The sequence below is a fragment of the Sinohyriopsis cumingii genome, chromosome 9 (genome assembly GCF_028554795.1).
Source record: "Sinohyriopsis cumingii isolate HCF-2022 chromosome 9, ASM2855479v2, whole genome shotgun sequence".
In the NCBI taxonomy this organism is placed as follows: domain Eukaryota; kingdom Metazoa; phylum Mollusca; class Bivalvia; order Unionida; family Unionidae; genus Sinohyriopsis; species Sinohyriopsis cumingii.
In genome coordinates, this window is record NC_142969.1 from 30,117,103 (window position 1) to 30,189,191 (window position 72,089).

At 35.3% G+C, this 72,089-nt stretch overlaps 2 protein-coding genes and 1 long non-coding RNA gene across 3 annotated transcripts in view; all 3 read right to left on the minus strand.

Annotated features, from left to right (window-relative positions):
* Window positions 1-15,024: 15,024 nt before the first annotated feature.
* On the minus strand, window positions 15,025-47,071 carry LOC149791481 (MAM and LDL-receptor class A domain-containing protein 1-like). Its single transcript, XM_089970023.1, has 11 exons — window positions 46,897-47,071; window positions 40,169-40,246; window positions 38,293-38,652; window positions 37,643-37,750; window positions 36,106-36,441; window positions 31,702-31,767; window positions 30,331-30,663; window positions 29,718-29,861; window positions 28,054-28,122; window positions 24,488-24,572; window positions 15,025-19,539 (listed from the first exon to the last, which is right to left on the minus strand). Exons 1-11 carry the CDS (start codon window positions 46,967-46,969, stop codon window positions 19,032-19,034), a joined length of 2,160 nt encoding a protein of 719 aa, XP_089826149.1. The 5' UTR covers window positions 46,970-47,071; the 3' UTR covers window positions 15,025-19,031.
* Window positions 47,072-52,205: 5,134 nt separating this feature from the next.
* On the minus strand, window positions 52,206-54,921 carry LOC149791482 (uncharacterized). The gene is made up of 3 exons (XR_016423362.1): window positions 54,449-54,921; window positions 53,522-53,600; window positions 52,206-52,951 (listed from the first exon to the last, which is right to left on the minus strand). It is a non-coding gene; the product is annotated as an uncharacterized LOC149791482 (long non-coding RNA).
* Window positions 54,922-61,532: 6,611 nt separating this feature from the next.
* LOC149791483 (uncharacterized) overlaps window positions 61,533-72,089 on the minus strand; it is a 15,465-nt gene continuing 4,908 nt past the window's right edge. The window contains exons 2-6 of the mRNA XM_089970024.1: window positions 70,763-70,846; window positions 69,737-70,096; window positions 68,877-68,945; window positions 65,189-65,273; window positions 61,533-64,645 (exon numbers count right to left, since the gene is read on the minus strand). Of these exons, the coding sequence (XP_089826150.1) occupies window positions 63,967-64,645; window positions 65,189-65,273; window positions 68,877-68,945; window positions 69,737-70,096; window positions 70,763-70,846 (1,277 nt within the window). The 3' untranslated portion in view covers window positions 61,533-63,966. The remainder of the gene's footprint in view (window positions 64,646-65,188; window positions 65,274-68,876; window positions 68,946-69,736; window positions 70,097-70,762; window positions 70,847-72,089) is intronic.

The following is a 72,089-nucleotide window of genomic DNA, read 5'->3' on the forward strand; positions in this document are numbered from 1 at the left end:
ACATAATGGTCACAAAACCATCGATCTACTTTCTCATCGTTTCTAGAAGAATGACGATCAAAATAAGTCACTAAATGTTCTAAAGAATATCCAAGACTGCGTTGATGCAGAAAATACACACAATAATGTCCACACACCAATGAATCTGTGCCTTGTAATTTCACATTATTGAATCGTGTTGTCTGACATTTCTTCTCATAAAGTCAGTGATATCGTCTTCCAAAGGGGGCAATCCATACGAATCAAAATACTCCACACATCCTTCTTGAGGAAAGTAGACAGCTTCCCAGTGGGTTCCTGTGAGATGGCTGACGTCCGTGTTGATCACATAAGCTTGATGGTCTTGAGGTTTGCGTTGAGGCAGTTCATCTTTAGCGCACACGACAGGATTCCAAGAAGCAGTGTACGAACTGTGGCTCAGAATGTAATAAAGTGTCTACGTATCCATGTTTGTGTTGTTTTTCTTTTTCTTTTTTTTTCTTCACAGGTGATAATAAGTGATCAATTCAATTCGGACTTACTCTTTGAATTTGTCTGACAAGTAACCGTTTCTTCGCCTCGTCTCCCAACTCTGAGCTAAGAGAGCTTCGATATGATAGATCTCTTGAGTCGTTAATGAAGGACAAGAATGTTCACGCAAGTCTTTATACCACTAGTGCAACACGACTTCGTCCGAGATGAGACTCCAAGCTTCGTCCAGATACTCCTCCAATTTTTCTTCTTGACTCAACATCAGGCATTTATCGTGTTTGACTGGGATGATCGTTTTGACATCCATACCAATCGTTCTTGATCAAGTCCTTAATTTATTCTGACAGGTATGTAGCAAAACAGGAGACTATATGTTATTCTTGTTCTGGCAATCTCAACATTATCACGATGTCCTTTTCGTCTTTGTCTTGGGGTTCTCCTTCCACGGTCTCCTCACATTCCATGTCCAAAGATTCTCCACTATGTAAAGAGGGATAACAGTCTTCCATGGCTACTAGTAGTCTAGAATGGCTTCTCTCAAATTGTTGATTTCTAGGGTATTATCGAATTCTGCATACAGGAGGACGTTCACCGTCTGGGGAAGAGCTTCTGCTAACTGAAGTTCCACACGCAGTTGACCAGATTGTATAGGGTGGAATTGTCCCTCGTCATTGCCTTGGTCTGGAGTGAAATCAAAAGCCCACAAAGTGTAACCTCCTGTATAATCATCGTACGAAATGCCGTGACTGGTGTTAGTTGCTAACTGTTCCGTGGCTTCGTACAGGGACAAGTACTATTTCAAGTAATTCTTCTGGGTAAAGTTAGGTTTGAAAGGTCGGGTACACAAGGCCTTGCCATCGCGACTGACTTCGATTTTGGACACTCTGTAGAGACAAGTTTCTTGCATAACATGTTTTGGGTAACCAAGATGTTCTAGGGACAGTGTGAAATGTTCTTACAGGCTCTACATGGGGTAATGTCACACAAGTGTCCTCCCGAAATAGTCTTTCGGCAATGTCCATGACAGTTCTGTCCTGAAGGGAATGATTGTCCTCGGTGACGGGTTCTTCTGGCACTGTCACTAACACAGGTTGAAAAGTGATTTTTTTCCTAGAACGTTGAAATGGAGAATCACAAATCTTTAGCATAATGGGCCACTTCTTCAAAGCCCGAATTTCTCCAGTCACGTACATCTGTCCAGTGCGAGTGTAAGTCACAAGCTACACACACATTGTCATACACCTCTTCGGTACCCAAAAGTTGACGAATCTTTTTTTTCCCGTAAAGGTCGAGAAGTATTTTGATGAAAACGCAAAGCTTTGAGCAAAATGAACTTCTCGTGGACATTTAAAGGAACCACTTTCATGTTTTATTGAGTGTTAAGTACTGTTCGTAAAGAGTCCACAAGGAATCGGGTGGTAAACGAAATCCCAGAAAGCATGTCATCTAGACACACACTACACGTCTACCAAAATTCAACGGACACAGTTCTCGTAACAAGTGTTGGTAATCTTCCACTGTTTGAATAGAGTCATTGATTTCCTTCCATGCAATCTGTTGAATCACTTCTGATAAAAGTCGTGGTATGGTAGTCCATTTTATACCTCTTTTTGTCGGAGGCAATAAGTATATTTTCTGCACAGAGATGATCGTACTTCAGTAGCTAATCTAGATGGTTCGGTCACTAACTGAACCATTACACTTCGTTCAGAACCTTCCTCTTGAACTAGGTTTATGTTGTGTAAAATAGTTTGGTAATCCGATAACTCTTCTTCTGGAATTGGTTGCAGTATACCTACCTTATAGTAAAAAGAAAACCAATACTTCTCGCCCACGTCCAGTTTAACAATGTCTAATGACTTGAATAGTTTCAATCGAATCAGTCCTATTATAGCATTCAGGTACCAGCGGTTTAAACACCGGTGACGTAACGGATGCAATTGTACTTCACGTTTCACTTGTATTTTGACCAGTTCACGGTAAATGCGTTCTCTCAACTCCACAGGCAATCCCCAAATGTTTTCTTGTAAAGTATCCATGATCATGTCAGTCGGTATGAATGTATTTACAATCTTCTCCTAGAGCGAAAATAATGAACTTAGTGAGTAATTTCTGACCATTGCCATTCAGGGTAACGGTCCAGAATGTCGATAAAATCTTCAGATGTAAACGGTCTAAAGCGGAGTAATAGGACGAACGCACACTTGATCCAGGAAAATCTGATCCGTTAATTTACTTTTTTTCACTTTTCTCTTGTGAATTTCTCGACACAAAAGTTATACAGTCACCCATTGAGATTTTGGTCTGGCTAGTCCCTGCCAAACTTCATTGTAGATCTTCCACTATGACAACCAGTAAAGAGTCCACGATCACGAGTGGCATCGCTTTCGAATCCGTCAGGTTTGACACGCACAGCATCACATTCCAGGGGCCCCGAGTGGCCGAGTGGTCTACAAAGCTATCCGTTACGGATCACTGCCATCTCACCTCTGTCTGCTTGGGTTCGAGTCTCGAATTCAGCCAATGTGGGTATGTGAGAAAGCTTGCCAGTAGCTTCTCGTGGGTCGGTGGTTCTTTCCGGGGTTTTCCCGGGTTCTTCCTCCACCATTAATACTGGCCGCCATCTATAGCCTATCGTGTGCTGAAAATGGCGTTAAACCCTACAACAACAACAACAACAACAACAACATCACATTCCATGATAAGTGTAGTAGTGAGAACAAAGTTCCCATGATGCTTTACTGCATCACTGAGGTCACAACGGACAGCATCGCTCACATCGCAAGGATCAGCATCGCACTCAACTTCAGAGGCCCCAAACTTGAATTGTGCCTGTCTGAACTTGTTTTGTGTTTCTCTGAAAGTATTCATCTTATTCGCTTGGTCTGGGTAGTCACAATGAACTATTGATCTTGCACATTGTCCCTTTTTATATGCTGCCCAATATCGATGTGACCGTAGGGCAAAGTGAAGTGATTGGGAAGTCGCACTCGCTTCTGGTACACAATCTGATAGACTTCCTCCAAGGGTCGATTGACGATTTGGGGAGTGAGCAAACGTAGAATCTTGTTCGGTTGATAGGTGGTCACCTTAAAGTTTTCATCCTCTCCAGACTGCAAGGCTTCTTTCAATACGCCAAAGTTGACCACTCGACTGGTGCGATAATTGAGAGTCAGTGTGCACTTCTCCTTGTTTGTCCCGGTATTCGTAGCCGTAATTTTTAGGACCGCCACTAGCAAGACATAGAATCTTGTTGTCGGTGTGCTCGTCTGTCCAGGTTCCTAAACGGTCTCCTTCGGTGTCAAGGTGTTGCTGACCCGGGCGGTCGATGTAGATGCAACTGTCCGTGTCAAAGTACAGGACGCGATCCCCTAACAGTTCTAAAGTTTCGTACAATTTTAAGCGAGCATGAACTGTCACGTAAGCGGCAATGATGACATTTGCAAATTCACGGCTTGTACAAAGTCCAGATCTTCTTCGTAATTGACTAAGATCAAATCCTCACGAACGACGTCCACGTGTTTCTTGTATTTGGTTTTGTCGTAAATCATCTGGAAGTAACAGGAAGGTTCTGTCAAATACTCCGTCTTGGGTAAACACGGTCGTTCTACCATATTGCTCACAAGCAATTTAACATCACTTTGGCAAACGATCGCCTGCCTTCGTTTTTCTCGATGTGGTCTAAAGGGATGCCTTCCTGATTCCAGTATTTCTCTTTGAATGGTTTTTAGTCTTCGGAAGTGTGACACCAGAAAGGATAGCCACTGGCTTCTTGTTTCAGTTTCAAAAAGGCATCCACGTAGTCTGCGAAAATGCCTTTCTGAATTTGGTCACCCTTATGGTATTGTTGTGTCTTGGGAAAGTGGTAAATTTCGTACACTTTTAACAGTTGGTATCTCATGTCCAGAGCTTTAAACAATTTCACGCTGACCCACGTTCCCGTCAAGGCGCGTTCTTCCTGGGTGTGCTGACATGTCTGATCTTGGTTGCACGTTTCGGCACAAGTACGGCACAAAGGAAACATCAGTTTGCCTTGGCAATGATGAGTTAACACGGGATGGTACAAGTCCGTAGGAGGCAAAACTTTGCACTTGATCAAGCCTTCGTATTGTCGAATGTGGTCCAAATCGATGTGTTTCGTCAGCAATTGCGGGTGCCCTGCAGGAAAAAGACAAGATTTGCACACAAAAGGATCAGCGAACACACATCAAAGTATTTGATTTCTTCTCCTTTCTCTTCGTCGGCTTGGTACAGGACACAGGTGGCATTTGTCCGTCCTTCGTACAAACTGTCCCTCGGGTTCTGGGTGTTCATCAACTTGTAACTTTCCAAGATGTGTTTAAACTCGGGATCGGATTTCAAACGGTGATCGTACTCGTGTTCTTACATTTCCACCACTTGGTATCCTTGCTGTTCTGACTTCAAGCGTCGCTGACAAGTGTCCTAGTACAAGTCTTCCATGATTCGTTGTAAAAACTGATTTGATTTTTAGTGTCACGTTCAGGGTAACGGACGGGACACCCGTGAGAAAAGCAACCGTTAAACTCGTACACAGTGTTGGGGTTTTCTAAGTCCCAGCCATTTACTGAATACGTTCCGATGGTCTTTTCGCCCCCTCCTTGGCGGGCATGCTGAATCCATTTGTCTTCCTTGTCGCACAAGTAATGTAACCAGCGTAGGGCTTTGACCGAATATTGACGTTTGACAAAGTTGGTCGTTTGAGGACTGATGACAGCCAGGGTGTTTACAGGCATGAATCGTTGTCGGTACACTAATGAACACACTTTGTCAATGGTGCAGGCTTCTTTCAAAGGATCGACTCCTCTGTGTTCCATGAACAGTTCTCGACATTTTCCACAGCAAAGTCGTAAAATATCCACGTCGGAACGACAATACTTTAACATTTCTTCCTGAAAGTCGAAAGGGTCCGAAGCGTGAGCCTGGTACCAAGCGTAGAAAGCTTCTCGTTGCTCGGTACGCATGTTGTCGGCATCGTAGTCCTTAGCCTCAGGGAAATGGGGTAGAACGGCATGTTGATTGGCTTCCATATTGAAAAAGTGTGGAAAGTAACCTTTGGCCATTTCTGTCATTCCAAACGTTTTAAGCATTCGACTCAAAGGCATGGCCAAGTAGCTCATCGAATCTTTAAACTGTACTTGTCCCACTTGCATGGAAATGATTTTGGCTCCGTTCAAAGTGACTGTAGGACGTGCGGTGCCTTGTTACGTATAGTATCTGAGAAGAAACTGTACATCGTATCCCGAGAAATTGTGGGCCATCACCGAGGCATGGCGATGACAATCTCCGTAACGTTCGATATCCTCTTGGCTCCACGTCTCGTCGATGGGGTCTAAGATTCATCGGGCGAATTCAGCTAGCGTGTTCGGTCCTCGAAATATTTTTTCGCGTCCTCCAGGAATCTTACAGCAGTGAGGGCAATGATAAAAGATAGGTTCTTTGATGCACTTTTCGCACGCTCGATGTGCCACACAGAAATTTCGAATGTGAACGCCAGTCTCTTGCATGCATTCAAAATCGAAAAAGATGAAATTCTCTTTCTTCTTGTGGTCATCTTCGTCGTCTTGTTGGGGTTGGTATTTTTTAATGTAGCACTGATGTTCCAAGTCCACGATTTGGTGACAAATGTGATATTTTTTCTTTCCTGAACATACGTGTGCCTTGGTATTATTGGTACGTATGCCTTGTGGGGCACAATCTCAGCAGTTGACAAGCACTTTTCTGCTGTGAACCTTGTGTGTTCAAATGTTGTTGGTAACAGGCAGGGATGACAAAAGTGCGCAGACAAGCAGGGCAATGCACTCGTTCTTGTCCCTTTTCCAGACAGGGCTGAGAGGAAAAACATCCTGAGCATTTCGATCCACAATGCTTGTGTTGCTCTCGATTGTTATAGCCATAGTCACATTTCTCACAGTAAAAACTGTATCACAGGAGTGCGGTGATGCTGGTTATCGTATCAAAATGTTGATCGTGATGATAGACGTGAATTTATTTTCCATCCTTAAATCTTGGCCACGGAAAAACAGAGGCCCACGCACTTCTTGAGGGTATACTTTCAAGGTGTAGCGTGGTGCTAGGACATCTTGCAATTCTTGTATTTCAGGAATGCCACAGGGTGTGTCTTTGGAAAGGCCGGCTTGTTGTAACAGGAGTTCTGCTTCATTTCGTTGTTTGGCTCGGTCCGATTTTTGAATAGTTTTCCAGGCTCTTTTCCATTCTGCCGTGTCGTTCTTGTCGGCATAGGTTCGTCCCACCATGATAGCCCTGGCTAAACACATCTGGTCTTGAGGGTTGCTAATTTGGAAGAGGCTACTCTCGATGCTGCGAAGGTCGTCCACCAATAACACTTATCTGCGTTGTCCGGTCCCTTGAGGAGGCGAGACGTGGGTCATAAGCAGTGTCGCTTTTCCATCGGTGATGTGAAACTGGTCATTGGATTGTTGCACGTGTTGAATCTTGTCCATGACTTTAAAAGGTGTCTGTTCTGCTGGTCTGCTAAACTCGATCAAAACAGGGGATTTCAAGCTGTCGTGATGTATGGAAAGTCTCAAGCGATCGTCTTCTTTGGCTTGACATTGTCGCTTTAGTGTGGTTAACAAAGAATCCCACATTCGGTGACGAACTCTTCTGCTTTCTTCATCGGTACTTCGCCCTGTAAGTGCAAGCTGTAATTCTAAATTTTCTAGAGGAGCGCTTTTCCGTCTCTCGAATGTGATAGAACTTTTCAGGGTTTACTGGTGAACTTTGGATAGGTGCAGACTCTCTGGGTCTGGGTCACTCATGTCATCTTCAAAATCACTGGCATGAATTTGTGCCAAGACTTCAGCTATTCAGCTATTGTACGAGGCGATACATCACATTTCTGCCTCTTACTATCTTCTCCTTTCTTTACGAATGGATGCGATCGTTTCATCTTGACTGCAAAACGTCAAATGACTACTTGTTAAACACCATGGGTCACTTTATATCCATGAAAGACCAGCGTATATAAAGGGTGTGTGTCTTGCCCTTCCACTATCCATTTCACTCTCAAACCGAGCAGAACGAAGGAAGAGCCTACACAGATCGAACATCTGATCAGAGCTTTGCGAGGTGCATTAGAAAAGTTTCTTCAGACCAGCCGACATACTACTCACCCACCTTTCGAGATAAAAGTCAAGATACTTGCTATATCTGTAAGGAGAAAGTACATTAGTCTTCAGAGTGTCCCGACCGTCAAAAAAGCAAAACAGGGGCTACAAGAGACAAAAGAAGAAACAAAATAAGCAAGAAGAAAAGAGGAGTTATTGCCAGGAAGAAGAAAATGTACCTCCGCCAAGAAACAACCCAGACACGTGCAGGAAGAGAAACAGGAGAAGAAAAGAAGACATAGAGCAAGTGAGGAAAAAACTGTGCCAGTGAAGAAATTTAAAAAATAGAGACACTGAAAACAGACACAGAAGAAACTTATGTACTTTTTAAAGTGTTATGTTGTGATGTGAATTGGATTCTAAAGAATTGGATCAGAATAGACCAGGCATAAAACGTAAGTATCTCTTGGGTTTGATTTTAGATTAAGAACCTATACTCACGCACTCGTACATTCATACATACAATAGGGTAAAAAGGGTTTTTGTGTTTTAATTGATCTTGGCAATTGAAATACTATCTCTTTTCGAGAGAAGTGGGTGGCCCTGAAAAGGGCCGTTGGGTATTTGTTGGTTTAAATCAACTTTAACTGCCTTAAGCCTTTGCCACGACCAAGGCCTACTACTGGTTTGCTTCCTGTCGATGATGTTTGGGTAGAAACCACTAAAGGTGGTACGACAGGCGTATGCACAGGATTGGGTTGTTTAGCTCGGTCAGGTCTTATTCTCTTTGGTCATAAAAAAGAAGCCTGATACATTTGTTTCAGATTTCTTAACTCTGCTAAAATGTCTAAAAGTACCGTGACTGTTTGACTTTCACACCTTTGTTTCTTTGCTGATGCTTCTTGCTGTCGTTTTCTTCTTATTTCTTTTTTTTTGAAGTTATTGAAGAAGAAAGCTTGTTCTGCTTCCTTTTGCTTCTGCATAAATTTCTCCAATTCTTCTTTCTCTCTCTGTTTGAAATGATCAGTGAGTGCTAAAGAAGGAGAAGGTACTGGCAAAGGTACTGGTACCGGAACAAATTCTTGCGAGGCAAGAAAATCCACAAAATCCCAATTAACATTAGCCCCTTCTGGAAGTAGGCCGGTGTACACTTGGGTATCACTGCTATTTCATCGCTTCTCGTCTCCACGACCGGTGCACCCCCATTCATTGTCTTTTGAGTTTCCTTCATGAACGAAAACGGTGTCGCATGGACTAACTGCACACAAACGCTAGCGCCAATGTATATGGGATGCGACGGCACAGACTGCTCTCTTAGGATTGGACGTGTGGTGACTGAATTTTGTAACGCGTGTTTGGATTCGTCAACCAACTCAATCCGTTTCGATCCTCCCTTTCCTTATAAATAACCGCAGTTCACTGCATTCCTTCACCTGTTCTCGTCACCAACATGTGGACCGACGTAGAATCCTCTATTCTCGTATCGTCAATGATGTTCCGTACGTACTTACCCATGTATGTCAGATCATCGTGGATCATTGTCAGGAGGACGGATACAAGCGTTTGGAAAAGAAGAATGTATGTGGAGAGACAAGGCTGTTTGAAGAGGGTTATGACCTATGGACCAGAAGTCAGACAAAGTTTGAGGAAACGAAAAAGACCAATGCTATGTCCTCTATGTTACTGAAAGGATGTTAACATAAATCCAAAGGCCCTTTTCAGGGCCTCTTATTGGTCTCGAAAATAAATTACTTTCTTGCCTAACCCTACAAAAATATGTTTTAATGTTGTATGAGTTTTTGTCTCTTGTCTGTGTTCTCTCTGTACACTCCACTCTTTGCTCAGTCCTGTGACGTCACCTTCCCCTAGTTGATACAGTGTTACCAATCTCACCTACCGTGACGTCAGACGCTATCTTTTCCTTGTCGCCATACATACTCAATAGTCCCATGTTCCATTTCCCTTGTCGCTATACAGGCCCAGGGTGTACTTCAAAGTCTTGTCGCTATACAGGCCCAAGAGGTCTTGTAATGCTAATTCCCATTGTCGTTATAAATCTTGTCGATATCCAGGCCCACGGGGTTCTGTAATGTTAATTTCCATTGTCGCCTTATGGCCCCACCATACTACTGATGTTATATGCTGCGTATTATAGTCCCTACTTTAAACGTTCTTTGATCAGGGTGACATTGTGTTACGTTGGTCTTTAAAATTTTTTTAACTATCATCTTTGATATTTTACTTTGTAAGAGGCATCTGCATACAACAAAGTCTTCAAAGCAACTTATTTCAAATGGCCATCATAAACTGCATATGAATTTTATTAAAATCGTCACATAATCATCAAAAGATATGTGCAAGGTGAGTATATATATATATATATATATATATATATATATATATATATATATATATATATATATATATATATATATATATATACTTAGTATATGTAGTATGACGCAGTATTTATATATCGGTGTATGCGCGTATGCCGTGCATGTTTGCAACACTAATACACTCGTTAAAACCTATGAAAATGTTAATTTGCTAGCATTTCTATCATCCCTGGTGTTTTAAAATCTACTTGGATGGACCAAGAATGGTTATGGCATGAGCAATTACATCGGTGTTAAAGATTTCTTAAAAATCATGCATAGCATTAAGTGAAGATTTTACATCCAACAAATGGTCACTAAATAATTCGTCATCATATTATGGGAGCTCAAACCTGTAAACTAAAATTTTATGGCAGCAAATAAATCAAAATGAATGAAAGAAATGAACAGATAAATATAAAATGTCTTTAATCGCACACATGCAAAATTTCCATTGCCTTCCCCACCCCACCCCTCTAGCCAAATGGGTCCAAACAAGTAAAACTCATGATATACACAGCAATGTTAAAACAGAGTTTCCTTTTACTATGCGTGGGTAGTATTCGCATACTACAGACAGGCAGACAGACTGAGGGACAAATAATCAGAGAGAATGGCTGTTTTTGTTGATATATATATCGGTTTCAGAGATAATATATTGGTTGATTGTATTTATCAGGGTGCGTAGTAACGCAATTACAAACGTTATGAATGATTGCAAACAGATATCGACCGTGATCATTTTTGTACAATCAGCGCAACCCCATTAAGATATTTATAAGTAGGTTATGTGTCATTCCCTTTGGAAAAGGTTTCCTTCAAATGTTAACAAACGCATTATTTTCCTGATATAGTATCCTATCTCTAAACTTCCGTGTTTGAAACTGCTATATGCACAGATCTCTGAACAGGAAAATCCAAATGGGTCGATATGAAATTCAATATATCCGCCGTGTATGTTTTGAACTTGAAATATTACAGAATACAATGTATATAAATATACAACAGGGTCCGATTGAAATCATGAGCAATACCAATCCGTGTTAGATAAGACTTTGGACGAAGTTGCCCTATACAAGTTAACATCAGAAAAAAGTATATACAAATAAACAAAGCTAGAGAAAACAATGGAAACAAAAGTTTTGTTTATAAATAGCAAGTACTGAAATAACATATTAAGTCAAAAGCCAACCTAGCTATTTATAAACCTACTTATGCAATATTTGTTTTTCTCAGCAACATATTCGGTCTTCTAGTAAGCGTCCATTACTCTAATTTGAATTTGATATTTCAAGTTAATACGTATTAATACATACATAATATTAAAAAAATACTTAGAAATAGAAGCATTTGCTTTTGTTACATGGTAACACCCACAACACTATGAAAATAAATGAAAATATTTTCGGGCGGATTATAATCTTTATCCCAAATTGTGTTCCCAGAAAAATGCAGATATCGTTCTTCTAAGTTAAGTACCTAGAGGATATATTTTCCTACATTAATACCAGATATATGTACTCGTGTGGTACAGAAAACGTGTTATTTTAACGCGTGAACAGGTTGGTAGCATGTGATATAATATCTCCTTTTCATATACCAAGCTTGATTTCCGAATAGAAGCTTAGATATTAAACTCTCTCTTCATCACATCACAACACCTCCACCATATTTTCGTAAATTCACCTAAGGTTCCTAACCTGATTATACAAATATCAACACAAGAGAGAGGTATGATTAAGTTGACCTAATCCGTCCAGGTAAATTACAGTTTGGTCATTTCGTAAAATATTGTACCCGTTCTGAAAATAAAGAATGATTCTGCGATGTAACATTGCACGTTTATAGTTGCTACCAAGGAAGTAATGATATAAACTTCCGAAAAAGTTAATTTATATGTCTGAAATATAACATAGTTTCTGTTTAGTTTGTTCTACCTAACACAGTGCTTGTTTGTTTTGTTGTTTTGATGGGGGGTAGACGTGCTTTTTTACATTGTTTCTTTTTTATATCTTTTTTCTTTTGTTTTGTTTTTATTTGGGGACGGGGGTGGTCGAGTGTCGGGTGGGAAAATGAAAATATAGCTATGAAAACAATATGAAAATTATTTCGCCCAATATTTTCTGTATTTTATCCTTATGTCTTATATCAAGTTACCCGCCTACACCTTGCTGACCTAACATGCACCGCTCCCGTGGCCCAAACGGTTACAGCGCCCGCCTCGGATGCGGTAGGTCGCGGATTCAAACCCCGCCCGAATCATACCAAAGACTCATAATAATGGTACGTATACTAGCAGCTGTCTCGCTTGATGTTCAGCATTAAAAGGTTAGTGCTAGGGCTTGTCGGCATGATGTAAGGATAATGTGACTGGGTGGAACATGATGCTACATGTCTGCGGCATGATGCCCTTGTGCTAGACATCACTATAAACTGCAACACTGCCCTCATCGTAGCGATATGGCTGAAAAAGGTTTAAAGCTACGTTAAAAATCCAAATCACATACCCACCCACCCACACACCCACCCACACACCCACACCCACCCACACAATAACACACTTATACGCATGCATTAACATTTGACAAGACGGATTATAATACGTTTATTTTCCCCGTATATTAACAGTTATTATATGGATGTAGGAGAATCAATATAAAATTTAAAGGTTACAGTGTTGTATGTGACATAAAGACATAAATACATTTTCTACTAGTTGTATGACTATATTAGTTTTTAATACATTTAGATGCATACAGTTTATGCAGTCACTGTGTGTATCTTTATGGCATGCATTTATGCAACGTAATTCTCCGATAGGCCGCTATAGATTTCAAGTTTGTTAACTGTTTAATAATAATAATAATAATAATAATAATAATAATAATAATAATTGTATTATTATTATTATTATTATTATTATTATTATTATTATTAGCATTAGTATTATTATTATTAATTTGCAAATATATATGTAGTATTATGGTCCATTCATCCAATATAAAACATGATTTCCATTTGATCAAGCTCCAGACTTTGTATCAAGAAGAAGACCTCATAGCAAGGGATATATATATATATATATATATATATATATATATATATATATATATATATATATATATATATATATATATAATGATCAGTGATATAGAGGATCTCAAATGGGTAACGATTTAATATTGTATTTATGAAACGATTTGAATAACGTCCTGCTTTTGCGGGCCTTGGCGAGAAAAAGCTGGACATCATTCAACGAGTTTCGTAAATTTAATATTAAGTCATTACCCATTTGTGATTATTTTTATCGCATAATGCATATTTTTATTTCAGTGAAAATTATTTAGATAGAAAGAAGAACAAAAAATTTCGTTCATACTGACAGACGGTACACTTTTCATTTGTTGTGCATGAATTATAGTCCCAAACAAAGTTGAACTAGTAAAAGTAGATTGTAAATTTTTATAAGCTATAAATCAAAGAAAAAGCTTCCATCCGAATAAACAGTACATTTTATAACGACAAAATCATTTTTCAAAACAGAATGATTAATGCTATGTGATGCCACATTGATGCGGTAAACAATAGGCCTAGAGTACATGTTTAGCTTAAAATGTCACTTGCAGAACTAAACGTTACATTGTTGCGATTTGTATGTGAATTAGAATTACTGGATGCAGAAATTCCCACATTTACTGCAATGCATTTGTGACCGGATATTTACAGTATTTGATTGGAATAATAGATTGTACAAAAGAGGTAAACAAATTTATTTTTGAGTCGCATTTGCATCCCATATATATACTGCGTAAAGATGCTGAGGCTGGATAAAGTTCTGTCAGTTAGGAGACCCATATATGTCCAAATTCTTCTGTGAACAGATGTGAGTTTATTTATTTATGTAAGTTAACCACGCTCGTATATATGTTGGATTCTATATCTATGTTACAGATATATTGCTCCCTCTCCCCACCACACCATTAAATAAGCAATACCCTCAGTTTACATATTATTGCTGTCCTTGTATTGTATTTACGGGATGTTTCTCATTATGATATTGTTATACATGACATAACAAACTCCTGTGCGTTTAACATATCCATATTCAGACAGCGGAGATAATTTTTCCTCAATTTCCTTTCGCGAGTTGCGTTCAAAAATGGCCGCCAAAAAAAGTTCATTCAAAACCAAACATTCAAGAAGGCGGGGTTAAAAACGTTTTCCCACGATCCCAGCCAATCAGTAAAGAGAATACTGAACAATAATTTCATGGCCTTATTTGGACCAATCAGAATCACATAAAGTGATATGTTAACATGTGGCAATATCAAAAATATGTAACTGCACCTACTATAGGAAAACTATATCTACGATGTGATAAATAAACAATATGACATAAAAAGATGACGTCATAGCTTACATTTTTATCCTAAATGTTTTATTATTATATGCTCATATTTTTCCTCCGTTAACTTTACATTGTCAGGATCGTTCAGTATTTTACGATATTGCACACCTTCATATTACATTCACGTGCATAAAGGAACTACTTTATATTGTAAAGAAACAATGGACGCAGACCCAGCACTTTTGATTTGCAAACAAATCATGTACACTCGCGTAATAGCGGCTTTACGTTTTGGTTGATTAAATTTTATTTTGTTAATATAATTAAGTATTAGGTAGAATAAGAAAATGAGCATATAATTAAAAGGTTATTGTATTTGTATGGGAAAATATGAGCTGGTTTTGTCGGATGGACATATTGCACTCCCAAGGCCGTGCGGTATTTACATCCCAAAAACTCGTTCATATTTTCCCATACAAATGCAGTAACCTATAATTCTTTAACGAATAATTTACATGGAAATCTGCATATGCAGTACATATATCTCTATTTATAGCTATATAAAAAATGAATAAACAGGGATAAACAGTTTTATTAATATTTGTATTATGTATAATGCACATAAATAAATATAACATTATCTTTGATAAAATGTGCATTATACATAATAAAAGTATTAATACAACTGTTTATCACTATTTATTCATAAATTATATATATATATATATATATATATATATATATATATATATATATATATATATATATATATATATATATATATATATATATATATATATATCACGAACCTTTTCAATTTCATTCTCAAGACTTTTCTTGAAGCCGGGTAATGAACTTGAGTAGGTTCGTTGTTTACATTGAACACATCCGTTTTGTTCGAAACGCTAATGTGATAAAAATGTTTGGGGTTCCTTGCCGACAGTCTAGTTATAAATGATAATTAATTGATTGAATGACTAAGTTTAACGCATATTTAAATATCATTTAAGCTTATTGTTTCTAAATTCGGAAATAGGGATGGAAATGCGGTATAAACTGACAGGGAGAGAGCGTATACTTAAGGGATTTTGTGATGTTGCTGTTTTGAAAGAAAAAAAACGAGAAAAAAAAAACATTAAAACAATTCTTAGTTTTCTTTTAGCCGTATTATATTTGTAGATAAACAATCTGCATCATGAGATAAATGATTTTCTTGTAGAGATAGTCTTGTGTTTGAAAATTCTATTTCATCTTACTTGATAAAATATAATTAAATCAGTAATTAGTTGCGTGAGTCATATAATGATCACCCTTTAATATAAATTTCTAATGAAATATCAGTTTAAAATGGCGGTAATACCATTTGATTTATTTGTTTTATTTAGTTTACTTTCATCGGTGTTTTGTATTAATATTATTTTTTATAGTAATATGAGCATACAGTTATTACTCATCACGATCTTTGAAGGACAAATGAATGGTACCGAAATGTATATACCCAGGAAGATATAATTTCAAAACACTATTTTATTTTTCAGAGAAGCACAGTGGTGTCCTGTGACAAATCAAATTCAGATTTCCAGACTTTAAATTACTGCGTGTAATTCAGATAATTAAAGAAGAAAATTCGCTTTAAAAAAATGAAAATTGATTCTTATACGCACTCATAAATCTCTTGTTACATTCGTTTACACCTCTTCAAGTGTATGTACATGTCTGTATGTTGATCTAAATGCAGCAAACTTAGCTTAGAGAGATACAGAGATATAATGGTCATTGATGTAACTAAATGGGCAATTGTTACAATGAATGGATTAATTTCCTTATAGTTATTATGGACATGTGCACGAGTAACAGGAAATTCATTATTTCAAACAAAAACCGATATTTCATTATTAACTATTCCTTAACTATTTTCTACTTAGAATCATTTTTCATTCATTATCACTAGCGAATGTGCGTATATATATATATATATATATATATATATATATATATATATATATATATATATATATATATATATATATATATATATCTGTGTGTGTGTGTGTGTGTGTGCGTAAGTGTGGTTGTGGTTTTTGAATTTTTAACGTAGCTTTAAAAACATTTTCAGTCATATCGCTAGGATGCCTACAGTGTAGCAGTTTACAGTGATATCTAGCATTTGCTCATGATGCCGCAGACATGTTAGTTATTTCTCTTGGCATGGATTGTATACAAGTAACGCAAGGCTATGATTAATCTGTAATACAAAATGTCCTAAGCATAATACGACTCTCTAGACAATTCGTTTAAATTGGTATTCTCATGACACTGTATATTTCTGAATTTAAAAGTTACAAATTTTGGCAATTTTTAACATACGAGATTTTCGGCACCACATTTTCTTTACCATTACTCTCCAACCAAAACATATTAACATTTAATATATAATTACACCCAAAACGTCAACAAGATTCATGTCTTTACACTCTACAGTCATGAAATCAATACATCAGCAACACCTACAGTCTTTTAAGCAGTTATCTTGTTATTACAACAAAACGTTAATAATTTTCATATCAATGAAAAAACATCAACAACTACAAGACTGCATACATAAATGCAGAAAAATGATGTCATGCATATTGATGATATTGAAGAAGATCGCTTATATTTGTCATCAAGACTTTGACAATATTTATGCAAATGTGACATTATGAATTGCAGCATTTTAATGGTTGCAATATTTTAATCACGTTATGATGCTAATGATATTAATGTGTCATTTTATGTTTCACCTTTAGCCATATGAAAAACTAATGAACTCATAAGAAGCAGCATGAGATTTTTGGGCATGGAATATATGACAACAATTTCTTCATAGCAAGAAAGACTATTGAGTTTAAAAATGTATTAGTCCTGCTGAATCCTCACTATGATTTTATCACTTGTCCGTCTTCCACATTCTTTTAGAATAAAAAAATGTCCTCATGTGGAGATATTCCTATCATTCATTTGGAAGTATTGTGAGATTTATAATTGTTTTAGGTCTCACCAATAATTTTGCGACTTGGCGTCTGAATAAATGTTTCATCACAATCAATCATAAATGTGGTGTGAATCCGGGCAACAACCTCTGATTATTTTTCTGGGAAGTAATATTTATGTTAATTTCAATTTATCTGCTAAGATTATAATCAAAATGAATTATAATATGGCATAATCATGTGGCGGAAGAGACCGAAATTTAACCAAACTCTAAAGCGCACAGTCTTCATCAACTTGTTTGTTTATTTCACAGATTGATTTATTCCAGAAATTGTGTTTGCGACGATTAATTTGAACATCCACTGACGGAACATGAAACATCTTTACATTCGTTTATGTTTTCCATCGCTATCCATGTCAATTTGTAAGAGAAAACGAGCAAATAGAAAATGTAAACAAAAAGACATATCGTTGTGATGACGGCACGTGCCGTATCAAAGTTCTCACTTGATATTTTCGTATTTTGACACCTCCCTAATTTTTAAGGTAGAAGGCATGAACCTAATTATCACAAGCCTTGCATTTATAAATTCACACATAAGCTAAATCTGTAATATGGTTGAGATTTACGTTGAGTTAGGCTTAGAAATGGGTTGGCTTGTTGGTGACTGCCTTTCACAGTTAGACGAGCATTGGAGATCAAATGCGTAACTTGGGCTGCAAATGAGCATCCTACTTGGCTTACGTATTTACATGTGTCTGCTACAGAGGTAAATATCTAAAAATCTAGACGGCTGAGGGGTGATGAAAAATAGGCTAATTTGTTAGTGTACTAGTGTACTTGATTTCATGCATAAGTCACATACTGATTCTTTTAGCTGCCTTGTCACATGAAAATATTCAAAATAGCTCCTTCATGTCAAAAATGAATGTACAAAAGAGTGGTAGGTGGCAGATTTGGTTCAGTATAAAAACCACTATGTGCATTACGAAGTAACCTGATTGCCTCAGTCAAAATCTCACATGTATGCTTTCTACAAAAATCATTAGTTTCTTTTTATTTGTATCTTCAGTGTAAAATTATTCTCATTTTTCTGCACTAGGTCATTGTCTGATGAATATTCACCAAACTGTCCAGTGAGACCTAACGTTCATTTCACTATCGTCATGGCTGATGCATCACGTAATTAGGTCACGGCTTCACTCTTGAAACTGGGGTCAAATGCAGATAACGTTATTTAGAGGTCGATCAGATGTTTTCGCGAATAATCCTTCCACTGGAATATTCATAAGTGCCGAATTCACACTCATAATAATTCTTGTTGTGTATAAATCTCGAATCAATACTGTTTGAACGTTATGGCAGTTGATTTCAGAAGGGCAGAATTCATGTACACCACGAAACGTTTTATCATACGGACCAGATCTGCAGGTCCTAATCAAAAATCTACTTATGGTTCAGACTCTCTGAGTTCAACTATGTTAGAGCAAATGTAGTTGGGCATTCTTTTTATCTTGGCGTATTTGTTTTTTAATTCTTTTAAATGTTACAAAGAGCAAATCAATCTAAACAACTGATTGTGTCACTGCCCTTAAGAAATAACTTTATTTCCTTTCATCGATTTACAAAGTGTGATGGTGAATGTCGTCTGCATCTTTTATCGTAGTGTGGGTTATAAAATAAGCATCCTCATCAACGATAGAACATGTATTATTATTATAAGTGTGATCAAAATCTTGATCTGAAGACTTGATAGATGTGTTGTACGTACTTTAGTCCGTAAAATTAGTGTTAGTATATATATTATCCAGAGGATTCTTACATTCCAGGTGACTGTACGTTTCATCCAATGGTTGTATGGCACTTGGGATAGTGCTAGCATAGGTATTATCTTGAAACTCATTTGTGTGGTTGTATGTGTTGTCATACACTGCTTTCCTTGGTTCATTCATAGTGTCGTACTGGTAGTTGTTTTCTGTGTTGACCTCTTTGTGATTTAGGTCATCGCTTTCTGCTGCATGCAATACGTAACTACAATTGTTGTCTGGCAGTGAACCAGCCAAAGAATAGACACTTATATCGTCTGAACCAGATATGTGTTGATTGTGGTTATGTCGCATTCGCTTCTTTTCAACTGTGGTGTACTCTGCTTGTACATTGTAATATACAGATTCGGACTTGGGGTTGCATTTTTCGTTTTTTTCTACGGAAGATGTGACCCTTTTTGTAAGTGTACTTTTCCTATGAGTCTTTGTCCTAGTGGCAGAAGCCTGTCTTCTTCTGCGGAAAAAAATTAATAAAGGTAAATCTACAGTATATAGTTTAATAAGAAGAATAATTGGACAGTTTGTGAAATCACGTAGCATGGAAATATATTATCAATATATACAATATAATTTGTGCATTCTTGTAAAATATGACTATGACTTCTTCGTCTTTGCAGTGAAGGATACTTTTGGTTTTCAAAACGACTCAAATCTTGCAATAAATCAATAAATGCCACATATTTAGCCTGACTAAACTTTTTAGTTTGTTTACGAGAGTTCATGCAGCATATATAATCAATTCGATTGTAAAATGAAGTTATGACAGATGAGTAGTGCGATCAATTATGTTCAGCCAATATGAAAATCATCGTCAACGAATGTTGATCGATTATTCGTTGTCGCTATATCAAAACATTTTCAGCTTCCCATATTGACAAAAGTTTAATCAATTCATATATTACGCAAATAACGTTGACATAAGGCAATATTCATCACATCATTTCGTAACACTTTCTAAGAATGTCCTCACATCCAGACCTTCGAGAACTATTCGGCGTTTCCCAATCACGACTAAAATTCACTGCGTTCTTGTGCGGGCAATATATTTCATGAGGAAACAACGGTGACTCAGCCAGAAACTGCAATCTGGCGACAACTGAAGCACTACGCGTGCAAGAATACTTTGAACGGCCGAAGCTTCTGAAGCTTCTGAAAAACGGAGACATCTAGCAACAAACAGAATGAACAGCTCACGTTTGATATTCTAGGATTTCCTGTAGAATCAACCAGATCTATGTGGTTTCACAAGGCCAATAATTTATTTGCGTTCATATTTATTGGAGCGGCTATATCACCCAGTGAAGCTATGATTCATTCCCTGTCCACTTATGCTTTTGTAACAGCGTCTTTTAGACCAACATGCTCCCTTTGCCCACTATTCTGCTCTGTTCATGGTAAGTGGTTCCCACAGGGTATTACCAGTTTTGGTCATCCTAACAATAGCCCTTTTGTTACAAAGGTATATGCTTCTTCATCCATGCGACTTACTGATCAACATTAATATATGCCTTTGTTGACACGTCTTGTGAATCACAAGGATCCACGTAGGCCACTATTTTTTCTTAGTTAATATTTTGGGAAGTATGAGAGGCAACTTTGCACCGTCCAGATTGTTTTTGGAAAGCTTGACATATGATTTGGTCACTGCAACTTGAATGTATATTGGGTCAGCTATGGACATAATTTTCTTTTTGTCAATACCCAAGATATCGACTATGTCGCAGGCCTCTGGTTTTAACCGTGTCATTGTTTCTGACTGGCAGCGCCCAACTGTTACGTATCATATAAATGATTCAGCAGCTTTCTCGCCTCATCGTGGTTACCATCTTGGCTGCAAGATCGTTCTCTTGATTGCCGGCCATAATATGAAAACCCTAGGCTACCCGGAGAGCTACTTTTTATACGGCATTACATATATTAATTTCGACCAACCGATCGATTGTGGATTGCTTTGGACCAGCATCAGTATCATTGGCATACTTCATTTTGGCCGCGTCCTGTTCATCTACTTAATTTTTCACCCCAGTGTGTTTATCGTCGGCGTACGCATTTGCGACTGCGACTTGGCGGACAACCTACCACTTAACAATTTTGGGCCGATTATTTCGGCCCGCTTGTTGCACACGCCGACCTGCGATCTATCAAACGAGTTGCTATGTCACAAGTATTACATTGTATTGGATATCGCCGGCATGGTCTATGGAGTCCATCGCAAACATCGGCATTGTGATGCCAGCATAGTCGTTGCTACAGCGAGCTCTATCTAGGATGGTCATGTCGAGTACGTGATCGTGGAAAGTCTTTACTAATCTCGTTATCAATGACGTAACTGCGCAGTAACCTCGTTGTTAAATGGACTCAATTTTTAATGTGGTTTTCTTGCATCCGCATTGAAATCTACCTACAGCATGGAGTAAGATACAACATAATCTCGCTGAATGTGTCCTGATCAGTTGGTTTACCAAAATATTTCGGTGAGGTCACGGGCACACACGGCCAGCACTGCAGTTCGCGTAGCACGTGGGTCCCAATGTCGAGGGTATGATCATATACGTCCTGAAAAGAGGCCATATAATATGCTCCTCCACTGTAATCTCTAATATGAACAAGATTGAGACCGAATCCCATGGTTAAGTTAGCGACAAGGGAGTGGATCACCCTCTTGAGTGCCCTGTCTAAAACCTTTTCTTTGTTCATCTTTCTTGTTGAGCACGACCCACGCGTAAGGTTGGGAGCTTTTAGTCGCCTGTATAATGCGTCGAATAAAGTATCTTCAACGCACACTGGGCGGCCAAAGCTGGAAGTCACTCTTTAAAAGCTGTCTTCTTAGTGACGCTTAAGACTGCGAGGCCACTGTCTTCAATGTTAGAGTACATGTCCAGACTCATATTTTGACAGGTCGGAAGATGTCAGTAAAGTCATTACCGTAATTCACTCGGTATGTAAGCCGCCTGTAGGCGACACCCTTACCCAGATCGATCGCGTTGGTGCGTTCATGACTAGTGTGCTCGCGCCATCAATTATAATACGTTAGCCAAAAAAGGGGCGGTCGCGGATGTTGATGCCAATGGTGAGCGCATCGCTGTGGAGACTCATCCTGGTTAATCAGCGTGAAATGCAGGATTTCGTGAGGGATCTCGCAAAGCAGATGGACAGGCACCAGTGGCTCAAAGGCCAGGAGCTCTGCCGCATTCATTTCAGTTGTACAGCTGTAGGATACATAGCCTGATCATGCATGGTTGCTGGTGCTTTAGTCCGGATAATAGACGTTAACAGCGTTGCAGTTGATACACAGCGAAATGATGGACTTGCATAATACCTATGTCCTTGTGGTAGCCCATGTCAAGGACCGCGTCGGCAGGGTCTGCCTCTTTGTGTCATCCTAAAAAGCGTCTGCAGGCTCGAGAACAGATGGAGGCTTAGGTACACCCTATGGCCTAGGACATTTTCAGATGGGTGTCATAGATCCTCAACGGTAATTTTGCTCAACACCAACCTAACCTTCTACCCAGACCTATTAAGGGGGGGGGGTCCACAACCCTTAATTTGATATCCATAAACTCCTAACCACACCTAATAGCCAAGAGCTGCAGTGATATATCTAAAAGGCTGCTGATCCATCTCCAAGCAACAGGCGATGCAGGATGGGGCCTTGCTACACTGAAAATGCTAATGCGAGCTGGGGCCAAACCACCCGTTAACATCTACTAGAATAATACATTGTGCGTGCAGTGAAACGCCCCACTTGTTTTTGTGTTTAATCTCCTCCTTTTCACATTGTTACTTATATTCAAAGAAAAGACATACTCCCTAACCTAACATCCAGGTTACATCCGAGAAAGAAAAACAGCCAAAAGCGCAGTGTAGTTTGTTTGTAGACATTTTTCTACAGACGGTATCAAAATAAGCGGTCCTCCTTTCAAAAGCCAAATTGGACCAGCTTTGAATTTGTGTGTATGGAGATAATATCTTGCAAAAATGGTCGGGTTTCGGAGGGATTTTCATTGCAATTTATATGTAATCAAAGTATTATAAGCCTACACGAAAGACAGAGTCATTATATACATTATTATTGTTATTATCATTATTATTATTTTTATTATCAAAGCGACCAAACCAAAAATAAATAATTAGTTAGTTAAAATTATAATTATGATTGTTGAACAATTTTCCTCATATAAACCAAGATAACGGTAAATTCCAACATTACTTTCAATCAAGACATCATAAGTGTCGAAGATATTTAAGAGACATTGACTCTGGGAAACTAATTATGACACAGATACAAGCGAAGATCCATGCATGTTTCTGAATATTGGAATTTGTAGACTTTTGTTTCAGTATTTACATTTAGATAATGAGGTGTGCAAAAGAACGAGATTACTTTTAAACTATTGCGTGATCACATGAAAATTGTATAAAAACTATCCTCTTTACTTCAACACTTTTTTCAACCTATTTCTATATTATACAGCATCTGAAAAATATTGATTATCTTCGTGCTTAAGTTCTGGTGAGAGTGAGTTTCTGAAACATGTTCAAAAACATACGAAAATATGTTTTCTTATGTGTAATCATGCACAAGGTAACAAGTGTTCTAATAATTTCCTTGCAAACGCTTAAATGTAACTAACACGCAGTTTTTCCGTAATATTTGCACAAATATCTTCTTTAAGAATGTGGAGCATTTCTTTCAAATACTTGGCCCTTGATTTCAGTGAGTCCCTTAACATGTCTCATTTAAATGTGTTTTTTATTAAACGGCAAGAGAACCAAATATATAAAACAAGTAAAAACTAGACTTTCTAAACAAACAAAAATGACTTTTCGCCAAATATCAGGAGCTCGTGGATTGGGATGTTTAGTGCAATCAGGCATAATCTAGCTTCAGCTAGACCTAATTTGATCTATGCTGGCGCTAAGCTCTTGAACTTAATATATAAATAAATCTAAGATTGTTATATTTGTTGTTTAGTAACTTCAAATTTATTTTAATCGGTACATTTCCGAAATTTACGTAATACTGAAGTCATTCCAATACAAATTATGATGCAGTCTCATGTGCATTTATGAAAGGTTTCTTCGAATTATTCGTGTCAGAATATTTGTATATTGCCACATCACTTCACTAATAATGCAAAAGCCTCTAATCGAAGCGTCATGATTTATTCCTTCTTTTTCGTAGTAACACAAATAATAGTAACTGCATTCGTCCATAATCTGCGAGTCACAGCAAATTTTTGGGATTGTATGGTTGGGATTGTTGTCTCATTGTTATAGCTTCTTGTAACTGAAATTCAACTGAGTCAATGCATTAACTGGAAAGTTTACAGGATATAAGTACATCTTTAATATATATTGTGTTTGTCTTATGTGGCTAATTGTACGCGGTGAAGGTATACCTGTACACATATACAGCTACCAGTGATGCTGCTCCGGAGACGACAATACACCCAATGATTATACCAGTGAGGCCACCCACTGAAACTGAAATGGAAACAACGCAAAATAAAACAAATTGCTTGTTTACGTCACAGCTCACTTTCCGAACGTATTGTTTCAGTGCATAATACTGGGAGGTGAACAAACTTTCCTCAAGCAACCCATGAAAATGTTTTCATGTTGACTTTTAATCTTGTATTATTTTATTTCTGGGGGAGGGGTAGACAATCTGGAGTAGAGGTGGGGGGAGGGAAGAGAAAATAATAATATAATTTTCTCAATTGTTGAACCTACAATACCATTGTGAATAAATTAAGGTTTTCCAGCTGACTTAGTCTATATAGTGAGACAAAAAAGACGTACTTAATGCTTCATTTTCTAAAGTATTTTACAGACAGTACAAAAGCTACATATCTTTGACCAAGTCCTTGACAAACACTGAGTAAATACTCTTTAGTATTTAATTAGTATGCAATTATCTATAAACCTATATTATATTTTGTTTTCACTTCTTTTAGGTTTGGAAGGGTCGAGGCGTTCATGCTCACGATCCGCCATCCAGTCTGGCTTATGTTGTTGACTTTTTATGCCGATCTCGTCGCAAGCCAAAGGCGCACATTTGCCATGCTCCTTTCTAGCCCGTGGCTATCTGCGATAAGAATTACTAATGTCTAAAAGAAATGCATGGACCTGTTTACACAATCGTTTTCGGAAAGTTGACCTTTGATGGTGTTTGAAATAGACATTTACAGAAAATATAATGAAAAATAATTATGCGAAGATATACCATAACACCGTTTAGCAAAGTTTAAAAGCCTTGACGCAAATTTCAATTAATGAGCATAACTTTCAGATTTAATATCGGTATTTTAGTTAGTTCAAAACCTTTGATTAAAGCATGTATTTGCTGTTATCCTTCTCTTTCAGTGGAAATTATAACTGACATTAGTCACACCTCCTATTTTTTATATGTTAACCCTATCTCTGGATACGTTTTAAAAGAATTTGATACAAAAAAGGTACTAAAGATTTTATAATCGTTTCATTTAATGTATCACTAATGATGAGAATTATATTTATTTTAAAAAAATCGTGTTTGTCTTGAAATTTATTCAGCAAACTGTTATATATAATTTTTCATTTTGCATTCATGCGACAAATTAGGAAATGAAAATCTATCTACAAATCATCGTCGATGTATATTTAGGCTTTGCCTGTTCATTGCTAATATTGAGTTCTCCTGCATGGAATATGAGCGAATGTATTCACTGGATGCAATTTTGCGTTGGGTGGAGTTTGGGAAATATTCCCTCTTTAGATTATGCCATGTCAGAGGTTGAAGTCTAAACTTAATTGGTAATTCTCAAGTACTATAGTATGAACACAGACGTGTTACATTTATTTGGACATCATGTTTTCTTAAGAGTTTAGATGAGATAGAAAATATTCAAAGGATTTATGCAACACATTTCTTCAAAATTAGGGTCTGAAAAATAAGCATTACAATCTATAATTGAGCAGTAGATTGTTTCAATTCTGGGTGGTGCTTTCCTTTGAATACCATTATATAATATATAATTATATATCATCAATTGCTGAGAAGCATTTTTACAATATAGCAATAGAAAGATGAAAAAAAAAATATTAGTTCAGCTGCACGTAAGAATTTCGTCATTTAATCATCAGTTATTACTCGTGTGTGCGTGTGTGCGTGCGTGTATGCGCGCGTGTGTTTGTGTGTGTTTTCTACACTTAGAGTCATACTTCTGTGTTCGTCTACTTTCTCTCTTTGTCTTTCTTATTGCCACGCCTTAACAGTCTTGAGTGTTTCCAAGAATTACATTCTGATTGAGAGACCCTCTTATGCCGATGATTTGTCAGAGCTACGCGCGATTGATTGAATTATACTACCTTTTGCGACATGTCATTTTGACCCCATAAACTGGGCGTCCACTCTAAATCATGTTGTTACAATTTCACTTACACGTATCGAAATATATTGATCGTTATGCGATAACAATCGTGTACATCTTATGAATTGTTTGATAGGTAACCTTTGGCAAATGTTGGAGAGGGGAGAGAGATGGGATAGGTTCCGGAAACAAAAGCTTATTACATGTACATATTTTGGGCATTATACTTTATTTTCGTTCGTTTTTGTGTCATAACTGTATACACGTAGTTGCATAGTTATTGTCAAACTGTAAGCTTTCTTTGTACTCTATGAATATACAGCCACATTTTCGTTTCTAAGTGTGTCTGATATTTCTAAAGTATTGCAAGCTTTAGTGATACATTACAGAAATAAATATCAAGTGACTAAGAATACATTGCATCTCTGCGACTTGTAACGTTTTCATGCTGACTTATTAACTATGTTCTTTAACTGTGGATACAAATAAGATTTAATTTGCAAGATCAGGATGGTCATCCAAAATTCTGCCGGAATATTTAATTAAATAGTGATTCTGCACTATTACACTTATAACGCGCAAAAAGGACATGGGCAAGTAAACGTATCTTGACGGAACTAATAGATCTATTAACGTAAGAGTGCTGTCCATAATATGTAAAGTTTCTTGAAAAGAGAGATACAGACCTAAAAATGTAAAAGACATAAACGAAATTGTATGTTTAATCAAAATATTTATATTATAAGAAACACGGAACTAAGAACACTCCGAATGTTACAGGAAAACTACTAATTTAAAGACCGCGCAAATCAGGATTCTTGTTTGAAGCAACATGCATGCTATGTCATAGAGATCCACGTGGAGAAACTAATTTAGAGCATCAAACTCTGAAGTATTAATGTAATGTACAAAATACGAATTCCCAAAGTTAAGATCTAACGCATGAAACACTTTCACGTTTAAGGACATGAAAAAATGCAAATTTTCGGAAATGAAAAAGCAAACAAAATAAACAGAAGTAGTCACAAAAACAGAAGTGTTCACAATACATATCGTTCGATGCTGTCTGAGTTTTTGTCCCTCTTATTATTTACTATAACCTATTACACATTTATTGTATTCCTCCTTAATAGTGTGCGTTCATGCCGAGATGAAGAATGGATACATAAATTAAACATGAATTATTTCCCAAACTGAAAAGTTTTATATTTCTCCGATTTGTACTCTCCGAGTAAGAAGTTTCGGAAATGGATATAAATTCTTTATTGATTTATGGGATGGGACTAATGCATGCTATGTCATAGAGTTCCACGTGGAAAAACGAATTTAGAGTATCAAACTCTGAAGTACCAATGTAACGTGCAAAATACGAATTCCCAAAATTAAGATCTAACGCATGAAACACGTTCCTGTGAGATAATATATTATGAGAACAGGAAACTTCTAGCTAGATTAACAAAACTATTCATATACACAAAAATCAGAGTTTCCATTAAATTATTTAAATTATAACTGATATTAATGCGAGACGAGATATTGTGGAATTTATAATTAATTTTTGGAATACGCTTTAAATTCATGACTGCGTCAAATAATTGACTGATACATTTTACCTTGGCTGCTACTTTCTTCTTCCTTTATCTGCAATCCACTATTTTTCCATTCATGCTCATTTGTCCGATCTTAAAAGAAATATAATATGCATAATATAGTTTATTTTGCCGATTTAGATTTCACTATTATATAAACCAAACTGTTTTTTTTTCAAGTTCATTTAAAGTTTCAAATTATTTATTGATAAATTTCCCATGTTCATTTTTCTCTTTCATTATTTCTTCCATTTCATTCCCATCTCTAATTTCCTTCCTTTTCCATCTTCAATGATCATTCAGAAGGTTTACCTTGAACATTGAGAGTATCTTTGTGGGAAAAATGAAAACAATTATGTGCAAGTTATCGGTTATTATGTCAATCTATGCAATTATATAGATAATTCAAATTCGAAGAGTTGTTTTATCAGAGGAAACATTTTCTATAATTGTTGACATATGATGTAACTCTACAATGTCTCTTATTAAAAATAAGTTACAAAAGATGTCCGAATATAAGAATATTAAAATTTAGGTCTTACGGCTTTACTCACGAGAGATTTAAAATACACGGCTGATAACATACCAACACATAACACATTGTTTTTCGATCACATAAGGGTGGGAATAATCGGTTTTGATGACGTGGTTTAAATATCTACGCTTCAGTAAATGGATGCTCTACGTTTCAGTACTCACCATTATACATTAACACTGATTAGACATGCAAGGCCTTTAGTATGCAACTGGAGAATATATGTAAGAATGGTGTATCTACACTATATTGAGCCAACAGGTAGGTGCGCCTGATGTCTACCAAGGGACCTGACGCCATCTCACTGCATGCCATCTGTCTGGAAGACGACGAGGCTGCTTCGCGCCTCTACCCTAGCAGGGAGGGCAGCATAGAGCAAGTGTCCATGCCGGATACCTTCAGGTAACCTACGTTATCGGCGGTTGTTTCTAACTCGGAATTGGTTTCATACTTCGCAAGATCCAAAGGAGAGCCAATTACCACCTCGCCTTTCTGCGAGTGACCGAAAATACATACCGGCATGTTAAATATAACCACATCCGGCTAGTTTCTGAACGAAAGGCAAGCACCGAGAATCGGATTGTGATTAAACGCCAAGAATAAGGCCCACATTTTTGTACCTTTTCACACTGATATTATTAGCTTTTCTTAACCCACATCGACGCGGTCTAAACATGGTACACAAAAGATAACTCCCTTATTTGTTTTTATTTTAGATACAAAAGTAAGAACATTTACTTATACTATAAACTTTGGAATGTAGAACAGTACTGAATTATATATATTATGAAGAGTATGTTTAGATAACTGTGAAAGAGTCTCGTGTAGAAAGGGTAAATTATAACCTCTGATACATACCTAATAAATCCAACCATTAAACTAGACTCTAATTAAATTTACGACTAAATGATAAATGCCTGTAACGCTATGCTAATGAAAAGCATGGGGAATTTACGTTTCAAGTCGAAACGAGTATTATAATCGTGAATCCCGTGTAAAATTTATATTAATTGTATATAAATTAAAAAACTTCTTAACGGTTTCTTTCGCAAAATATGCTACTGTTAACATGTGTATCTCGTGTTGTAACACTTCCTGCAAACATGGAAAGAAACACAAAATATAGTGGTATAAATAATGCTCTTTGTAGTACTAGTAGTAGTGTTAAGAGTGGGAACATCAGCAGTTGAAAATGTGGTACTGGTCGATTCTCTCGTAGGAATGGTCCTAATTGATGTATAGCTAGAATTATATTTGGTGGTGGAGGTACTGACAGGAACATGAATTGTAGTAGGCTCTGCAATAGAAAACAGTATCGCTGGTAAAAATATTTAAATGACGTTAGAACGATCTAATGTACATGAAAAATTCAGTTCCCTTACGTTTTACCTTACTTCACCCAACTGTGAATAAAAATACAAAAATGAATCACAGAAAGGTCTATATATTTGTTTTGTTATGAATAAACATTCGCAACCTGTTCTTATACAACAGATTACTTATAATAATATGCATTAATTACTTTGACCATTATGACCCGACATAGAATCACAAACATTTTACTTTTGCAGGATTGAAATTACCAAATGCAATGCTGTGTGATTCACATATTAGTTTTCAAAGACCAGAACACCAATGAGAGATTTATGTTTAATGAGGCAAACGCAAATTTTGAAGAAACTTCAATTAATGAAATATTGTGTACGTAATTTTAAAGGGAAACTGAAGTCAAGATTTTCTTTAGAAATGACGTACAATTATATTACCTTTACATGGTCCTTGCTTCATATCTATATTTCTGATGAAATACGTGTCTGAACAACCACGGGAATGGGTAACAATGATAGCTATCCTTGACTTATTCCTTAGAATGATATTGATATGTGACGTCGTCCACACTTTTATTTGTTTCTCGCGTCTGTTGTCCCAAATTTGGTTCCACTTTACTTCGTCTTCAGACTTCACTTCAATGTACGTTTTCAAGTTATTTGCTATGTAATGCAAAAGTGACAGACACTTTCTTCCTTGAAATACTTCTACTCGAGAAATCAATGTCGACTCATTTCTGAAAGTACACTCAGGGTATGCAAAGTTTAAACCTGAAAAAGTGTATCATTATAAAGAGCTTATTAGTTATTTCAGCATTTAAACATAAATACGTATCTAGTATGTGTAAAACTTCAACTGCCTGTTTACCATACGTAGACAGGATCTACGTTGTATTGCCACAATAACGATTTTGGTGCATGAACTATTAATCTTGATCATATAGACCGACGATTCCATATTAGCCATTGCATTGACTTTTATTAAAGGACAAATCCAGAGTAAAATGACAAGCAAAACGGCTTACATACTTTATGTTTAATGTCAAAACAATTGCTTCCAATGCCAGTCCCATGTCAAGCAACCAAACATTTGAAGTTAATGTTTTTTTTTCTACATATGTTAAGCGACATTATGACACATTCTTTATACAATTGAGTATATAAATATGTTATTTATGTTTACAGCACTTTTGTAGGAAGCTGGAAAAAATGCAACTCATGAATTACAAACCAAAAGGAATTAGAATTTAAAGTAAAACACACAGTCATTATCTTGAACAAGGTACGAGGCACCTGCATGACAGGTGGCACTCACATTTCGCACATTGAAGGTCTACCTAACTTGCATCCACGTTTGTGCTGTCATCAAGAAGTATATGTTTGCAGTAATAGTATAGGCGAGACAGCAGCGGTTAGTGTAGTAATCGTAATGTTAGAATTGTCATAATAAGAATATATGTTTCAATAATACTACTACCGCTATTCCTTGCTATGATTAATATCAGACACTACCATGACTTTATCAAAGCGTTTAACAACATTTGCTACAAAAACAAACATGGCCCATATGAATGCAAATAAAAGATAAGAAAACTCTCTGAAAAATCTAAAATATATCATCTCTTTTTTCACACTTTTCTTTTAATTTCTCTTTTTCCCGGCCTCAGAAAGAAATGCCAAGGAAGTATATAAATATGAAAATTAAAATGCACAGTTTACACACAAAAGAACACAACATAAACAAGTCAAGAGAGAACAAAAAGGAATGTATATATTATTCAATACATTTTAGTGATAAAATATACGTACCATTTCGGGCTATCTTCCAGTCTGAAGTTCGATCCCAGTTGCAAAACCCGTCACGAAAAGTGCAGTCTGAAGCAAAATAAATAACGCTATCAAGATGTAAATGAAGGAGCAATAAGTTTGAAAAGAGGACTAACACTGAACCATTCCAAACAAAACAAAATGTGACATTTGTTTCGATCTTTCACCTATAGAAACGGTGAAGATCTTTATATTTCATCTAATTATATTAAGGATATTAAAATAGATTTGAGATTTTGAGTTTTGACGAAATCGTTTCGCAAATGCATTCAGTTGAGCAGGAAGTGAAAGTAAAAATTCGATTGTGGCCAGTAGAATATCGCGTATTACCTAGTTTGTACATTTTCTAGCATAATCGTTTTGTACCACTCACTGGTGATGTCATGTAAACGTTTTCTACATTTGGCAAGACTCTGTATCATTCATTATGTTAGAATCATGCGAAATAATTAAACTGCGCCTATTATTACATAGTCAAAGATGCTTTGTACACATATTATAATACAAGAAAATAACTTAAGAGTGGAGAACGAAAATTAATTTATCGTGAAGTTGAATTAATGCTTGTTATTTAAGACATTGTCAAATTCACTAACAGCATCAATATCATCAGTCTTATATTCATAGTCGCCGTTATCATCTTCTTAGTCAAAGTTGTGATAATGTGTCATTATTACCAAACACTTTCGTCAGCTGCTGTTGATATCTAAACGTGATATGTCAAGAGGTTGCAAATGGCTCATAAGCAATGCTGATATTAAATTCAGAATAAAGAAGTAATGGATTAGTATGTATTGTCCTTATTACCATTCTAGAACGAAAGTGGCTACTCCTACTACTGTGGTAAGTATTCATCTCATGCTGTAAACCATGACATGGAACGTTTGCAAAAGTAAAATAAATATATAAAAAAAGAGTGGATCCTTGTTGAAAATAGTATCACTGATGTCAGCAGTGCACATGCAAACATTCATACAATCAAATTGAATAGCAACATAATTAGGATATTTACAACGTGAGTTCTCGTTTATGATTTACTCAAGGTATCACTCATTTGTATAATTGAACAATGTCATACAAAGCTAACCATACACTGTATACTGTCTTGTAACAAAGTTTAATGATTTAGTTATTTGAGACACTGAGAAACTGAACTCGCATACACACTCCTTTACATATTCACACACACACACACACACACACACACAGACACACACACATATATATATATATATATATATATATATATATATATATATAGAGAGAGAGAGAGAGAGAGAGAGAGAGAGAGAGAGAGAGAGAGAGAGAGCGAGAGAGGGAGAGAGAGAAATGTTATTGAAAGGGGAGGGAGAGAGAGAACAAAAGAGATGAGCATCTACTACATAGACAATTGCAGTTTCACGTGCAAAACATTAAACAGTTTTGATGATTACAGTTAAAGTTGATAGGGAGAACTCTGGTAATAAACGCAGAGCATGGTTTGTTATGAAATTTTGGCCAGTTGGTTATAAACCAGGACGGTATGGTTGGCAAGATCCTGATGCAAAAAGAAGTGTACAAGAGTTACAAGAATTCACATACGTTTCACTTTATCGTTTAGATTAAACAAGTGTTTCCTCATGTGAAATGTACTTGCATCATATTCAGGCTCTCAATTCAAGCAACAACAACAAAGATTTTAAAAGCATCTAGCGCAATATTTGATATTGTTTGAATCATATAAAATCCTTGATGATTCTTCAATAGCAGAGGCAATTCAAACTTGAACTTGACTTTTAAATTGACCTGAAGAAAAACACTTTACATCTAGGTTTCGGAGAGCATTTACAAGCGGCATAACATCAATGGATTAGTTACTGCTACATATTACAGAAAAGTGTTGTTCGATGAATATAACTTAAATCATCATAAATGTGATGTACGTATTTGTTGCCACAAGACAGCAAGCATTTCACAGGATAATAGAACAGAGTTGAGGCAATGTCACGTGTGTTACAGGATACGTGTCAAGATAGAATATATTACACTGTAGGTTTCTACTTTTCAGCACACCGGGTTGCATCCAAAGACGGTGTTGAAAGTTTTGTTTCAAAAACTAGATTAGGTTCCACATAACTAACACCAGATGAAAACATGACTATTAAATATTATCAGAATATTTGGAGTCAAAAGCTGAATTCGTATTATATTCTGATGGCTAAGAAAACTGCTTACAATAATGTGTCACAATGCCTAAGTAGAATAGGTACCAAGAATATACTGATCGAAATCTGTTGTAAGGTATTGATGTAAATTTAAGTAGTATTGATGACATTGAAAGCGGCAAATGCCATAGTGGATAGACCTTAAACCAAACATTCACAACGGACACAGAATCGTTATAAACAAAAATGAATAATGCCTGTCTCACGTTAGCAAGAGTAATGTATACACTTATTGTAGAAATTTAACTAATTAAACATATAGACAGCTAAAAGGAGTAATGTGTACAGTATTAATTTAATTATATTATACTAGATTTAATAAATACAAAATGGATATAGGGGATTACTCCAGTTAAAGCTGTCATCTGTAGTGTCAATTTAACCACGTATAGTGCTCATATTGGTGAACGATGATCCATAATTGATTGCATGGTTTTGTTGCGAAAGCCACTAGACGTAAACCTTAGTTTCTTGCGTATTTTGAATTCAGAAATAACACCTCATTGACAAGTTTGGGTTTGGCTATGCTTCGTCATGTTTTGGTGACTAAACGTTTTATGTCTGCATACCTATAATTTTGTTTATTTTAAACATTCGCACTTAAGCTTTACATTTTGATTCACGTTCATATTCCACTATATGCAGCAGATAACTTACTTCTCATTTATATTTTGAAAAAATAATCATTTAGTCATTAAATTAAGACAAATTACTCTACAATATTGTATCAATTATGATTAAACAAGACAATACAATGATCATTCAACATAATGGATGAAATTCGGTGTAAGTTCCAAAGACAGCTGTACTACTGAAACACCGTATAATCTAAATGGAAACAAATGAAGTTATTTTTAGGTGAAATAATATATTAAGGTGCAAAAATAAAATCAAACAAATATTTGTAATACGAGGATATAATTTTAAACTATAAACTGGATGAATTGCAGTCCTAACTAACTCAGGACCATGTTCGTTTCTCATGTATTTCGATCAATCATGCAACAGAGATCAATCTCATGATAGTCTTATAATATACTCGGATTGCATTATTATCATAGTATATGTTTTCAAACATATATTCATTAACCTGATGATCAAAAGCAATACACCTTTCAAGGCCTCGAAGTCGCAGCTTTGATATGTAATGTATTGTAATTATTCTAAGCACGTTTTAGGTGAAATGTTATTTCCACTAACCTTACACTGTCCATTATCCTTTGTGGAAGTTTATAATTTGAATAGTGTAATTGAATTGATGGTGCATGCGAGATGTAAAAAAATGTTAAAAAAATTTAAACAACTGGCTCAAGAATCTTTTCATATGTATATTTGCATATATTTCTTGATATATTTTAACCTACCGAATGCATATCAGTCACCGTACATATAAAGAAATTAGTTACAATTTCGATAGCATTTTTTTTTACAAGGAATTCCTTAAAAAGTATATACATTATTTGTTACTTGTTAAAGCAAGCTATCTGAGAAGTATGATAAAATGAAGTTGCAAACAGACGTTGATAAAATAATAACAATCTTGCCAAACAAATTACACGCTTAATAATCGAATACATGTGCATATAAAGGATATATGGATCAAAAGATTATTTTAACTTTGTCAGTTATGTGCACATACATGCATTTACAAAAAAATCTGGATTTTCACACTGTCAAATAAGTCATAACTCATAAACATTTATCCTCATGCTTTTTTAAAAAAATATTACAAAACTATTTGTCTTTAGATTCTGCATAACAACGTTGCATATATTCATGTATATGATTCTCGGATATCTTAGTTATATTGTCTGAATTTTGTTCTATCTATATATTGTACATATTGTGCATTTTCATTCTGAACCGATTCCTAAAATGGAATATTATGTTATAGTCCTACCATAGCTTCATTTAATTATTTCATTATCACTCACCTCATATATGTAATGACACATCAAATTTATATATATGTATTTACTGCTGACATTTCGGATACCTTGTTTCAATATTTCAATGTCTTTCACTACCTTCTGTATTTCGTAAATAATGTATTGTATTTTACTTTTCTTTTACATACTGGAATAAATAGATGCGTAGCGTTTCTAGCAATGTTTATCCATTTTACATCTATCCACCCGGTCATGAACAACATCAAATGCATTATAATGTATCATATACATACCTAGACATGATCCTGACGTTATGGCTATATCGTCCAGTCCAATTCTGCTTTGATAAATTCCAAGTATTCCAGCAATGCGAAACTCGACCATCGTTCGGCTAAACACCGCAACATCAATGGTGGCTGGAAGCCATGTGCTGTTGAGTTCACGCGACGTTTCCCACGTACTCAGAGGTGTTTTCGTTGCGGTATCCTCCACTAGGACACGAACTGTAGAAGTATATCCGCTTACCCGATACCAGAATGTTAGACATTGGTTGGCATAAAGGAGGAAGTATATATTGTCTATAGCAGCAGCAGTATTTCTCCCGTCAATTTTTAAATAATGACCTCCCACTGAAATAATATATATATATATATATATATATATATATATATATATATATATATATATATATATATATATATATATATATATATATATCCGTGTGTGTCTTTGTGTGCGTGTGTGAGTCATTGATGACAATTAATAATATTATCTGGAATTGAACGATACTTGAAAGTTAAACATGATTCGATGCAACGATAAAGAACGGACGGAATCCTTCTGGCAAGATATCATGCCCCTTGTTAGCCATATTCAGTGTAAACACGGATATAATATGGCAAATGCAGCGAATCCATCCTCTGATGTGAATTTGAGTAATACTTGACATCTCGCAACGACTTCTATATCCATTCAAGATAATTGTTTATCTATAAAAGTCCCACATCCCGAATTTTTCATATCTATTCTCTTGACTTCCAAATGATGACATATATGTGTCCATTGTATAACTGAGTTATTGTTAGGATCAGAAATATGCCACTCCACCAGAAACGTCTCTGAGTTTAACTAGGATTTCCAGTTGGGTAATATTCGTTCTCACTACGATACGCCTCTGTGTATGTATGTATGTATGTATGTTTAACAATGTTTCAGTCATATCGCTAGAGGTATGTTATTGTGCAGAAATGTTTTACCCAGTCCAGTTATCCTGACACCAGGCCGACCAGTCCTAGCACTAACCTTATAATGCTGAGCGCCAAGCGAGGCGTATGTATGTATGTATGTATGTATGTATGTATGTATGTCACGCCCAGAGATATAAGCCCTTCCAAAGAAAAATAAATATACACTTTAGACAAAAATGAAAAGGATATTTATTAGAAAGGGTAATAACTTTCAAGTACGGCACATGATCAATATAATTAAATACAATTCGCAACTTTTCCAGGGCCAAAACATTATTATGTGATGCGTCCAGCTGTTAAGCTGGCTGTATTCATTTGACGACACTTGAATAGGCATAGAGGGTGATTTGGTTCCATTCTACATGCGTGATACATATGTGAGGAAGTGGGAGGGGCTTAGATATGGATAATTGTATTTCATGTGATAACTCAGTCCTTCACTAGTGTGGTAACACTCATAATTGTGTAATTATTATTATAATTAATGTTGCTTCTTTTTCGTCATTCATATTCAGTGTATGTTACATACATTTAGTACAAGACGTCCAAATACATTAAATGCATGCATTCAGAGTATGCTTACCTTCATTTGAGGTATGATCTGACCATGTGTTAGTAACGCCACTGTAAACAGTCCTCTCGAAGGAATTGATGTTCGTACCACATACATTATCTTCAAAGTTACATTCAACTACAAGAGAAAACAATTTCAATACATTCGAATCATTTGAAGTCAGATATATTTCCTAGCATTACGGCTGTATCGTGATTCAACCTTGCGATACCAGTTTATTGTGAATACATATAAATCTGTTTACGAGAACCGTATCACCAACCAGATGACATAAAACTTACAGAATAGCGCCAATATATATATATATATATATATATATATATATATATATATATATATATATATATATATATATATATATATATATATATATATATATATATATAATCAAGAACAATTTAAAAAACGTATTTACTTACCTTATTGACACAAGAATATCTAGATGGTCAGTATGAACTATGAATAAATGAAATGAAAAACATGGATCTGGTATCGATATATTATATATTAAGAAGTCTTTTATAAATATGTTACAGCGATATGTGATTTCTTCGTAATCTGATGGAGAATGATTGTAGGTGTATCAATCTAATTGATTCCGCTCTAAAATGTTTTGACTCATGCATTTGTAAACAATAATTATAGACAGAAGTACTTACATCTACATGATCCGTTTAGAAGCTGAATGTTGTCGAGATTCATTTCATTCCATCGTGCTACTGATGCAGAGAAACGAATCTTGACATACTTCGAGTTTTGGACATTAGCAACATTTAAGGACAACGTTTGCCATACATTATCGTATTTGCCTTCCTGCACATGTACTAGATTATGTTCCAAGTCATCATTGACCAATGATACGATGAGGTCTCCGCTGTATCCACTACGTTGATAAGTGTTCTTAGTCCTGTACTCAAATGATATACATTGTACACTTAAAGCTTCCACTGGATCACTTTCAAGAAGTGCTACCTGTCTCTGCCAAGAATCTGACTTCAAACGCAAATATACGTTTTGCCCTGAAAAATATATATTGGTACTTTTTCCAATTGTATTGAAAACGGGCCGCCCTGGGAAAGGGAAACCCGGGTATTCCGAGATCACTCCCAACAATAACTTTCTCATGACAGATGCCAATGCCACCATGATAAATAAAAGTACCAAGGGCTTTGTCTGTACTAATTTAATTGGATTCCTGTCTCAAATGTTACGACATAACTGTTTGATCGATGGCGTGTTGAATGTCGTAATGGTGTAAAGAATTATTGCAGGCTGGCGAATTCACCCAAGAAGAGGAAAATTACCCTAGTAGATGAAAGACAATCAGAATAAATACGTCACACTGTCCCGAAAATGAACCACTGTTTGTGCGGTCCATATCCATGAACATACAATGCTTACATTGAATGGGACATTTATGGAAACAATTGGTTAGGCAAAACAAAAATCTAGGCGAACAAGCAAAAGTATTAAAAAAAAAATACAGTGGCATTTTGATGGAGATTTCGTTAAGATGAATGATGATCACAACAAGAGTGGTTACAGTAATTTATGTAATTTCCCGCAATTTCAAATGATAGCAAGACATAATCATAACCCTAACCCGAAAATTTCACCTCGTTTGAAATGCTCATCAGTACGCAGCGTTATCCACGAGAATTCAAGAAACACGAGTTCCTACGAAGGCCCCAGTATTTTAATGCTAATGTTGTGGGGAATGTAACCTTTGAGTCGCTCTGTCAACTGTTCTACTTAGCACTAAAATAAGAATAATAACTGGTCTACTCTGGACTACATTTACAAATAGTGTATTTGACATAACTAATACTGGACCACTTTTCTGAGATGCATTTGAACCGAACCCCAACAACCCACAAGAAAAGGGACTTGCCACTTATTTCAAACATTTTCAATTATACACCGAAGAAAGACTTAAGATTTTCGGGAGGGTATTATTTGTCAAAAAATTAACTGTTTACGATCACGGAAAAAATCAACAAAGTCGAATTCCTTTCAAGCCATTGTTAGTGGAATTGGCATATTTTACTGGTTAAAAGGCAACTTTTGCTTTGATAAAAGTAGCAAACATCAAACAAATAATTGCTACAAATATTAACGCATTGCTGGCAGCGAAAACATAAACATTGGTTCAATCTGCATTTAACGACCATTACAACAAATAACCTTCTGTTTAAACAGCCATTACAAGAAATAACCGATTATTATATGTAAACGTAATACAGTATTTTCCACAAGATACTATTTATGTTACTACCAATAGCACTTACAAATACCATTTCAAATCTGACACCGTCTACGGCATTCACTATCATTCTTTATTTTACTCCAAATACAGCTAGTAATGTTGTTATAGCAGTAGATGCTACTACTTAACCATCAATAACAATCACAGACCTTTTTAAATTCGTATGTAAATAAAAAGGGAAGAACGGATAAGAGGAAGAAAAAAGCAATTAAGAAATAATTCAGTCATTAAGTAAGTAGTAGGAGTCCTTAAATTAATACACCGATTACCGCCGTCACTGCCCCATGACCACCGATCGTATGGATCTTGTGTCCATCCACAGAGATTGTAACTGAAATCGCAACTACCTGAAATGAATCAAATTTATTCATTCAACATAAGTCTCTAAATTTTAATTAAGATTTTATTGCTCTTCCCCAATTTGAGAAAGGCGTGAGGTTAAGTTGGCTAATAACCCAAAACGTGTAAAATGTCCGTATGGACTAGTGTGGTTCAGGATAATCGAAACGTGGGAGATGTCGCTGAGAGTTTGCGTCAACTTTGTGAAAACAGTGAAAGTGTGATTAGGCTGATTCAAAAAAGGGCGAAAGATAAACCGCGAGAGTGTAGTCATGTCAAAATTAAACTATTGCTTGCTGGACATATTCTTCTGTCGCACTTCGATTCTTACTTTTTCTTCGCTGCAAGTGTGTCTTCGATGCATAGTAATACGAAGTTCTTAAGTTTAAGCTACATGGTGGATATACAATTAACACACATCTCTCTTTGTATCCCGATACAGTACTGACCACATGCGGAGTGAAAGTTGTCTGTATGTACCGTCATATTTAAACATCCAATCCCCTTACAACAGATCACATTCCCATTTTGGAAAGACTAATAAAACACTAAACGCATATTCAGGTGGTGTCGAAGAAGTCAACGCTCCAATGATTCCTTTTTCACTAAGATTCCATTAGAATCCTATGGACATTAAGCAGTTTTATAAATCAGTCAGAAATTACATGGCATATGATGTTTATGAATTATAAAGTTCTCCACTTTGCGGATATAATATCTGTGTTCATTGACATTCATGTACTTTTGCATAGTATTTTCCCCACCACAGCAACTGCATTCAGTTATATGCCAGTCACATATCATTGTGTAACCTACTAAATTTAGAAATAGTAATGCATTAATATATAAAAGACACAATTTTTGCACAATTTTGTGCACAGATGAAAAGTACATCTCCATGTTTTCAAACACAAACCATATTAAAATGAACCAGAACTATCCAATCACCCGTATTCCCACCCCCACTGCCTCCAAATACAAATACGTTATACATTAATCAATCACGGTTTTCGTTTGTTTCACATCTTTTTAAAATGATTTTTGCTGCTTTGTTTAGTGCATGTCATGTCCTATGGGTTAAACTTTAATTTAGATAAGTGTTTATCGTTCGTTGTTTCGTTTTTATTTATTTCTAGTTTTGACGTTTGTTTTTCCTCCATGTATCAGTCAGTATAAAATGTCATATATTTGAGGAAATTGTAATAATATCTATCAAGGTTAAAAAGCTTTCTTGTTCCTATATCATATCTAAATTATTTGAACCTTTTTTATAACTGTTTGGTCCCTCAATGCATTCCTATGACAATGTCCCCTCTTTATGGCAATTACGGAGCCATTAGCGTGTGAGCAATTTCCAGACGATAGGAATAATTTATAATCCTTTATTATTATTGTAATAGTTTTGTTCATAAAGTAGATCTATTTTGTGATTGATTTTCATCATATAAGGATATTGCAACATAATCATAATGTCTGATGTGTTCCACTAAGACATAGTTGTGAGTGTGCATTTTATTACTAATTCCTAGTTACGTCAATAATCAGTGTTGTAAAGTTGTTATTACTCAGCCCTTGATTACCCATTTGTAAAAATTCATTCTCACGGCTTTACTTTTGTTCAAATTATTGTGGTTTGCCTCTTGTTCTTATTATAGTTGTTGTTGTTATTGTTGTTCTTGTTCTTGTTGAGATTTTATATTTGTTTTTCCTCCTTGGCGATTGTAAATTTCATATATTTGAGGAAACAATTATATGTACCAGACTAAAACTTTCTAGTCTCTCCATCACATCTAAATTAGTTGGGTCTTCGTTATAACTTATTAAATGATCTCTAGTATACTGTAACATTAAATGTATTACTTGACAGTGTCCCATCTTTATGACATCTACGATGCAACTGGCTTGTGAGCGATGTCCAGATTAAAGGAATATTTCATCCTGTTTTTGTGAACATGCACTACAATCCTAGAATTATGGCAAATGTTATATTCATAATAATATAGTCCGATATATTTATAATCTTTAATCATTTTGTAATGATTAAAATACATGCTTAAGACAACCAGCGCATAGTTACGATGTGTTAATAATCAATAACTCCAATGGTTCGATTATTACGGTTTCTTGTCTTTCTACTACACTGTGTGGCTTATTTAATCAATACGTATTTTAATCAAAACATTGTTAGAGGCTTCATGTACGGATCACCAATAAATATTGTTCACATCAGAATGATTGATTCCTATCTCAACATTTGTAGTGGAATCAGTCTCTATATATGTTCTGTTAAAATCTGAGAAGATTTATTTACTTCAAAGACTAAATAGTAATTACCAATGGGCATCAAGTTCAGTTGCGTCTTCAATATATCTGAACAAAGGTTTCTTAAAATAGATCAAACTGGCATCGAGAAGCAAGACATCACAATAAACTGAAACAGGTGATGGTGCCATACACCACACATATTGACCTTTTCGTCTTCGATTTTGGCTCGTTCGAGAAGTGTGATCCATGAATAATCCTTCTCATCATCTGAAGCAGGTAAATGGTTTGCTGTATACGCATTGTTCCATCTCTGATCTCGATTTAATCGATAGTTGCAGACTTTGTATTTTATCGATTATTTTCGTAGTAATTCGGCAAATCTGCTTTTATTGGAGCGATATGGGAAACTGCTACATTTGAAAATACGTTGCAAACCAGCGTGAACTCGAGTGAAAGCGAAAAACATATAATCAAACATTTAAGTAGCAAACGTGACCTCTTCTCGGCTCTCGCACTTTTGTCTGCGTGTACTCTCTCTCTCTCTCTCTCTCTTTCTCTCCAACAAATACACCCATATTCTTTATTTTCTCCTTAAATGCATTACATTTTTATAATTGAAGTTTTTATTGTTTCGTTTCTTTTAAAACACCTAAATATGGCACACACAAAAATATCAGATTGCTCCTATTGTAGACCAGCCAAAAAGTCTGTAAATAATGTTCCCTAATGGCATTGGACCACAGTTATAAACAAATATTCCTGTATTGTTGTGACTTTCCTTGATAGTTTAGTGTAAGCATACAGCAAAGGTATCAGTGAAGTTTTCATTCGGTGCTTTAAACACCGCACCGATGCTTCGCATCTTAAATTGACCCCCACATACAACTTTAAGCGTATTAAACATTTAAACAAAACCTGAGATTTAAAGCTATTTTTTATAAACTTCAAAACATTTCACACAAAGATGACATATAGATCGTACTGAAGGCCGGCTAATAACACGTTGTAAGCAATGATATTGGACATCGGGTTTGTATGTTTCCACAAGTTAAATTTCAGTAAGAGTCTAAATTTAACTAGTCTCCTATACAAACATATGAAACCACATGCTGAATTTGATGTTTATTTTGGCGATGTATATACAATATCGTTCCTTGATGGCTATATTTGAACAGACAAACAATCAGCATAGCATTTTTAATAGCTTTTTCAAATATAGTGCTTAATGGTATTCTCTTAAAGAATGCGAAATATAAATTAATCATCAGGAAGAATTATTTTTCTATCGCTCTGTAAACAAGGCAACAACTAACTGTGAAAAGGATCACAGAGTTCACTGGTCCCTTACAAACTAGTTGTACGAGTGTATATTGGCTGAAGTTATATGCGCATTTGTTTAACCTTCCGTAAACTCCATTTTCTGTTTAATTTATATAGGGTCACGTACTGAAACATCCTGTGGTTTTCTCATACGGGTGCCAATGAATTGCTAATTTAAAATTCCAAAAGTTGCTATACTGACCCAAATGTACTGTTATCTTTATCTGCCCAAAATCCAATGCCAAGGTCCAATAGATCTCTCTAACATCCCAAACCTTATGGTATAAATTCCTTATCAACCCAGTCATGTTAAATTCCCTTATATTTTAATATCGTCCGATCAAAACTAATTTTACGCAGAGCCCCTTTGTGTCACTTACCATTGTAAGTTTAGGTACAGCCTAATAATGACTCATCAACATTACATTTACTTAAATACTGATACAGGTCATTTGTCAGGTTACATTCTGCTGCATTCCCAGTGTGATTCCAAATTACCTCAAAGGCCTAATTCGGCCCCATTTCTATGCATGCTGACAGCAACATATCCATGGTACAATTCGATACACCCACATGGTATAAGATAATGTTGAAGCTACATAAAACCTCATATTTAGTGTAGTGTTTGTATTGACCTTAAACACATCTGCACACATAGAAACAGATAAGTGCTAGCAATAAAAATATATGTAGCGTGAGTAACTTGTTTGAGTCTGATACCGACTATACTGAATAAAACCCAGCATCGATAGTATTTACGTTTTACAATAAAGCTCTCTCTCTCTCTCTCTCTCTCTCTCTCTCTCTCTCTCTCTATATATATATATATATATATATATATATATATATATATATATATATATATAGACAACATACAAATGATACTGAAGGCAGTAAAGACGACTCAAATGATGAGCTCCAGCTGGTCATCGATGTTATTCGTTTGTTTTTCATTATCTTATCCGCTAAGTGCATAAAAGTAAGTGTGTGTGAATCTAAGTATGTATGCATACATGTATGTATGTATGTATATATGTATGTATGTATGTATATAATGATAATAATAATAATAATAAACTATCTTTACCGAGAAGAACACATTTGGTCATGGCTGACCCATCTGCCATGTGGTCCTCAGTTTTTGTAATAAAAAAGTAAAAGTAGAAGATCATGCACATAACCACACATAACCATATATCGTCGCACACTCATTCGTACATATTTGACATGAATGACTATGTGTGACTATACCGGGAAACATACAAATATATATCAATTATGGATATGATTTTAAAGTTTTCTATTCAGAGCTTTCAATATGTCATTCCTGCTGGTCTAGAATAAATTTATTTAATGATAGTTTAAAAGAAGCAAGGGAAGTTGAATTACGTATCCTCATTGGTAAGGAACTCCATACATATACATGTGTGTGTATGTATGTATGTATGTATGTATGTATGTATGTATGTATGTATGTATGTATGTATGTATGTATGCATGCATGCATGCATGCATATATGTGTGTGTGTATATATATATGTATGATGTTCAAGCATGTGTGTCTGTATATTTAATCTATATTATTTGTTGGAGTATCTTAATAAATGTGTGTAATGTACATTTCTATTTGGCTATTGCTATTATTTTTTCTGTACGAATAAATTAAATATGAAGGTGATTATCAATTGAAGAAAACATGTTTAATTCTTTTTGAATGTAGGATATTAGTTTTTGAATTGGACATTCATTAATTTGTTGTCAACTTTCAAAGTGACCTACATCCTGGCTCTATTATTGTGTCTTAGCATTTCATATAATTTTGTTTTCTTGAAACATAACTCAGTCTTGCTTTAATATCAGAGGCAGAATCATTCTTACTGTTGTTTTCAGTGTTTAAAATCGGTGGAATTATTCATTAAAATTAGTATTACTGGTATTACAAAGTGCTCATCAATGATATTCTTGGACAGAAATATTAATTTTGAATAATATTTGAACTCACACAAGAACAATTTGGATTTTTTCATTGCGAGATCATGTTTGCACATCACCAGAATCCAGACTATTGACACATTAGTATTTACGGGACTGTATGCACATCAACACATTCAATATCGGAATTAATTTGGAAAATCACTATAATTCAAATAGAATCTCATACATTTGGGCTTGTGAAAGAACTTTTAGGATTAGTTTGGATTTGATTCACCATGATGTAAGTTCTTTTAAATTTTCTCTTTACACTCTAGTGAAATAAATTATTTGTCAAACTTTACAAAACTAGCTTTTTGTCACTTTTTTGAGTCAAAAGTTTAGCTACATCACAACCAAGCTCTTTGAAGCTTTGCAAATATATTTAATCATTCTATATTTACATTTATAACAAATATACATCATAACCGATATATTAAATACTCTTGAGGGGTGGGGGGTTCAGGGGGTTTGGATGGGGTCATCAACATTCCTTAGCACATGGTAGGCTATACATAGCAGCCAGTGAGGAAAACCCGGGTAGACCAACCATCCCACGAAGCTACTGTCAAGCTTTCTCACTTACTCATGTTGTCAGAATCGAGACTCAAACCCACGCGGACAGAGGTGAAATGTGAGTGATTTGTAAAGGCAAGCGCATTGCCTCCCTTGGCAATCCTTGGCCTAGATAAGGTACATGGGTGACACTACCAATATACATCAGAGTCATAGCAAACTGTTTACAAAAGTAGTGTACATTTGCTATTAGTTTGTAAAACATACCTATTGTTGAACGGTCTACTAGTATAAACAAAAATGATCATAACAGTTAAGCCACCTTTTAATGCCGCTTTAAATGCATACATTGTTTTACATGAAGAGTTAATATTAAGCAAATTCATAAACGGTATCCTATGGTTGAAAAAGTATTACGCGAAGGAAAAATATAAATATAATCTATCTGTAATTGTAACCTTTTCAGTATGCGGATTGTTTCATTGTATGGGCACAGGATGAGTGAAAGAGTAGCAGAGACAGATAGATCGCTGTGTTAGTTTCTCTGTCGAACGTACATAGATATGTTATAGTTGATTGTACTCACCAGGATTCATGATACCGTATGTGAAAACGTAATGAAGAAGGAATGCGAATATATTCCGGACTTGTATGTTCATTTTTGTTCAATCAGCGCGCCTCCGTTAACATTCTGATATTTACAGATCGGTTATGTGTCATTCTGCTTGTACCGAATTTTATTTCTTGTCATGTTGACTCAAGCCTTACTTCCTGCTTGTTTAACTTATCTCTTAACCTGGGCGTTTGAAATGGTGATATGCAAGGACTGTCTTTACCTGGCAAAAACTCCATCTGGATTTAGAACAGGAAAATATAAATGGGTCGACACGTCGCTTATCTCCTGACTCTGTACAATGACGCTTGATAAAAACCCGTCGTTGGTAAAAAATGTTTGACACAAATCTTTCATCTCTGGGTCAAACCAACCCCATATTGGGTGGATCATTACAAATTAATAATAATAATAATAATAATAATAATAATAATAATAATTGATGATAATAATAATAGTTATTAATATTATTGTTATTATTATTATTATTATTGTTATTATTATTATAAAAATAATAATTATAATGAATAAATAAATATATCGAATTTTTTAAATGATAGCAAGGGTGACTGACCAAAGGATACTTTTATTGTATAAACTCAGATATCATAAAGTTCCGATCTCACACTTTTACATCCCTCTCTCAGTTTCATTCAACTCCATCTTCCTCCATTAACACCCAACCCACACTATTTATTTCACTCACGTACACCTATTCCGTCTCTCTCCTGCTGATCATCCTCTCCCGCTCTCTCTCTCTCTCCCTCTTTCTCTCTCTCTCCGAATCACTCCCTCCTTCTCTCTCCACATCCCACTCATCCCCTCCCTCCCACCTACAGTCCCCTTCCCTCTTTCTCTGCCTCACTTGCACCATTCTAGTCATTCACCGCCTCTCCTTTCACACGTCATACTCTTCCTCTCCCACTTCCCATATTTTTGCTTCACCCACGACGGCTCATACCGTCTCAATTCAATCCATTCTCTCTCTCTCTCTCTCCCTCTGTCAAACGCACCTCCCTTCTTTCCTCTATTGAAACAATCCTCTCTATCTCACTCATACTCACGTCCCCACCCTCTACTTCTCTCTCTGTCTGTCTGTCTGTCTGTCTGTCTCTCTCTCTCTCTGTATATATATATATATATATATATATATATATATATATATATATATATATATATATATATATATATATTAACCTTACTCACTTCATTACCCTCTATTTATATGTTTTCCTCTTCTCTCTATTATTATATGTTTATCTTCTCAAATCATTTCCGCCTCTCTCTCTCACTCGCCTCCTGTCTATCACTGTCTGTCTATATGTCTGATTCTCTCTCAAATTCTGTATGTTACCTCCTCCATCTTATTCACCTCCTCTAACTCTCCATCTCTCTCACCTCTTCCCTCTCTCTCACAACCTCTCTCTCTCTCCATTTTGATCACCCCATCAATCCCTCTTACTCATCCTTCTCACTACCTTTCATTTATCCATCTCTCTCTCCATCACGGGGCCCCGAGTGGCCGAGTGGTCTAAAGCGCTCTCCGTTGCGGATCATTGCCATCTCACCTCTGTCTGCGTGGGTTCGAGTCTCGGATTCGGCCAATGTGGGTATGTGAGAAAGCTTGCCAGTAGCTTCTCGTGGGTCGGTGGTTATTTCTGGGGTTTTCCCGGGTTCTTCCTCCACCATTAATACTGGCCGCCATGTATAGCCTATCTTGTACTCAAAAATGGCGTTAAACCCTACAACAACTACAACTCTCTCCATCACACTCCCCCTTACTTCCACTCTCACTCACCCACTCACTCTCTCCTGTCACTCAATCTCACTCTTGTTCATTCACACTCTTCTCCCTTCACCATCTCTCTCTCTTTTATTCATGTCCTCTCTCTCTCTCTCTCTCAACGCCACTCTGCCCCCTCACTCACCCACTGCACGTCTAGAGGGCTGAACAATTTAAAAGCCTACTACACTGATGCGCCCTTGCGCTGAGGTTGCGCCATTTTCAACTGAAGCTAGGAGTGCAAATGTAGCCAGTGTTGTGTTAATTGTAGAATGAAACTTCACTATGAAAGACAGTGCTGCTTACACTTCCATGCCCTATTATAGGTACTGCTGTATTCTTTGGCACCTAATGGCGATGATCCTTTGTTCACTAATTTCACACTTTAATAGTAGCAGAAGATCGGGAAGAAAGTACACGGGCAATTGATCTCATCAACATCGGCGGCGCAAGCGCGTTAATACACATCACATTAAATACGCTCATATGATGTGACTACTTAAAGCCAGCGGAGATGCAGAAGTCTCCATTGCAACGGGTTGGTGCGCTAGTTCTCATTTCCGTTCATAGGCCCGCAAAGTATATGTGCAAACTACCTGTTCATGCACAGACATACCACAGCTTCTTTCGCTGGAAAAGCTTCACGATCAGTGAGTTGAATTCTGAGTGTTGTGGAGGAAAATAATTATTCTGCAGATTATTTAGTTGGGATACAATTCTGGACATGTTTCCATAGCGTACATACAGCAATTCTGGCTTAGCAGTCCGCAAAATGTGTTAGGTACATGTTGTCTGAACAACATAAAGCACGTTCCGGATATTTCATATTTTATACAGTGCACAGCAGAGTCCAAACCATTATCAGCATGTTAAAATTCCTTTAACAAAAACGCTTGATATTCTTGTAGTGAATGATACTATAAGGATATCCATAGAAGTAGCAGATTATGTTTATAGGTCAAAGTCATCGTCGTACTCAAACTGGTACGTTAGCTACGACATAACTGCGTACCGCTCCCAAAATATAACCGTTAAAAATCTACAAAATATACGGATTGTTGGTGGCTACTTTCAATTGTATAATCTGGCTTATGTGGCTCTATCCCATGTGGATATCTGTCTAAGCCGGAGGTTGCCGCATTTTAAGGTTTCAATGCACCAAGTATGAAAACATGCATGGAAATTCATATACATAAATTAAATTTCATTAAAAGCAGTTTCTAAATTAATTGAAACCAAAAGCAGAAATCTGCAATTAAAAAATTAGTTGTGTTTTTTTTTCGAGAATCGGAAATTAAAGAACACATGGGTATACTGAGTGAAGGATTTTCCAGTGCATATACTAGAGTATGTGGGCAAGCAAAGGGTGGAAAGTTAATGCCAACACAAACAGTAAAGACGTCAAACTCGTGCCATATAAATATCAATACAAACACTGAACTGGCCTACTTCACCTTTCCATATTATATCTGACCTTTGGAATGCATTATAACTGCCGTCATGTATGGCTTCAGGTATCGAAGGACTAATTAGGTTACAAATAGTGAACCACTCAACATAGGGATAACAACAATATAATAATAAACGTTCTGAGGTGAACCCAGTGGCTAGATAATTGTCTTCCACTATCAATTGTATAATAATAAAAACATGTACTATAGCTAACAACAAAAACTGCAAGTTTGTATTCTGGTAGACAATCACTATTTTCCTACAAACAAAACAACATATGAACCGTTGGTGAGGTTATCTTACTAAGCACAGAGTAGATGCTCCAAAACAATGCAATACAAAGACTATCAAGATTCAAACTCTACAAACTCTAACGGATTGAAGTATATGTGATTTGTACTATGGTAATGTGTTATATATATATATATATATATATATATATATATATATATATATATATATATATATATATATATATATATATATATATATATATATATATATATATATGGAATTCAAAACTGAACTAATATTTTATGCGATTCAACAAGAGATTGTTGACACATTAGTGCAACGCTGACTATTAATGACGCCAGTGCCTTCCATCTTGAATTTCGTAAGGATTTGAACTGAGATTCACTTAGAACTATTATTACTAGGATTTCTATTTTTTATTAATCTTTTATTATTTTTGAATTGAACTGGACATACCGTATGTTATTTTTCTCATTTTTGCACTTTGCATTCTAGGGAAATGAATTATTTTGTTCAATTATACAAAGCTTGTTTTTCTTCACTCTTTTTTGTTACTTATTTTAAGAGCATAGACTCGTAACAGTTGGATGTTTGGTACACAACTAAAGTTTATTCCGAATTTTATTTAATGGACTTTTGTTAGTAATTCTAGGATTATGGGGATTTTATTTCACCATACCATAAGGTCATTTTTTTAATACAATTTCACTTTGCATTTTGTTGAATTTAATATTTGTTGGTTTCGCTCTCTTCCGTCACTTCAAGACCATATAGTAGTGACAAGGTATATGCCTGTATGTATGTATGTATGTATGTATGTATGTATGTATGTTATGTATGTATGTTATGTATGTACGTATGTATGTATGTATGTAGATAGGTAGGTAGGTAGGTAGGTAGGTGTGTGGATGCATGTATGTATGTATATATATATATATATATATATATATATATATATATATATATATATATATATATATATATATGTATGTATATAGGTAGGTAGGAAGGTTTGTGTATGCATGTATGTGTGCATGCATATATGTTTATGTGCGTATCTATGTGTACATGTATGTGTATATTCATAATGTGAAATTTACCGTAAGAGTTGAATATTATGGTAATCTTCACTTAAATAAAGTATTATTATTAAGAGAGAACTTGCCAATACAGTTTAAAATTAGAAATAGTATGGTGAAATGTAGATATGAAGGACACGATCTAGCGACACAACTCTAACGAAGATGCCTTACTGAAGACTACATTTGGGATTGGCCTGCAACAATATCTGAAAAACTTCCTCATGAGTAAAATATTTCGAAAAATCCTAAATTTTCTGCTTTTCTAGAACTTTAAAATATGCTTTCTGGATTAAATCTAGTCCCAGCAAATTCATCATATTACCGCTGAAATATATCACGAGATCAAGAATGCCGACTGCATTCTCTCCCTTGATTTAAGCTAGTTGTGCTAATGTGCATGACGTCATTTTAGAACTCGGCGTCAGTCTGTTTACTCCAGAGATACATTTATTAACCAGTCATTTCAAATTTTTTGTGTTTTTTTTTTTAATTCAAAAATATATGGGCCACTTGTTTTTGATTTTTTTTTTTAATTTCTAAAGGAAGTAAGACTATATATTTCTTCAATCATTTTTCAGTCTATATAATAACTATAAATACTTACGAAGAAAAATTATTTATATACATAAAATATATGCAATTATCCCGGCAAATAAGAAAGAGACAAGACGATTTCATCTCTCAGTAGTTAATTAATTTAACCTGGAAGAAAATATACGGTGTATTCCTCGTTTTGTTGATAAGCAAGAGAGAACAAGGATTTAAAGGCTGACATTTAAATGGAAGTGATGGGCAATTGATATATTTATTTTACAAAATAAGTTTCTCCCCTTGCTTACGCTTTTATGAAAACTATCGCCCTTCCCAATCATCTCCAACCGATATGGCCTTTCATAAAAATTGTTTTATCTTAGTCTGTTTTAAAGTTTGTGCCTGATATCAAACTTGCATTGATATAATCAAAAGAGTAATTAATCTCTTTGAACTATTCAATGTGTTTTCCGGTACAGGTTCCCTCGTATTACAGTGGTATAGGGGGTTACTTCATGTTATTTTGACATCTTGACGATAATACTGTTAAAAAATGTGCTGTAGTTTATAAATATGATTGGTTTACGGCACTGCTTCCCTCGTTTCCCATAAGGGTTTTTATTTCGACGTCTTGACGACTTGCATTGATCAAATTTGAATGTTTTCAAGCAGCAGTCCAGCAAAAGACCAGCTAATGAAGAGTCACACAGATTTCTGAACCTGATCTTTGAGACTGTATTATTCTATAGTGTCGTACTCTGGCTGTGCGTTATAATACGCTATGTCGGACGTCTGATGTTCTATTTCTGGTGAAAGTGTGACGTTTTCATTGTCATTGTATGCCCAAAACACTCTGCTATTGGCTTCTTTGAAAACTGTGCTTTTAGTCAATGATTTTGTTCTTGATCTCGAATCCCTTCTTCTTCTGAAACAATCAATGAATAAAGGAGAGATGTCTTCCATGTTATCGATAAAAATATAGTCTAATGTTATTTGTAATTTCGCATAGTATAATTATTTGCGTTACTGGAAATGTTATATATTTCTCGGTTCTTCAAATTAAAAAGTGAACAGTGTTTAAGCTTTATTTAGCTTTGTTTCTATTTAAAATTAACCAGATATGTATACATTGTTAAATGCAACACTTTGCAGATAGGTAAGAATATGTATGACACGTACCAAATTCTCAGCATCATCGGTCACATAGTCACATGGTGATAATGCTTCAGAATTAAGTGGTTTCATCAACGTTTATATTTATTACAGCATAAACTGAAATTTGACTGAAAACTATACTTTGCATGTGAGAGAAAATGGAACAATAGGTACCAAGGCAATTGCTGATCAGCTTGATTGTGGACACTTTATAATAAATATTCCTAATCTCTCCTTTTTGCGTTTTTAAACCGAATATTATCCCTGCAATGGAAAGCTAATATGTCTAACTGCCTAACGTAGTTGAATATTCTCGACAAATTGTGTGCTGAATGCCTACCTATACACACATAAAGCCGCGAGAGACAGACCAATGGCCGAGATAAGACATCCAATCACTATGCCGACGATGACACCAGCTGAAAATGAAATGAAATGTCTGAAAATATAACAAACTAAGTATATCATTTGCTTCAACAATCATTCAAAATAATTGCAAAATTCTGCCATGTCACAAGGTTTGCACAATGCCTGATTTTGCTATTCTTTTTGACAATGTATGGAGCAACTGTGACACAATTCTATAATTAACCTTATCTCAAGTAGAATATTGTATCAAACTGGACAAAGTTCAGACTCTGCAACTGTGAATTTCTCATGTTTTCGCTTGAGTGGGGTCAAGTGATTACTGATACAAATTTACTTATAGTGTGAAGTACATTGACGCCTGTCACTTCCGGGATCTAATATCTTTAAATGAAGACACTTGGGAAAATGTTTATATTTTAAATAATTATAAGTATTATATATATATATATATATATATATATATATATATATATATATATATATATATATATATATATATATATATTGACATCTACTTATCTACTAGTATGAACGGATTTATATATATATACATCATGTCAACCTGAGTGCAACATTCTAGGTTGTCTTGACCTTGATTAAACATAACTGCAAGTTACAAGAGCACAGAGGGAGAGAGGAAGAACACTATTCATTATGATGATGGTTGTTAGGAAAAGTGTTGAGATAAAGGAAGTACAATAAAAGACTTATGTCATAACCGGTACAAACATTAAATTGTATAAGTGAAAAAAGGCAAATACAGTTTAATACCTATGCCAGATGGAGCTTAAACTGACAGAAAATAACGCGAATAGTTGTATCGCCGAAACTATTTTTGTTTTCATCGTGAAGAGCAGTCATCTAGAGTTTAGTGTAATTACAAAATAACTGGAATCACCTTTTGTGTAGAACAACTACCGTTAATGGAATCACTGAGCGCAGGCAAAATGCTTGGTGATGCTGGTGCAGGATTAGTAGGATTAGTAGTGGAATTATCAGGCACAAAAGTGGCGGTCGCAGTAGTGGAATTCCAGACGTTTTCATTGGCGCTTCTATAACAGTAAGTAACAAAACGGTAAAGTGAACAGTTCGACTTCCAATACCCTGTTCATTTTATTACTTAACGTCTAATTCCCAAAAGTGCAAGGAGACTAGAAGTCTTTTGAGACCTGTTAATATGATGGGCTCCAATATATGTAATTGGGTCGTACAACTGAAATGTTCGTGTGTGTGTGTGTGTGTGTGTGTGTTCATTTATGAATGAGGTTACATTTAAACACTGTGTTTGACACATTTGATTCATATCTGTCACTAAGCTAAAGCAACAATTATCTTTTAATTTCTCACAACAATAAAACACTAAATTCCATCCATTTTCATCAAAAATAACAACAATGAGACACTAAATGTCATCCATTTTCATCAAAATTAACAACAATGAGGCACTAAATGCCATCCATTTTCATCCAAAATTAACAACAATGAGACATTCAATGCCATCCATTTTCATCAAAATTAACAACAATGAGACACCAAATACCATCCATTTTCATCAAAATTAACAACAATGAGACACCAAATGCCATCCATTTTCACAAAAATTAACAACAATGATTAATTGGGCGATTCAATTGACTGATTTTATAAGGTTGTACTGAGAAGATGAATACGGAACAAGATTCTCTATACATGTGATGTACCATTATAGGCGAAGCATGGATGTACAACAACAGAATATTAGTCAGGCATTGACTGTAATATTTCCCACGATATAAATAACAATTTCAATCACATAAAAATAAACGTTTTGACAATAATCAGAATTGTGCTTTTAACGGAAAATTAAAGAAGCATGTTTTTAAATCATTTGGTGTCGTAAGTTTAATTTGCACTTTTCCCGAGTGTACGATCTCCTTTCTTCGAGTGAGTGATGTGTAGACTTGATAAATATGCACCCCTTTAATGAATAATTGAAACAGGAACAAAACAGGGAATTCGGAAAGAACAGAATACATTGTACGCTGGAGTGGTCAACTGGATCGTTAGAATGCTCTAGTATAGACTATTATGGCCAAATGAAAATTTTTAGTCGTACAATACTTGATACTTTTGGAAACGATTTCATGCTTGCCTGATCCTGTCAATTGTTAACATGTCCGTCTTCTTAATTATAACAATTTTTAAGTACCGATTAATAATTGTCTCGAAATTCCCACTTTGAGTCATTAAAATTTATGTTCACACTTTAGTTCTTAACAGATAAAGTACATTTCGGTGTATGTGTACGCTATTAAAACTTAACCAATATCGCCCGTCTTATTATTAGTATTATTATTATTATTATTGACTGTACTAATGTAATAATGATGTCAATCTGAGTTATATTGCATTCACTGTGACACATAATTGTCCATGGCTGATATACACGCATGCAAAATGAGATACTAATACTTTCCTTATATGCTGCTTATTATAACCTGATTGTAATAAAGAAGTTGTATCGTCTTGTCTTGTCCATTCGTTTGACTTCTCAATTGAATGGCTCTAAGGCATCGTCCTACGGTACATAGAATCAGTGTGCCTACACACTGTGTATATTGCTTCATCAAAATACTTATGTTATACACTGCAAATAAAATACATTCTTTGCAGTACCCATTTATCGAGTAGACAAAGCTTATTGCGTTGAAAAGCCAAACCAGCGGGTCATTCTGGTCGACCTTTATGTTTGTGTATTTTCTGATTGAATTGTAATAAGGTGCATGTGCAATTTACTCGTAAGAAAGAACAACAATCATCGGACGGACAGATTACTTTTTCAAAGTAAAAATTTCTTATTTAGTTGGCCATGTGCTCAGTCCCCTAAAATGTCAGAGATAAGAAAATTACTTTACGTTACACTTATCTAAATTTGAAAGCTACAAACAAATAATAGTTTGATAAGATACCTGGGCACAGTCCTTGCTTTAGGGAAATTCTTCCGATGCCATATTGTCCATAAAAATCACGACCATGTACGAAGCTGACTGCAATTCTGGACTTCTTAGATAAATCAATACTTATGGAAATCGGTGTCCAATGTTTGTTTGATTTATTCCTCCTCTTGTTGAACAATACCACACCATCATACGACCTCACTTGTATATACGTTGTACAGGTGTCATCAATGAAATACTGAAAGCCCAAACACTTCTGTCCCAGCAATATTTCTGACTTTGAAGTCAAAACAGACTCATTTCTCAGAGAAGTGGAGAATGTGCTTGCTGTGAACATTCCCGAGAAACGAGTCAAGTTAATGAATACAAATATTATATTTCTATGAATGTATACATTACGTTGTCTTGTATATACTAATTATGCGGTTTTTCGGCGACATAGATCATGCCCTGAGAAGGAAGGGATATTTTGCAAATTTAATTTTTAAGGTTGCATTAATATATTAACACATAAGAGAAAATTCGAGCAATGCACGCTTAATAGTTATATGATACACTAATATCAAAATAAATTAAACAATTAATCTATTTTTAATTTAAGGTATGAAAATATAGAAGTAAATTTATACACAGATGTTCATTTGCACTACTTCTATTTACAACGAACATATAAATTATATAGAATTTTCTTTCACAAAAAGTAATTATGCACGAAATCAAATCACTACAGCTTTAGATAGGTATTTTCTAGCAATTGTATATTACTTCAAACTGTTACCATATTTATGATACTCAACGTTTCACATAAACATAAATTATATTATACAAACGACGAGCATCCGTTCTTGCAAAAAACTAAGCATTCTTCAGATGTTGAATTGGTAGCATTGCAGATGCTGATAGTTGGTTCTCCAAAACTTGATTTGAATAGTCACAATAATTTCCGCGACCTTTTCAAATTTCGTCTCCTAATTAAATGAATAGCAAAAATGGCTATTTGCATAAATGTGTGAGAGGTAACAACGTTATTCACGGAGAAACAAAAGCTTAAGAACTTCCTAATTACCACCGCCATAATCATCTCTCAAAGTATTGAAATCGTAAAATTGCTTTCACCCGGTGTTTGCTATTTTTTTAGACGTTTCCAAAGTTTATTTTCCCTCGCGCAGAATTAAAGCGATCGCGAACGACAATCATATTTCTAAAAAACACTAACTTTAAGTATTTTACACTTAATAATTAAAAGGCTGAATATTAAATGGTTCGGGGGGGCCCGAGTGGCCGAGTGGTCTAAAGCGCTCTCCGTCACGGATCACTGCCATCGCACCTCTGTCTGCGTGGGTTCGAGTCTCGGGCTCGGCAAATGTGGATATTTGAGAAAGCTTGCCGGTAGCTTCTCGTGGGTCGGTGGTTCTTTCCGGGGTTTTCCGGGGTTCTTCCTCCACCATTAATACTGGCCGCCATGTATAGCCTATCTTGTGCTGAAAATGGCGTTAAACCCTATAACAACAACAACAAAAACATTAAATGGTTCAAACATCCACAATATTTCGCAGTTGGAAAGGCAAAATATATATACTGCGAGGGTTCAATTACAAATAGGGTTAACATCGTGTAGTATCAGTTTACGATCTCACGACGTCACCTAACGCACTGATGAACGTGCAGTTGAGATTATCAAAATTTAGAAGCTCGTGATCGCATAAGTCATGTTCTGGAATATCTACTAAATATTATTCCCAAACTGCATTGTGTTCTCTTCGTTTTTCTTGCTTGACTTTTTGACTGAAAATTCATAGCATGATAGATAATTCAAGGGTGTCTAAACAGGATATTTTGGTAAATGAAAATAGTTGTTCTAGGCTTTTCAAAACAAACATGGTTTTGTTTTCAAACACAATTGATCTAAAGCTGTTAAAACAAAACGGTATTTTGATCAAACAAAAGGGTTTTAAGCTTTTAAAAATAAACACGCTATTGTGGTCGAACAAAAATGAATTTAAGCTATTTAGAACGAATATTGTATTGTGGGCAAATACGGGGGTCTTTATACTGTTCAAACCAAAAACCGGTATTGTGGTAAAACTAAACAGAATTTTGGATGGACAAACCAAATACGGCATTGTGGTTCAACAAAAACGTTATTAGGCTATTCAAAACAAACACGGTATTTTGATCGAACTAATAGCTTTTAGGCTGTTCAAAGGAAGCGTGGTACCGTGATTGATCAATGGGGTTTTAGGCCATTATCACGAAACACCGATGAACAAGCATCAGACTTGTATTCGGTTGCACAATCAGCAATATATGACTTTTATCCAAATGAGCTGGTTAAGATTTATCTCTGAATAAAAAAATTATATAACCCACATAAGTGGATTTGGTCTTAGTAGTAAGAGTTTATTTCAAATGGTTTTGCAGCTTTTAATTCTAAATACCCATTATTGAATTATTTTTGGTATTGTCTTCATAAGATCATTGCAGTAGTTATAGGTTAAGACGCATGAAGAATAATTTAATTTTGTTAGGTGCTGGTCTGGGCGCAACATGCAAAACTTCCGCGTTTGTTGTCTAACAATGTTTGTATTGGAATAAAATGAATGACGTATGAATGTATGTGCATGCGACCATTCAGAACAGGCTGACTTGCAGGTGCTTCCTTTTTACCCTTCACATTTGCCAAGAGGCCGAGCTCAATAAGCATTCTATCTTCTGTTTAAACGTGAATGCTGCTTTCCATTTAGTGCAAACAACAACTTAGGTCGTGGGGAAATTTCCAGGAACAAATCCGAATAATATAGAGGTCTCCAATAGGAAGATGTGACAGCTTTTTGACCCGATTATGATAGTAATACGTTAACGATATGACGAAAGTTGGACCTATTTCATAAATTTGTTTAGATTTCCATGATGGAACACTAAAATAATAACTACCAGGCGTGGTTATGTTGAATCCAGTGATATTGTATCCACTGTTCAATTTATCATAAATGATAGCGGTCGTGCCGTGATGCCAATATAAGGTCCAAACGCAAAGATTCCATTCCAATACATATCAAATAATGAAATTTATCTTACGGCAGTAATTTATAGTACACTTTAGAAACAAATACTCTTTCATTCGTATTAACAGATTCGCGGTGGCATTGGTGAAATATTATCGCTATCTAGAGGCTGATCGACCACTGTGTTATTGTACTGATAGTGTTAATGATAAAAATATGGAATTAATGGATAGAATAAATAGAGATCTGAGATATAAAATAAAACACCACGAGCACCAGTACACAAAATATAGCAATTCAATCAATTATATACAAAACTATTTTGTAAAAGACACTTGACATAGAAAATAATTACCAAATCTTTATTACAAAATGCAATTAGCAGTAACTTGTACACCGATATGGCCAGTATCATCATAATGTCGAGTGTAAGTATTCGGACTCAGTTGTCTAGCGTGACTGCATAACCCGCACAATAACCTCGCTCTTGCATCCAGCTTCTTACGGATGTCAACTACGATATGGATACCTTCAACGTCCCCGTTGCTTAGCTGTGTGGAAATTCTCCCTTGCTCTCTTTTTCCTCTTTCAAAATCTTCTCTTTACCCTTTTACAGAATCGTATATCAAGACCTCCAATAGACGTCCCTCATACTTTTATTGAACGAGATAAAATACTCATTATTCATTCTCGGAGTCACGATCTCAACTTGACTGACAAATTGTGCCATGTAGAACATTTGTTAAACACGACATGTCACCTGATAACGTAACCCAAGCAGTTACTTATCCAATCAAAATATAGGTTTATATCACGGCCAAATGTAACATCCACCCAACCAGGGTCTGAGATATTCCTCATATTTCCGCGATTTCATAGTACAAAGGCTGTCTGTGCATCATTTCAACGATTGGCATTTGCCGATACTTAGAACAGAATTCATCTTGCCTTGGCCAGCCTGTTTGACCATTATCAAACGAAAACATCCTTATAAATCAATAATGTCTATATTTGGAACATTAAAGCACCGTGTTTTATTTCAGGCGCTAGCCTTAACAGCATAACCTAAAATATTGATTAATTTAATTGGCTATGTGTTACTCTGACCATGCAACACACAGTTATGTGATGCCATAGCATCTAAAAGAAGTCATACTCTTACAACGGTCAATATTATGCAATTATTTTATTATTTAAAGTATGTAAGTTTTAGGCAAAGTTTCAGTATGTTTGGAAATAGTTGGCATCCCGGTTTCTTGCTTTTGTTTTAAAAGGTAACCATAATCACACCATGAATAGAGTCGAAGAATACGTTTCCCTTATATACAACTAAGAAAAACTATAAGAGGTTTTGAGATGCATGCTTGATATATCTAGAAACGCAAAGACTCATATATACTAGTGCATGGACTTTGCTTAATATACATTGAAATCAGAAGGAGTCTCGGAAACGTAGTTGTATGTTGTTTTCAAATCGTTCGATAAAATGTACACAGTGGAAAATGGTAAATTGTAAAGGTTGTTGTACTAACTAACATTTAATAGTATCCTCATAAATAACAATAACATTAATTTCAGTCCAAGCCATATAGCTACCATCTACGGCATCTTTAAAGACAGATCAGAATTTATCCACATAAGTAGTAGTAATAAAATACCTGATTTCATGTTTGTCGAAGCATTCCATCGTTTATGATATCAGGGCGTGAAGCAATTATTACCATGGGCTCATCAAATTAGGAACTGAAAATTCACATATGTCCTATTTGCAATGCAGCAGTGCCTAGAGAGTGAAGATAAACATATCGCTGATGCAATTGGAGTTAGTTTGCGTCAGAACGAAGTGTTTCAAATAATGTCAAATTTGTTCAGGTATGTTAAAAATGAGTATGGAGTTGGTGACTTTGCAAGAAAATTATATTGTCTAAATATGATGTCTCTATCCCTTCAGAGGAAACAATAATATTTTCCAGCACTGTATTCCTTACAAAATAGATGGTGTATTGATGTGTTTCACTTAACTGCATATAAGGAGAGGCTATGCTTTTTAGGGTTTTTATTATTATGAAATAAATGTAGTCACCTTAGATTTTCCCCTTTATGACTGCCAGTGTATTGCAACACATTAACGTACTTAACGAGACAACCAACAGACGTCTTGTCAAGACGTGGATCATGTGGTGGCCTCAAAAGGAATAGCATTGATACGAATGCTTGACGATTTAAAGACAGAATTATGCCTATCAAGGATTACTACTTTCTTTATCGTGTCATTCACTCGTGTCGTAAAATGTAAAATTATTCTTCATGTCATTACAAATATTTTGCTTCACTGTTTGTGCTTTTGAAAACAAGATAAGAATTACATATGAGAAATAACCCCAGTTTACAAAGGTTTGCAACGCTGACAATACATCGTTCTCTAAGGATTGACAATAACTATGCCTGAACATTCTGCCAGTTTAAGTGCTTTCTTTGACATAGGTATTTGCCACAAAATGGAGGGTTTTATACAATGATTTACATGTTTAATCCTTTTAGAAATGATGAATCGTTAAAACATATATGACTGAAGTAATTATTCTCATATTCATTTTTGCTACGTAGTTTATGTCTGATCTCTTAGGGTAGTTCGCTTGTTCGGGAAATCGGAATAAAGTTTGTTCCGATTTGCCATCATACATTGCAGTCTTTCTTCACTGTTTCGCTTGAAGATGATAATGCAATCTTCATTTTCATAAATTTTGAAATTCCAGTTAAATGTTCATAAGTTAACGATATTAAACAATGCTTGTAAATGAGCATTGAGTTTCATTAGCTACCGAAGGGTTTTAAAAAACTGATCCTACGATTATTCCTTATTTAGGATCTTTAACAGCTTTAGCATATCCTCGATATACACCTCATGCAGACACGTGGTCATCATTCTACCGTGGCAGATACGTTGCTGATTGGTATAGGCACAACATTCGTGCCATTTATAGTTACAGCTATATATTGTGAGGAATTAGCCAGTAATGTATGACAGGTTAAGATTTATGAAACGGTCCTTCTGGCATACAGTGTCAAACGCCTTTCTAATTTACAAAAGTAAGGCATAGACCTTTGATTGTAATTCTAGATTAGCGAAACTATTTTCATTGAAGTTAACCGATGATGTGATTTAATTCAAAATCTTTTTGAAGCCATGCTGTTGAGGATTCGGAAAATTTAGCATTTTTGTTTTATGCAATGTTTTAAATCTAATATATAAATATTTGACAAATAGTTTGTACAAAACACGTAGCCATCAAGGTAGGTTTTGCACTTTCATCCGCATTTGTTGACTTGCACAGCTATGTCTACTTTCATGTTACAGTGCCTTTTTATTATGGTATTAATTGTAAGAATTTCTATCAGTCTCATGCCACCATGCCTTATATGTTCGTTCTGTACACCATCTGTGTCTTGTGCTTTACGCAGTTTAACTTGTTTTGTGGATGATTCTGTTCCAGCATATATAAAAATGAAATCATTAAGGTCGGATTCTTTATCCATCCCTATGCCTAAATAATGAAGTATTATCTGGATTGAATAGATATATATGTGTTTCGAGTATCTGGCAAATGAGTTAGCCTTCTATTGCAGGTTAAAAGCTGCTTCTCCATCAACTTTCAAATCGAAACAGCTTTTAGGGTTCATTCTAATATGCTTGTTTAACATAGGCTCTACTATTCTGCTATAATAGTTTCAACGGTTAATGTAACACGAACATATGTCGTTTACTAAAATGTGTCAGCTGATAAGTAATTTATCATGTGAGTCCCCTGATGTATGTATGTACTTTTATCCCAGGTTTAATTACGATGATTTTACTTTATTGTTTAAATGAGGATAAGGGATACCGGTAATTAAGGACAAAATATAACTATTCATATACAAAAAAAACGAAAGTTTAAAAGTGAAATATATATCAAATTATATAGTACTTTCGGGTGCATTATCAGGTTTCACATAGTTGTGTCCGCTTTATAAATGTTAATGATATAATGTCTACGTTTGGAATGGAAATTGAAATGTAATTGTTTCTCTTGTTCTCACCGTATTTCCAATATACACCTCAGATTGCATAAGATGGTTGCACGTTGGTATTAAAGTGGAACAAATGATTTGTCTACTGACTCCTTGAGTGAACATTCGTCAGCGACCATTCCATACGTAACACATATCGTTATGCAGCTTTAATTAATATTGTGGTTTCATACCAACAGTGCAGATTAATGAAAACTATAATCCTAGGTTACTGTTAGACTGACTAAACCATTTGGTTCTAAAGAAACGTTTGATGGCCATTAAACTGTCTGGACATCTTTGGCGAACAATTTTTAGCAGGCATTTTGTTTGAAAATATATCATATCTCATGATGAGTAAAATACAATCCCTAAAATAATCGCCATTGATTAACGATATATCTTAGAAAAACCTTTTCATACTTTTACCAATTCACGAAGTGTAATTCTATGTTCCGTCTTGCTTGCGTGTGGATTATCTCATAAGTGCTTTCAGAATCATCATTAACCGCTAGATGATTGGTATGATTGAACTCATCTTGATTTGAAGACCGTATAGATGTGTCATATGTATTATCATTGGTAACACGTGTACGGTTACAAGTGTTATCTACGTTTGTCTTAAATGTTGTGTGATTGTATGTTTCATATAATGTTATGTTGGTGCCTGGGGTTGTGCTGTCATAGGTACCATCGCGACATACATTCGTGTGGTCGTAGGTGCTGTCAGGCAAATAATCCTTCGCGCCATAGAGAGTATCATAAGATTCGCTTTCTTCTACATGGTCTCTATTTTGTGTTGGGCTTTGAGAATGCCCAGGTTTTGGTACAGCTCTTCCATTATTTTCCAACATTGAATCAGTAAGTAAATATATAGTATTGCCTTGAACATAACTAGGTGGGGTTTGACCTTTACGTAGCTTTTTCTTTTCAACTGATTGTGTGTTGTAATATGATATTTCGTTGATCCTTTTATTTTGGTCCGTTCCGGAGATACTCGCATTTTGAGTAGCCTTGTCTGTACTCAATGCTTCCATGTTGATTGTATTTGCGACCGCCTTGTTTTCGGGCGTCTTTGTCTCCATGCTGGACATACGTCGTCTCCTGCAAAGATATAAAGACAACAAAGAACTTATCTCTAGTAGAAAAGGATATTTTGTAAAACAGTCTTGCAAACAAAGAAGCAACAAAACTAGCTACAAAATAAAACCTTAAATATTTTGCATGATCTCGCCTTTTTAGAATAGTGAACGTTACAAAATTTTCTTTCAACAATGGTAAAAATGTGGTGAAAACGGGAGAAATTTCGCGATGTGTTATCTCTACTTATTGCGCACATTTTCAGAAATGATTTTAAAAATGAGATTGGTGTTTGTAAATATTTGTGATAGGTTAGTCTTTAATCTGCATTGTTACTTGTATAATTTTATTGTTAGCTCTACATCTATGAAACTAAAGTAAGGAAGATTATTTGGGCCAATCTTTTTTGTTCTAGTTAAAGTGTAGTTCTGTTTAATCTCGCTATTATCGCAATAAAAATAAGTTTGTGGTTTATTTTCCATTTTTATTTTGACTTACTCATATTGCAATTTTCGCATATCATAGTTAATATTTCACAGTATCATTTTTGTAAAATAAAAATAATACCTGCACCAGTGCACACACATCAATAACACGGCTACGACCAACGCAAGGCATCCTATGACTATACCGACGATGACACCTACTGCGACTGAAATGTATTTAACATGGGATGTAATACAAAACTTCTTAGTGCTCTTTAGATGTAATTGCAGAAACATCAATGTGAATCCATATACACTAAAAAATAATCCCAAATATGTGCCTTTGTTTTAATTACCAATTTTCTAAGTTGATTTCTTCGTGTTTCTTATGCATAAATGAACCATGATTACATGTCAAAGCTGCGTTCGTTTGGAAAAGGTTTAATATTGCATGTGTTGGCTAAATATAGGCCTTAAGAGGTTCCTAAGAGTGGCTGAATTGTTTCATGAATCAGAAATTGTGCACTTTTGACATTATGTGAACAACAGCGATAATTAATATCTTGATGGCAATGGAGTTCAACATAGAACCGAGTGTCCTTCACACTCAATTCTCTTCTCAGTTTCTTCTTCAAAACTTTTGTTATGGTGCCGGCCTGGTATGACTATACTTCACTAACGAACAAGTTTTGTAAATTTTATTTTCCAAGAATACAAGGCGAACAGTTTAAAAGGAACTTACTTTATTGCGAAATAAATCCCAAATAATCATAGAATTTCTTTCACAAATCCTAATGATTAAAGATCAGATTAAACTTAAGTGGTATTTCAAAATAAATTCAACACGGCAAGTGTTGATGTGCCCGTGGTGGCCCGTGTTGGGCCAACAGTCCGTTGTTGAATGCAAATAATATATTCCAAGAATATATCTTTATTTTATTTCATTATGAGTTCAAGTCTCTATTTCCAAGAATGTTCTTTTTCAACACTTTTATTTCCAAAGACTAATAATTTGTTTGCAGAAATAAATGAAATGATGGACACAACAATAATACAACTAATTCTGTTCAGATCTTACAGCACAAATAAATAGTGTTCCCGGTAACAAGATTTAATAATCCTATGGCTGACAAATATCACGATCGTTCTTGTGAGGGTGTGGTCGGGGGTTCTAACCCCAGCCGAGTCATACCAAATACATACAAATGGCACTAACAGCTGCCTCGCTAGGTGTTCTGCATTAAGAAGTCAGTGTTAGGACAGGTCGGCCTTTCTTCAGGATAATGTAACTGGGTGGGACATGATGCTACATGTCAACGGCATTATGCCCGTGTAACAGACATCACTATAAACTGCCACACTGCAGACATCGTAGAGACCTGACTGAACAATCATTAAAGCTACGTTCAGAATCCAAATCGCACACACATATAGGTCACAATGAGTATTAGCATTAATAAAATTATTACCTAATGGAAAATTTCATTTTAAAAGGTTCCAATTATTTAAAAGATAAAATCTCAGTTTTAATTAGAAGACCTGTTTCTAAAATTGTAATAAGGAGCATGATAAATATAATATCCTTGACTCAGACCTAGATATGTTTACTTCTATTCATAATGATATAACTATTAAACCAGTTCTCATAGAGGAAATATTAGCAATGTATTAGTTATTTACAAAATAAAGCATATAAATGACTTTGCCCAGGTACACAATAAGTTGTTTTTGGACATGGTCAAACTACAAAATACAACTTTATATAACATAAAGCAATTAATGAAATAAAATATAAAAACCAATGGAAATTAAATATACATAACAACATATATATGTGTCATGTATGTATTTATATATGTATGTATGTATGTATGTATGTATGTATGTATGTATGTATGTATGTATGTATGTATGTATGTATGCATGAATGCATGCATGCATGCACGCACGCACGTACGTACTTACGTACGCACGTATGTGTGTACGCTCGCACGCATGTGCGTGCGTACGTATCTGTGTGTTATTTGGATTTTTAACGTAGGTTAAACAATTTTTCAGCCATATCGCAGTGTGACAGTTTATAGAAATGTCTAGCACTGGGGCATCATTGTCCAGACATGTAGCATGATGTCCCACCCAGTCATATTATCCTGACACCAGGCCAACCAGTCCTAACACATACCTTTTAATGCTGAGCGCCAAGCGAGGCAGTTGTTAGAACCATCTGTATAAGTCTTTGACATGACTCAGCCGGGGATCGAACCCACGACCTCCCACATCCAAGGCGAACGCTCTAACTACTAGGCCACCGGAGCGGTTAGTGCATATGTACCTACGCATGTATGTATGTATGTATGTATGTATGTATGTATGTATGTATGTATCGATCTTTCCGGTGGCATATTTGGTTGAAGCGTCCGACTCGGTATCAGAAGATCTCGGGTTCGAACCTTGTCCGAGTCATACCAAAGACTAATAAAAATGTTACTTGCAGCTGCCTGACTGTGCGTTCAGTATTAAGAGGTTACTTTTAGGACTGGTCGGTCTGGTTTCAGGTGGTATATGATGCTATATATCTGAGGCATAATGTTCCAGTGCTGAATATCAGCATGAACTGCCACAATGCAGACATCGGAACGATATGACTGAACAATTGTTCAAGGTACGTTACAGATCTATGTCACAAACAGAAACACACACTCACAAACGCACATACACACACACACGCACACACAAACGCGCGCACACACAGTGCTCATCAAAACCCTTCAAATCAGTAATTAAAAATTAAAACTATCAATTTTGTCAACCTATACTGGGAATTTAAACACATTTACATGACCTGAATATCAGTGACGCACTGTTTGAAACTGCAAATATTCAAGATATTTGAGGTTACGATATAACAATAGTAGTGGTTATCATATATTTTCCAGCAGGAACTGCCATCAGAGGGCGCATACAACACAAATTTTTCATCCATGTTCAAGAACTTTTGGTGCAGATGGTCGAAAAATCGCAGCAGAAAATGTAATGCAAATGAATGGAAAGGTAACACTTGTTACCAACAAAAGCGGTTCAGGATCATGGAATAATTAAGAGGTCAAATAATCTCTCTCTCTCTCTCTTTATATATACATACATACATACATATATATATATATATATATATATATATATATATATATATATATATATATATATATATATATATATATATATATATATATATATATATATATATATATATATATATATATATATATATATATATATATTAATACTAATAATTATAATAATAGTAAATGATGCTACTCACCATAAATATAATGATACTGCTTTCCTCTTAATGTACTGATTACTTAGCCTATGCGGCTACCACTAACCTGACGAGATATTATGTTGACAGTCTGGAGAACATCTAGAAAGTGTATGAGTACAAAGAGTAATAAGTTACTACAACTATTACTCTTTATAGAATCACTAATTCTAATGTTTGGTGTATTAAACTTAATGCTGTTTTTCGCCTGTTTTTTCATCTTCTCTTTGTACTTTATATTTCCTTCCGTTTATTGTTACGTGATTGTAGCTCTTATTTTTATCCGGCTGTTGTAACTGCAAAATTGCACTAGCATGGAAGTCACATTGAATCCATTTTTGCTAATGAGGGATATATTTTGGCAAATAAACAGGACTTACATATTTCTGACAATAACCAGGCTCCAAAAGAATACTAGCAATCCCCAAAAACATCCCATGATCTATTCCCTTGTCAAAATTACCAGTAAAGACGATTAGACTCGCTTAAGAATACGTCTGTAAGTACTTGCCGTTATAATAGGTACTCCTCCTAAAGCCCTGAATCATCCAGCCACAAAAGTCTTCAAAGTCACAGTCCACTGTAATAAAGGACATGTTGTTTGCCTACGACACCAAAGGCAAAGATGTTGCAAAAAATGTATGTGTGCAGGAATACTGTCTCAATCTAAACTATATGACCTTTCAGTTAAGATATATTGAATCTTCAAAACAAAATGGTAAATGAAACAAGAGCTACACACACGCAGGCACACCTTGCACCTATTAAAGAAAGCGTCATATTGAATAAACTTTACAGTGGTTTTCAACATGTACAATTCAGCATATTTTATAAAGGAGAATCAATTGAAAAGTTCAGTCTTTTTTAATCATTCCGCATTGAAATAACTATGTTGATATCATACGAGGACGTAAAACGTAAAGCAATGACCGAAATCTTTATCTCTCTCTCTTTCCCTCTGTATGTCTGTCTGTCTCTCTATCTCTCTCTGCCTCTATCTGTCTCTCTGTTTCTCTCTCCCTCTGTCTCTCCCTCCTTTCTGTATATATGTCTGTCTGTCTCTCTTTTTCTCTCTCTCTATCTCTCTATCAGTCTATCTATCTATATATCTATCTATCTATCAATATCTATATCTATCTATCTATCTATCTATCTATCTATCTATATATATATATATATATATATATATATATATATATATATATATATATATATATATATATATATATATATATATATATATATAATCAATATTTAAGTTCATTGAAGCTTGTACCATCAAGAATATATTAATACTAATGTATGTAATAATATAAACACTACATCTAAAATTAATAATGATGATATTAATAATAAAATAAATCTGCTTACTCCGGCAGAATCCATCCATGAGCTGAATGTTGTCAATATTCATGCCATCATAATTTGATATCGATGCACTTAAGCGAATTTTGAAAGTTCTCTGATTCGGCATATTGTTAATGTTGAGCAAAACCGGTTGCCACTCATTGTAAAAATTGCCCTCTTGCAACTCTGTTAGGATATATTCAGAGTTATTGTAGACCAATCCGACTTTGAGAGCACTACTGAAGGAATTATAGTAGGAACCACGTTCTGTCATGTAATAAAATTTCAAGCATTGGATACTGGCATTTTGCACAGCTACGCTCTCAACATGTGTCGTATGTCCTGACCAATATGATGACCCCAGTTTTAAGTATCCGTTTATGCCTGCAAAACATCATATGCAAAAGAATGTATAATTCGCAACACATGACACAGGAGTCTTACTTCATGTACATTTAAAGACGCATGGATATATATATATATATATATATATATATATATATATATATATATATATATATATATATATATATATATACCTTTTAGTTCAATGGTCAGTTTACAGAATCTCAAATGTAAAACATTGATGTCAGTAAATATCTGCATTCAAGATATTATCTTATAAAATATGATCAACTGCTTAACACTTCTTTAGACCCAGAGCAAAGTGACTGACTAAACATATTATATCCATTTATCCTGCATCTACCACGTTTACTACTGCTGCTATAATCAAATACGTAGATAGATTGTAAATAAATAAATATTTAAAGAAAGAAAGACAATAGAGCGGAAACAAATAAAGGAACGAATTATAAAATCAAAATATAGCACCATGAACAATATATGCATAATACTATTGTAACTTTCTGTTTTTTCCCCCAATTAATATGGTACATAAACAAGCAAGTAAATAAACTAGTAAATAAATAAATAAATAAGTAAATAAATAAATATATGAGGTAAATCTGCCAACTGAATTATTGTAGGACAGGAAACGAAATATGGTAGCTTCATCAATGTATGCAGACTAATATTGCATTAATTTACCATTTGTTCCCAGCCTCAAATCTCCACTGGACAAATGATCTGGCTCTGACCAGCCACACAGATCATAGTCAAAACTGCAGTCAACTACAAAGACAATTTAAATTGGTTAATCTCGTTCTATATGGCATATACATGTATTATGCATTAAACAAGTACAAACATGTGCATTCCTGGGCTGCATAACAGAAAATGATAAATCCATAACCTTCTGAAGCTGATTTGTGTGTTCTGCAAACAAGATATGATAAGCGTTTGTTTGCGTTGTCATTGATATAAATAATTTGCAATAATGTATCTTTTTACGACAATAGAATCGATTTATCTTAAAATTTAATAAACTGCAAGATAAGATATTGCCTTACTCTAATGGAACCTTTGCATGATACTTCCAAGTTTCATTTCAATAAAATTAGGGACCAATTCATAGTCGTGTTTTGAACGTAATATTAAAATATCAGCTAAGAGATTAGAATGATTTAGAAAATTATCAGATGCCAATAGTGCGAAATCACCCCACCCTGTAATATCTTGACAGTGATATCGCTTATTATTTAGTACATTTTGATGTCATTATATTTTGCATTTTCAAAAAATTATCATTTCTTGGACAATAGTGCCGCTCCTTGCAACAAGATTCTGGTCCAATGCGGATGTTGTTATGATAACTTTCAGCCTAATTAACATAATCACGCTTGTTCATACACAACCCCCATTTGTTAAAGTAGTTATTTGCATTACATTATATCAAATCATATCTTCATGTCAGATCAGGTTAGATCACATTAATACGGAGCTTATGCTATACAACAAAATAGTTATGAGAGTTATATAATTATTTCGTCACCATGCCTTTAAGAAAATTAAATGATATAACTTGATATGTATTACTTTTTTCTGATGCATGATATACTTGAAATATCTTAGTACAATTATTCTGTCTGTATTAATGTTCTTGTCTGAATTATCACATGACTATTTGTTCTGTAAAATGTGCATGGGTCAGGTGAAATATATGCATGCAGAATAATGTGAAATGTTATCCTTAAAACGGCATCCTGCAAGTTGTCACTTATCCGATTAAAAATACACTACCATACCACGCCGTCGAAATGGCCTCACCGATTTTCGTCTCTCTTCAGATCCACCTTCAGCGTCTTTGTGCAAATATCCAGTATGAATTCACTGTAGTCTAGTCGACGAGAAACTACAATTTCGCTCGATTTAACATGCTAATAATGTAAGGGTGACGCGTTACGGGTCATATTTGGATGGGTGGGTGTTTGGTTAATTGAAACGGAAGAAAATTGTAAGTTTCCTAAACCACCAG

Coding starts and splice junctions, on each gene's coding strand:
- LOC149791481 (XM_089970023.1), bottom strand. CDS start 46,969: ATGAACATACAAGTCCGGAATATATTCGCATTCCTTCTTCATTACGTT. Junction 36,442..37,642: donor AGATCATACCTCAAATGAAG/GTAAGCATACTC, acceptor ATATTATTTCAG/TGGGAGGTCATTATTTAAAA. Junction 19,540..24,487: donor GTAGCTGTATATGTGTACAG/GTATACCTTCAC, acceptor TTTTTTCCGCAG/AAGAAGACAGGCTTCTGCCA.